Below are 72,089 nucleotides of genomic sequence, written 5' to 3'. Positions count from 1 at the left end.
CACCATTAGTCCTATATCTTGATCAGGTAAATGGAGTTATCTGTAGTCAAATCAGTGTGCCAAGAACGCCATAACAATCGGTATGAAATACGTTAGACAGCATTTTGCACTATGTAATTGAAACAGCACAAGATGTCAATGCTTATTACACAAGGATTTCCAGGTTAAGCAACCAAATCGTCAAAATGAATTAACGCAATGCAAGTTGTGACTGATTAATTTCAGCTATCCAATTATGCACCGATTAATACTTCTTGGTATAACTAATATAATCCCCAAGATCTGATAAAAAATTCAGGAGAATAAACAATGGAATATTGCTTGAGAGCACACATGTACCTACGATGAGAGTTTCATATAAACCGCCATAGCCTCGGACGCAATCATCGTATACTCGGACATGGAAACGATATTGCTGAACATAACCGGGTGTCTGAGATCGAGGTCATATAAAGTTAGATACTGACGTGAGTAACTGCACGTTTCGTTTCTTTTAAGACTTACATCGTGTTATGAATGACTGTAAGTATTAAGAAAGTAATTATGCAAAGGCGATATTTATTCCTCCTCTGAACCTGATCCGACCTCTGGTATAAATATATCCAGGAGTCCGTAATTTACCAACTCTATATTTTGTTTTGCTTATAGGAGTCGTAGGATTGGTCGCTGTTCGTTATCTTCATCCTTCAAATGAAATTGATACAATGAAATGATTGCTATGAAAGTGACATATCATGTTGTTTACAAATCTGACACATGCAGAGTGCCTTTCTGCCATTGTTTTCCGAAATGGTGACCTTCGAAGTCAATGCACATGGGAGATTACGAACAGGGATTACTCTCAAGAACACAATTATCCATGAATCAACATTTTCTGCTGATCTGATAGGTTTATTGCTTCAGATCCAATCTGATTGAATGAGGCCGTTAATATCTAATCACAAATATGTTATTCTATTTGTTTTTTTATTTTTCAATTCATTTACCGTCAGTTACAGCTTGTAATGCTTTACACTTCAACACACAAGTAAAACACACTGTATATGCATACTGCATTGAAATATCTTCATTGTTCAGAACAATGTAGAGAAAACTGTTAAATATGTTAATGTTTATAACACAATAATTTCAAGGTTTGACAATCAAAATCATCAAAATTAAGGAAAGTTTAGCACAAAACTAAAGCACACTGTATATACATCAAACAGCATTTAGATATCTTCATTTTTCATAACTCTATGGTACAAAGAAAACTGCTAAATGTGCCAATGTTTATTACACAATGGTGTCAAGATCAAAATCATTAAGATAATTGGAAAATAAGATTACAAAGATGCGTTTCCATGTGATGTTTTTTTGACAACTGCATAATGTATGAACAAACAATGTCACAGTTCGTCAATGCAAAAGGAAATTTCCAAGGATTGGAAATGCAATAAATTGTGATAATGCAAAGAATAGCAAAGTTACTGGTGTCGAAGTAGTGATTATGCTAACAATATCTAACAATTTTCGTGTCAAATAACTACGTAACGTAAATGAAAGATCAAATTATGTCAATGTGAGACAAGTTTGAGTATCAATGTCATTAATACTAAGTTATAAAATTGTTTAAATTGCAAAATGTTCGTTTTCAATTAATTCTAGAAATAATGTTCTTAAGATATATGGGATTCACAAGAATTCAGATCCCGACATTTTCCTAGTAATACAGATTTTGTTTGATAAAGTAGTTCTTTAAAAAAGAGGTACAGCTAATCACTATGTAGATTCCAACTTCCAACAATACAGTATTAGTTGACGCTTTGCAACAAAGCAAGAGCATGTTAATTACTGTGTAATCATTTACTTCGTGGGGGCCATTTTTTGTGGGTAGACAGAATTTTGCTGGTTCGTGGGGAGGTAATTTCGTGGATAAGCGATATGTCACTAGGAGATATAACTCTGGTTGGTTTTCAAAAATGCTCGAGGACATGTAAATCAGTGCTCGAGCTGGGCTTCGCCATTTTCGCCAATGGCGAATTTTTTTCAAAAATGGCGAAAAAAAATTGAAAGTGGCGAAAATCCCTTTTTGCAATAAATTGTATTTCAAATCCTTTGTCAGTGACACATTATCGCCTGTTTGTTTATGCAGTCAAAATCTGTTTATTCAGTCAACGCGTGCGACCGGAAATCTCGCGTCGCTCCAGTGCACACAGAGCTGGTCACAGCCTCAGGTAATTTATGGCTGCAAAAAAGTCGGTGATTATGTAATAAAGTACATCGGACAGCTGTTGACTCTGCTTTGGTCAATTGTTTAACATTTAAAGTCTTATTCATTATCGTTATCATCTCCACATTAATGTGAATTCTTAACCAGAGAACCGACCGGTAATTAAATTGGCCATATTATTGTGTATAATGTATATATGAATACATCAATTGTTTGTTTTTGCGGCCAAACTCGTTGATTACAAGATTTTGATGTGCTTGATTTTAGTTCGAATATTTCATAAACAATGCGGTCGGTCACCATTGATATGGCCATAGCAATTTTAATAAATAATATTCTTTGAAGTTTGGTGCGCAACAGTATAAAAATGCTAATCTCATAAGACTATGCACCACATTCTATTTTGACACTAAACTTGTAGCTTCTGGGCCTAGTCAGTCTAAAATTAAAAAAAATATCTATGTTTGGCTTTACAGTCAACCCCACCTGCTCAAACATCTGATTCTGTCCAACTTGCAAAATCTTCCATACAAAAACGGAAATTTAATAGGGAATGGTTGAGATACGACTCTAAATTGGGCTTGATGTTTTGTGATATCTGCATTTCGGCCAATGTACACAATGTTTTCACTGAGAGGTGTAGCATCATAAAGTTTATATTTATATGATTTATTATCTGAATTTTGATTTCCATAATAGAATTTATCAAACAAATCAACTTTTTATTATTACAGAAAGAAATGTTTAGGTATGGTAGCTGGATATGAATAAGTAATGTAACTGATTCAAAATGCTAAAACAAGTGTAATGAATAAAATAATATATAATATGATGGAAATAATTGTAAAGCATGTGATTATTTGTGTCGCGCAGCTCCCCGAAAAAGTGGCGAAAGGGAATTCTGGTCCAGTGGGAGCACTGATGTAAATTCGTGGGTCAGACCGGTCTAGGGCTTCAAATTTTGCCTACCCACGAACATTGGCCCCCACGAATTAAAATTATTCCACAGTAATTAACATGTCCTTGCATTGTTGCAAAGCGTCAATTAATACTGCGTTGTAAGTTAGAATCTATATAGTAATTGGCTGTACCACTTTTTTTAAAGAACTACTTTAGAAAACAAAATCAGTATTACTAGGTAAATATTGGGATCTGAATTATTGTGAATCCCATACATCTTGAGAACATTATTTATAGAATGAATTGAAAAAGAACATTTTGCATTTGAAGTGTGTTCTTCGATGATTTAATAAATTGCTATTAATGACATTAATACTCAAACGTTGAATACCGTGTCTCGCATTGACATAATTTGATCTTGCATTTACATTACGTAGTTGTTTGAAATGAAAATTGTTAGATATTGTTAGCATAATCACTACTTCGGCACCAGTAATTTTGCTATCTTTTGTATTATCACAATCAATTTTATTTCTAATCCTTGGAAATCTTGCTTTCCTTTGACGCACTGTGACATTGTTTGTTTATACATTATGCAGTTGTCAAAAAAAACATCACATGGACGCGCATCTTTGTAATCTTATTTTTTCAATTATCTTAATGATTTTGATCTTGACACCCGTGTGTAATAAACATTGGCACATTTAGCAGTTTTCTTTACATGATATATTTGTGTGAAATGAAGATATCTAAATGCCGTTTGATGTATATACAGTGCGCATTAGTCTTGTGCTAAACTTTCCTTAATTTTGATGATTTTGATTGCCAAACCTTGAAATCCTTGTGTAATAAACATTAACATATTTAACAGTTTTCTCTACATCGTTGTGAACAATGAAGATATTTCAATGCAGTATGCATATACAGTGTGTTTTACTTGTGTGTTGAAGTGTAAAGCATTGCAAGCTGTAACTGACGGTAAATGAATTGAAAAATAAAAGAACAAATAGAATACCATACTTGTGATTAAATATACACGACCACATTCAATCAGAGTGGATCTGAAACAATAAACCTATCAAATCAGCAGCAAATGTTGATTCATGGATAATTGTGTTCTTGAGAGTAATCCCTGTTCGTAATCTCCCATGTGCATTGACTTCGGAGGTCACCAGTTCGGAAAACAACGGCAGAAAGGCTCTGTGCAAGTATCAGATTTGTAAACAATTTGATATGTCAATTTCATAGCAACCAATTCATTGTATTAATTTCATTTGAAACGTGAATATAACGAACAGCGACCAATCCTACAACTCCTATAAGCAAAACAAAATAGAGAGTTGGGCAATTACCAACCCCTGGATACATTTATACCAGAAGTGGGATCAGGTGCAGAGGAGGAATACGCATCCCATTTAAATGTCGCCTTTGCATAATTACTTTCTTAATACTTACAGTCATTCATAACACGATGTAAGTCTTAAAAGAAACGAAACGTGCAGTTACTCACGTCAGTATCTAACTTTATATGACCTCGATCTCAGACACCCGGTTATGTTCAGCAATATCGTTTCCATGTCCGAGTATACGATGATTGCGTCCGAGGATATGGCGGTTTATACGAAACTCTCATCGTAGGTACATGTATGCTCTCAAGCAAAATTCCATTGTTTATTCTCCTGAATTTTTCATTAGATCTTGGTGATTATATTAGTTATACCGATAGGTGTTAATTGGATAGCTGAAATTACTCAGTCACAGCTTGCATTGCGTTAATTCATTTTGATGATTTGGTTGCCTAACCTCGAAATCCTTGTGTGATAAACATTGAGATATGGTGCTGTTTTAATTATATAGCGTAAAATGTTGTCTAATGTGTTTCATACCGATTGTTAAGGCGATCTTGGCACAATGATTTTGACTACGGATAACTCCATATACCCGATTAAGATATAGGACTCACGGCGGGTGTGACCAATCGACAGGGGATGCCTACTCTTTTGAGGCACCTGCCCCCCCCCCCCCCCCCTCTGGTATGTCAAGGTGTCCGTGTTTGCCCAACTCTCTATTTTGCATTGATTATAGGAGTTATGAGATATATCACTGTTCATTATCTTCACATTTCATTAAGTATTTGTAAACGATGAAGACATCTAAATGTTGTTTGATGTATATACAGTGTATTAGTTTCGTGATGAACTTTTCTTAATCTTGATAACAATGTCAACACAAAGTAATTATGTGGTTTTTGTATTCGCGTTAATTACAAACAGAATTCTATTTTGCATTGCAGTGATATTGCATATGTTATTTTGTTGTGATATAAGTTGCTATATTTTATTACATATGTTATATGTGATGTATATACCCCTGGGGTGTCCAGGGGTCCGTCTTTGCCCTAATATCTGTTTTGCATTGCTTATAGGAGTTTTGAGATTGATCACTGTTCGTTATATTCACCTTTCATCAAGCGTATTTAATTATACATGTAGTAAGCATATGGAAGAAAATCGAGATGGATTTGTATTCAAGGAATGAAGCGTAATCAACCGTGGGTTTCCGACGATGAAGTTCTACTAACTGTTCAAATATATGTTTTCTCTGAATTTCATCGGCATTACGTTTGCTAATTTGTATACTTTTTATTTTCATGCTATATAGAGATGAAATATTTCTCATAGATGTAGCAGTTTAGTGTTACAACCCCATACTAATGACAGTGGATGTACTATGTAATCCTTAACACCAACATTGACATATTGGAATGAATGTTTGAGCATATCTGTTGTTTGAATATTACTCTTTTAAAAGTATTTCAAATAGTCCAAATATTAATGAAAAACAGATTTACATAGGTATACATATATATTTATATCGCATACGTAGATTTTCATATAAAAGATAATTTGAATAGACATGTATTGTTAAGATGAATTTACAGAACAAAAATAGTAATTACAATGGAATTTACTTATTTGATCAAAAATCACGAACCCGAATTTACAAAATTGCAATTTCATTTCTTTTTTCCATTCCACCATTTACTAATTTCTTATCAAAATCGTTTTTATAACTTTAATGTTTGTTAAACATAACCATCAAATTGTATATCTGAATCTAAATACAGAAAATAGTATTGTGCTTGATATATAATGCGTGATTTACTGAATCAAGAATTTCGTGCAATGAAGAGATGGTAGAGAAGGTGTTGCACGTCTCATGTTAATTTCCCTAAAGGTGTTGCATGAAAGATTGATAAAATCAAGTTCATCAAATATATGATAAAAACCAATTGAAAAGTATGTCTTAATTCAAACATTTCTGAAAATAAGTTTAAAAGATGTGTATTGCCAAAAAAATAGCCACATTGTTCCGATTTTAAATCAAGCAATAAGCGATTTACATTGTATATGATTTTAGCATTAAAATGGAGGGGTATCCCAGAACTTCAGAATAATGACCTCCGTGAAACAAAACAAATTTAGCAGGAACATGTTCGTCGAGTTTTCCATTAAATAAACGGTCGCTTTGAAATTTTGTTTCACACAGGCATTTTTTAAAATAAATTTCAAATAATCGAAACGACTTCACTGATGTTATTTTCAACTTCACCTCTATGTTAATTTTCCTTAGTAATGTATGGTCTACTGCGTGGTTCAGTGGGTAAGGTTATCGACTTTATGTGTAAAAATGTTGTTTATTTTTTAAACGACCGGGTTCGAATCCCTCATGAACACAATTTTTTTGTTATAATACGTTTTCGATCTAGATATTTTCTTCTTAATTGAAACACGATTTTATTTTTGATAAATGTTTCATGTCAAATCCCTGTGTATTACTATGTGCCGAGTTTGAAATAAACTTCCAACCTGGACAATGTTTAGTTTGTAAATAGGACTCGTAACAAACACGCCGAATACAGCATGCAATATCTGTGTATTAATAGTCAAGGTTACTAACGAGAACGTGTATGTTTTTCTGAGTGAAAGTTTTGACAAAGGCATGGTGCGTTTTACGAAAACCCGTTGTGAACTTTGCAAAGCTTTGGAAGAAACATTTTAAGGCCAAACTGGGTAAATAACGGTTAAACATTTTGAGTGGAGAACATTATATGAATTCCAGTAGCAACTTGCTATGGTGAATCAATTTTTACAGGTTCATGTACTTCGAATTATGTTGAACTTTATTAATGTGTATTAAACTTCCCATATTCTTTTTTTTTTTTTGGGCCAGAGTCATGTAAAGTGGCCAACGGTTGGTTGTAGAAAATAATACATACGAGTAAACTATTTTAGATTGTGGTAGTATAGAATATTAAATAGTTGATACATTCGTAACATGTAACCGTATACATACTCAGAAGAAAAACAACCACAATTTAATTTTCACGATTTCAAAAATGTGTTTAGACTACATGTATAATGTATCCACACATAAAATGTATTAGGCTTGTCCTTAGTACTCGGGAATCCTACACGTATTAAAATGGCCAATACGCAATAAGAGTATAAATATGGATGAAGGTCAGTTCTACGTCACGAGTGCTGGCACAGAGTTCCGATTAGGGGAAGTCTCCACTTCGGTGCAATACCCTTTTTCGCTATTATTCACCTCGACTATGCAGTGGAGTATTGTCATCATTAAAGCCAACACTTTGATTTAACATTTTCAAACAGAATAACTAGTTTCATTTGTCATTTATGGTCCAACCTTGAACTTCTGCTATAATTTATGAAATAAAATAAAGGTGAAGATAAAGAAGAGTAATCAATCTCATAACTCCTATAATGCATACAAAATAACAAATGGGCAAACACGGACACATGGACGCACCAGAGATGGAATCAGGTGACTAGGAGAAGTAAACATTCCCTATAGACCGGTCACACCCTCCATGGGCCCTTTCTTTATCACGTAAACGGAGTAGTCCGTAGTTAAAATCAGTATGCAAAGAACGGTCTAATAATAGTCATCCCTTGATCAGGTAATCGGAATTAAAAACAGTTAGCCAACAACGGCCTTACAACTGGTATGAAATACGTCAGACAGCATTGACTCAATGATAGGTTGTATTTCGAAATGCTGACTTTAAACGAGACTGTTCAAACCCCTGTAACATCAACGTGTTTGTCAGTAGCCTGCCTCGATCTAAAAACTGATCATATTAGGACTAGGACGACCCAGGGTTAGCTCGATTCGGTTCGGTTTCGATTCAGAACAGCACGGTTCGGTTATTGTCGATTCGGTTCATATTAGGTCCAATTTATCTAATAACACCACAAAAATTAACAATTTTAATGAATAGCATATTTGATTTTATTTTTTTCAAATTATATAACTATATGTCGTCATTTGTAAACATCATATACATGTATATTCATAATGGCATTTTATAACTTTGATAGAAAAAAGAAAATACTGACAGTCTATTGATATTTGTTATATTAATGTGCTCCATACGTTTTGGATTATTAAACAAATCTATAGTGAACCTAAAATGTATATGATATTGTTTTCATTGATATGCAAAAAGTTAAAAATTCTATGAATTAAGAGTCTTTGAAAATCTCTCCTTTATTGATTTACTTCTCTCATTTTAACTGTCAAATCTGTGTCATTACCTACGATGTTGATTTCACTCCACCACTAACAGAAATGCTATATGCCATGTAAATATAAACTGCAATGATCTTACAGACCATATTCTGTTGGTATCTGAGTGGTGAAAATGCTAACTCGCAACACAGCGTTGATTTAAATCTCTGTTGCCTAAAAAACACATGTTCTGCATATCACTAGGACGCCATATTTGTGGTTTTGATGTAAGTAAAATCTAAACCAAAACGAACCGAAATCAGGAATTTGTTCTCGGTGCATCCAATCGAATGGTATGAATCGCGGTGCACCGCAATTTTCGGTGTACCGCACAGCCCTAGATCATATGCAGAGCAAGCTCATGCATATCGAATCAGTTGAGAGATACAAACATCAACTGCAGGAGATATTTGAATATTGCTACATCAATATGTGAAGTTGACAATAGATAAACTGAAATCAACCAGTTTGTCATAAAGTTGATTTATTAGTTAGCCGTTAATATCTATTTTCTATAAAATATCTAAGTATGAAGCAGATGTTAAAGACTCTATGTTATCTTTTATTTCGAGTTAACAGTGATGTATCGAATCGACATATGAATGAAAGTGATTAATGTTAATAGATAAAACGTCGTAGATATATGTAAATGCCGAGTTGAGGGCCGAAGCAAGATACTTCTTCTTCTCATGTAGAAGCTTTTGAATAAATTCTGCTTCATATGAATATAAAAACAGATCAGCTAACAAATGAACACAACTGGTACCCATGGGAATTCCAACAAACTGTTGGAAGACTTGGTCTCCAAAGACAACGGGGATATTGTCAATGAGGAACTCCAGCATATGTTTTATTTCAACTTGTGGGTACTTCAACATGGAATCAGAGTGGTGTTTAAACAAAATAATGTTTTGGATGACTGATTGCTAGATACGAATATGTCCTTGTTTCTTTGTCTATGATGTCAAAAAGTCTAGAATTTAATCCATCGTGAGGAATGATTGTGTAAAGTGTTGAAAAGTATACGTTTTCCTGTTGCTGATTTGAGTTAAAGGTTTACGATTTCAAATTTACTAAACATTCTTAAGAATATTTTAGAATGCTCATTTGATTCACAACACTTCTGGCATATGTTAAGGCACAGTACGTTTGACGTTTCTCCTTCTATTCGTGCTATTTATCAAATTCAAACGAGTGACAATTTGTACCATGTATTTGATGAACTTATGCTGCACGTGCTGTGGAACAACGTACCGACAATTGGGATATATAGCATATGTGTTTGTTCACAGGATGTCGAGAATGTGGGTGTTTCATAAAAAGGTGTGAACGTCTATGGATAATTTGTATACGGATATATGTAAATATCTATATCTATCCAGAAATAACCCCGATTCATAAACATTTTGAGTGTTCAACTTGAAGATAAATATTTCCATCTAACGACGCTGTCCACTCAATCTCTATTTTTTAAACAATTTAATTATCTAACGTTATCTGCTTCAAACATATAAATGTGAAAATTTGATCATAACGAAATAAGTTAAGGATAATCAAGATGAATTATTGCGAATAGCAAATACCAATATGTAAACACCTTATGATTGGTTGAATATTGTTTAACGTCTCTCTCGAGAATTTTTCATTCATATGGAGACGTCATCACTACCGGTGAAGGGCTTCAAAATTTCGGCATGTGCTCGGCCTCTATGGCCTTTGCGCAGGGAGGGATCTTTGTCGTGCCACACCTGCTGTGACACGATACCTCAGTTTTTGCGGTCTCATTCGAAGGACCACCCCATTTAGCTGTCTCTTACGCCACCAAGGGGTACTAATGACCTATTCTAACCCGGATTCCCACGGGATGCAAACAATTTTAACAATGTATGTAAGTTATCAAATCAGTATGATACTTTTTTAATTAAAGTAGTATTATAAATTTAGTATAAAATATTAAATGATATAAATGTATACAAGTCACCGTTTGATAGGTATCCATCCACTAATAACATTTTGATTACCGTATAATTTTTATACCTACTCTGTACATGGTGGACGAAAATTTTTATAGACAGGTAAAATGTTTGTAAAGACTAACAAATTTTGGAAAACATTATAATTTCTAGATAATGGATGGGGGACATGTTGTCCGAGCGAAGCTTCTTGGGGATTATTTTGGAAAATGTATTCTTGATATTATCATTTCTTTTATTACTTTGTTTTATCACACCGAGGTGCAGAAGGATTATTCGTAACCTCAAGTATGACCCGGGGTCACCCGAAAGTAGTTCTTGTATCTCGTAATAAATGCGCGAAATAATAAATTCAAGTAAAAGTCTTATCTATTCGATAAGGGCGAATGTGCCTACTTTCTGCAAGGCTTTGTCATTGTCGAAGCACACCTATTTCGGCAGGTAGACATGCTCCAATCTACATCTTTTATTATGCCTTTCCACTTTTCTGTGTTTTTAGTATGCTTATTAATTAATATTATTATCATCGATCTACATTTTATTTCCTGACGGACTGATAATTTTGTTTTAATGTTCACAAGTGAATGAATCTCACCATTATATAAAACCTAACAAACTATGCTTTAGTGGGGTCATATTGATATAGGGGAATTGTTCCCAACCTGTTGACCAATGCTTCTATAAATGTCACCCGTGGTCACCATTCTGATATGCATATCATATATAATGGTAACCACTGGTCACCATTGATGTAATGGTCCTATAAGGGTTACTTCTTCTGGTCACCCATTGATGTAATGGTAATACATGTAAAAGGGCTACCTCCGGTCACCCATTGATGTAACGGTCAAATAAAGGTTTCCTCTGGTCGCCTATTCATGTAATGGTCATTTAAGGTTACTTCTTGTCTCCCATTGATGTAATTGTCTTATAAGGGTTTACTCTGGTCACCCTTTAATGTAAATGTCATATAGGGATACAAAGGTTACCTTTGGTCACCACTGGGAATAAAACTATAGAAAGGTGTCCTTTGTTAACCGACATCAGTGTAAGGATGACCATAGGTCACCCTAGATTACATTTCTGTTTTAAAAACATAGCAATAGTAGCAGATAGAGTCACCACATGACCATCCTAATGGTATGTCTCAAATTCAACTTTCCATCATTGTTATATTTTTATTTACAACAATTGTAATGAATAATTACAAAGTCAAACCCAACATACAATGTAATTTAGACAAAGTACCCATGGACCAGCTGAGCGTTACTTAAAGTTTGGTGAAAATATGCCCAGTAGATAAAACAAATTCCAAACAGATAGACAAATGATCAAAACAATTCATTCCATTCTTTGGCTTAGGTAATCTAAACATTCACCTTGACACTGTTGTAGCGTCATATAGTATAATATATAGCAACATAATGTTCATGTCTGAAATCAATAGGTGACCAGAAATCACATTCCAGGTACAACATCATCATATGATTATCTGTAAGTGAATTGCAAATAAATAAAAGGATGACATTCTAAGTTCAATTTCACTTTCACTGCATTGTATTCATGATAAGCTAGGTTCATATCACATTTTCGTATTTGGAATGTTTACATAACAAGGACTTGTGACCTCTGTATCTCCCATGTACCTTGACTACTGACATTCAAATTTTTGCTGATCATTAGTAATACCTTAGTTAAGCATTCTAAACATTAAAAATTAAAATCAAATTTGAAAATTTTCAGCTGAAATCGTGCCCACAGTATTTTCTATTTTAAAATTTTGTAAATATGATATACTACGAAAAGTGTTGTTTGACGAATGTCGATCAATCCGGCCCTAAGGTCAAGCCGGCCCTAGTCGACCCGGCCCCTGTTGATCCGGCCCCAAGTCATTCCGATTCTGTTTTCCGTTCCGTTTTCAATTCCCCGTCCTAGCAACAAAACAAATGTATAGAGTTATATTTAGACTCACTACATATCAATAATAATTTTTAATAACATGTATATATATTTTACCGAATTGCATTCATATAATATGGTATACTATCTAACTTTTTCCATTATTGAAAGTACTCGCACCTCAGCAGTTAGAGATAAAATAAAAGGTTAAGAGCTCTTCCTGCTTTCATATTTCTCAGACACCAGTTTCTTAAAACAATGTATCTATACCCAAAGGCGGATCCAACGCCAGCGACCCCACCCCTTGTTTAGTGTGTTTCGCCAGACCTCTGAGACTGTAACTCTCCGTTCTGAAATTTATTGATCTGAAACTAATTGCACATGTTATTTAATCAACTTCGGATATGTACATTTTGCTTACTCACCACCACCCCCCCCCCCTTTCCAGCTTTTAAAACTGTGTATCAGTCAAGCTGAAAGCCTACATCAAAGGGGAAGCGAATTTTATTTATATGTGGTAATTTTCACAGGGGCCTAAGATACCATTTCTAATCAAAGAGTTCGGTTATACAATCTGTTTCGTTTCATTTCGTTGGGTTTTCGTTTCGGTAGATTTCCTTTCGTTTCGCACCTTACAGGTACCCACCTGCATCTACATGTATATATTTCGGCATCGTCGGAAGCCCAAGGTTGATTACGCTTCGTTCCTTTCTCCATCACCCGTGGGTTCATTCATTCCTACTCGCTGTGTGTGTGTCTGCATGTATGTCTGTGTCTGTATGTATGCTGAATTTAAGGAACATTTTCATCGTGTCTTTATAGACAGCTATGTAGATACATGTAGGTATACATATATATATATACAGATATATATAGGCTTGTAGGGAGGTCTGACAGCGGATACTCGTCAGGGACGTAGCAACAAAGGGGGGGGGGGCTGATCCCTTCCCCACTTTTTAAAAAGTTTCCCTTTCTTCTTTTTTACATGTTAAAACTCTTTTTGGTTCGGCTGCCCCCGAAGTATGTATGTGCCCCCTCCTTACACTTCTGGGACTCCAAACGAGATCCTCATCTTTATATCAAATGCCGTTTGATAACATCCTCCCTTTAATTCTAGTGCAAGACATTTCTGTTCAAAAATTGTTATTTACTATAAAGAAAGGTATACCATAAAATTGGTATAAAATTCGAATATACATATTTGCATTGAAAAACTTAGATAGGCTCTGATTGGCGCATAATTGCATTATTGTCGTCCCATACAAAAATTGATTTCCTTATTGATTGTGTTATGCCCCGTTATACTGAACATTTTCATTTAGTAAACTTTTGCCCGTGGATGTGGAGGGGGGGGGGGGGGGGGGGGCTTGAGGTCTACTTCAAACTTTTAAGACTTAGCAGGGTGTAGGGATTCCTACCATTTTTAGCTTGTTATTTCAGGGGTTGGGGGTGATTATGTAGGTTACCGTCGCCATCTTCATGACGTTTATGTGGAAAATTTTGGAATTGAATCCCATTTTAGCATGTGTCCCAATCTAAGTTTTGTGCTCTCCTACCAACACTTTACGGTATTTGACTACGGCATTGGCGTTGCCTTATAGCTAATAACAAATTCGTCCGAACAAATAGCTAATTCGTCCGAACGAATTACTAATTTGTCCGAACAAATAGCTAATTCGTCCGAACAAATTGCTAATTTGTCCGAACGAATGTCTATTTCGTCCGAACAAATCCATAATTCGTCCGAACGAATTACTAATTTGTCCGAACGAATTACTAATATGTCCGAACAAATAGCTAATTCGTCCGAACGATTTTCTATTTCGTCCGAACAAATCGATAATTCGTCCGAACGAATTACTAATATGTCCGAACAAATAGCTAATTCGTCTGAACAAATTGCTAATTTGTCCGAACAAATAGCTAATTCGTCCGAACAAATTGCTAATTTGTCCGAACAAATAACTAATTCGTCCGAACAAATTGCTATTTTGTCCAAATGATTTTCTATTTCGTCCGAACAGATAGCTAATTCGTCCGAACGAATAATGTATTTATATATGGCCTTTCTACGCCGCCGTGAGTTCACACTTGAATGATTTTGGTCAGAAATTGATTGTGTGATTTATAAACAGGCTGTGTCGAAATTGGCAGTTTCTGGTAATTTCCTTAAAATAATGCCTGACATGACTACATTTTAACTCTATTAATTAACATTTTTGGTGATGGTCAACATGTCGGACTATCGGACCGTCGGAATATTGAACCGTCGGACTATCGGCCCGTCGGACTATCGGACCGTCGGAATACTGGGCTTGAACCATTAAATATACTATACGCTTTACCAAATACTGCACTTGATTATGAGGTGTAAACCGATAACACCGTGTACACAGCGGTGTCAACAAATCAAAAGCGCCCTTTATTCCTTGTATAGAGTAGACATTTTCGGCTTTTTGATGTACTAAGACATGTGTATGCACTGGGAAGAAGTAATCAAAGCTATCTTAATGTACAAACTACTATCTGTTGTGAATGATTTTCTTGACGGTGTGCGATTTAAACCTTGAAATTTACACCGAGTCGTTAGTGCGTGTAGAGTGTGATGCCATAAAATTCAAAACATTCCAACTAGTTTTAATGACCTACTTTAAACTCTCGTAAACGTTCTAACATCGATTTGGTCTACGGGAGGTAACCGTGTAAGTTTTCTACAGCGGAGGAGAGCGGCCTTAAAGCCCTTGCTTCATCCCATTTTCCGTTTGAATTCTGGATATTTCCTTTGAAGGCGATGTACTCTAGGAAAAAGAATAAAATTAGATATATCTGAGTCAATAATAATTCGTAAGTGTAGAATTGTACCATGAACTTGTTTACATGGTGATCATATTAGTTTAGATGTAATGCTAAACACATTTTTAATTTATCATCTTTTAAATTCTATCAGTTATTCAACTACTAGTAACCAATGCTGGCAGATAGCTTCCTCTGGAGGTATTTATAAAATAGGAATTTCGATAGAATTCGTAGTTTTCATGGGTTTTAAACATTATAATAAATGAAATGTAAAATGCATGCATTCAAAAAAGGTTTTATGTCACTAAGATAGGAAAAAAATGTTCCTAGTTTAACTTTAGAAACGAAATACATCTTGAAATAGTAAAAGAGTCTTTTGCCCTGTACCGGATCACATTTTCATTAAAGGTCATAGAAGACGATTTTCTAAAAAAAAAAAAAAATGTTTTGAAACCGGGTTTCTTGTAAATTTCCAAACCTAAAAGAATTCATGAAATTGTTTTCTAAAGTGTCTTGTATGCGAACTCACCGTGTATACTGACTTTACAGTCGTTTTACGAATTATTTTCTTCGTTGTTTTTGACTGGTACATATATGGTAAATGTTACTGATTACAAAAATTGTCACAATCTGTCTACTCTATGTACTAGCATACATATATGATGTACATTAAAGTGATATTCGATTTTAAATTTGACTGAATGGACATTATGATGCTGATTGAATTAAAAACCAGTATTGTATAATGCAGTTATTTTTAGGCACAAAGAAAATTACTGTACCATCAAGTTAGGGTTTGATCCCGATGGAGAAAGGGGCGTATATTCATCCCTGTCCACCCATCTCACGTGTTAGTGGCTTGTTGCAAAAGGTTGCAATATGGGTTAGACCATGTAACAGAAATCAGTGTTTACCAGACTTAGACATAACACCATACCTCACACAAGTTAAACATACAGATTTTGCGCATGCGTTGAAATGGCAAGTTGGAATTTTTTTCAGCTCATGATGAACTGAAGAGAAAATGGTTTCACGATAGAGGTGTGTGCATAAAAGGTCACGTCAGCTGCACCATTTGTGATCACAATGAAAATAATGGTATTTTTTTTATTGGGTGACATGAATTGTAGAATGGGCAACCTACAAGAGGTAATACAAGATGTTGATGAAATTACCACTCGTAAACCTATAGACAACACTATAAACCAGCATGGTCATGAATTTATTGAGTTTCTCAATGAAACAAACTTTTGTGTTCTGAATGGTAGATTTCCAGATGACAATTTTACGTGTATTTCACGAAAAGGTAAATCTGTAGTTGACTATATATGTATACCTGTAGATATATTTAGATATGTTACAAATTTTAATGTGTTTACAGTACAGTCTATTGTAGATGATTTCAAGTTTCATGATTTCTTAGGTATGAAATTAAAACTCCCGGATCACTCGGCTATTACTTGTGATTTCAGTGTTACTGAATATGGCTTAATACATGAATTTGAAAAGGTCGAAAGCACTAAACCACGATTTAATCTGAATAGGATCCCACTTGATTTTATGTCCAATGAATTGACTAGAACTGGTTTATTAATAGCAATAGATCAAATTGAAAAAAGCAGAAAATCGCAGGAAAATGTAGATGGCATTTATGACAATTTATGTAAAATAATTTTAAAAGAAATGGAAACTATCCCAAAGATTGCACACAAAAACTCAAGTAAACGTCTGAAAAATAAAAAGCCTTCTTGGAATGATGAATTACGTGATTTATGGAACAATACACGATAAAAAGAAAATATTTTTGTGAAATATAAAGGTAAACAAGATGTTAAATCGACCCTAAGACGAGAATACATTGAAGCACGGGATATTTTTGACAAGGCCCTTAGGCGCACCGAACGCTCTTACAAGAAAACTGTAGCTAGAGACATTGAGAATATGAGTTCATCAAACCCAAATGAATTTTGGAATAAAATCAAAAAGCTTGGACCAAGAAATACAATATATATTCCAATGGAGGTCACAGATACAAATGGAAATATCATTACTAATGAACGAGAAGTTTTAAATAGATGGCAAATTGATTTCCAAAATTTGTATAACGGTAGCGTGAATACTGATTTTTTTTCAAGATCATTACGATAGTTCAAGGCTAGAAAAAACAAGGTTGGAAAATAATATGAAACTTCAATCATTCATCTGCAATGAAGAATTAAATTATGATATATCGCTGGAAGAAATTTCTGATATTGTACTGCACTCTAAATCTAAATCTGCTAGTGGGTATGATGAAATTCCATATAGTGTTCTAAAAGTCCCAATGATAATTAAAACATTACGTAATATCTTTCAACTTATATTTGATTCAAGTATCATCCCTTCCATCTGGAGGAAAGCTATCATATATCCTATTCTTAAGGATTCCTCCTCGGACAAACGCCTGCCAATGAATTACCGAGGTATCAGTCTCCTATCCTGTATCAGTAAGCTTTATAGTGCATTTATTAATAAAAGGCTTGTTACTTACTTGGAGAATAATGATATTTTGGCAGATGAACAAAATGGTTTTAGAAGAGGGAGATCCTGTGAAGATCACGTATTTACTTTGAACAGTCTAATTCAGAATAATAAAAATCTGTATGTTGCATTTATTGATCTAAAGAAGTGTTTTGATTTTGTAGATAGAGACATGATGCTGTATAAACTTCTGTTGAATGATGTAAATGGTAAAATGTATAACTCGATCAAGAATATTTACCAAATTTCAGAGTCATGCGTTCGAGTAAATGGAAAACTTACAAACTGGTTTAGCTGTAAAACTGGTGTTAAACAGGGGGATAACTTATCTCCAACTCTATTTTCGATTTTTGTAAATGACCTTGTTCATGAAATAAACTCTTTGGATGTGGGTGTAAATATCGCAGATGAAAAGCTGTCCGTTTTATTATATGCAGACGATATAGCCTTAATAGCTAAGACACCGGAAGAATTACAATGTATGTTACAAAAACTGCACAACTGGTGCAGGCGTTGGAGAGTCCTTATAAATACTGAAAAATCCAAATGTATGCACTTTCGTAAAACTAGAACAAAAGGAACAGAGTTTGAATTCACTATTGGAACAAATACATTAGAAATAGTAGATAGCTATAAATATCTTGGAATCATATTTACTTACACTGGAAATTTTACAAAAAATGCAGAAAATCTTGCTAAAGCTGGAGGACGGGCACTTGGAAAAATTATTTCTACAATACACAATAATAAAGAATTTGGATTCACTGCTTACGAAAAATTATTTTACTCTTGCGTTTTACCTATATTAGACTATTCGTCCAGTGTTTGGGGGTTCAAAAAATCCCAGTCAATAGATAATGTTCAAAATCGAGCCATTAGATATTTTTTGGGAGTACATCGTTTTGCGCCTTTATTGGCAATCTATGGAGATACGGGGTGGATACCCAGTCAATATCGTCGAAGGGTTAATATGATAAGATTTTGGAATAGAGTGTTGTTATTTGACAGTGAACGCATTACTAGAAAAGTGTTTGAAATGGATTATGATATATGTAGAAACAACTGGTGTAGTGCTCTGAAAGAAATTTTGCAAAATTTGGAACTGGAAAGTTATTTTGACTCAAAATTGTTAATAGACGTGAATGTTCTTCAAACAAATATGCATTACTATTACTCAAATATCTGGAAAAATGAAGTATTTAAAGTACCTAAATTACGAACTTATGTGTCTATAAAATCAACCTTTGGTCGAGAAAATTATGTAACATTGGATATGCCAAAATACTTTAGGTCAATTATGTCGCAGTTTAGATGTGGTATTTTACCTTTAAGAATAGAGACGGGAAGATATTATGGGGAACCTGCTGTTGAAAGAATATGCTTATTGTGTTCATTAAATTGTGCGGAAGACGAAATTCATTTTTTACTCTATTGTCCATTGTATTCTAAACTCAGAACAACTTTGTTTGAAAACACGGGATTTGATCAAATGTCAATGTCAGATGTAGAGGTTCTTCGAATGTTAATAACAAACTACCCAAGACAATTAGCAAAATACTTGTACTCCTCCTTTTCTCTTAGACAATCTATTATATTTGGAAAAATCAACAACTGAGCTATTTATACATTATATACTTATTATACATGTATACACATGTATGTATATATAATTATAGAAAATGTTATTATGCGCAATTATTTGCATTATATATTATTATATCAACGTTTAAAGTGGCATATAGGCCCGACGGGCCGGGTGTTTATTGATTTGTATATTGTGATAAAATTGGATATATGAATATATGTACACATGCCACTATAATAAATAAAATTACTTACTTACATTGTGATTTTTTTTTCGAAGCGAAGATGTTGAGGAATAGTTTTGTTTTCTTGGAAATAAATGTGATACAATGATCTATTCATACTTTGATTAGCATTTTAAACATCGTACCTTCTGAACACCGACAAAATAACAAACTTTAGATCCGAGAAAGACGCTATTCCCCGTTGTCATACCACACCGGAACTGCTTTTGTTTCCTGAGAATGAGAGGGATATTCCAACCCACGGTTGTTGGTTTTTTTTTTATTATTATTTTATCCTTAACGTATCACGAGCTTTTCGTCACATGCAGGGAAAACTGATTCCCTATTTGGCTATGTCAGGTGTGTTTACATGGACATATAAATGGTGATTTTTAATATCTTCCGTGACCACTTGCCTTAAAATTAACTTCCGAGTTCAGAAAAAAACACATTTGAGTCCACACAATTTCATTGCGATCTCGCACGAGACCTCCCCCATCCCCGAAGTTTCAATGAGACTAAACACATCGAATTTACTCGTGATTAGTAAACATGTTACTTGGCAGGTTACCTAAGTTACATGTACGTAAACGAAACAAAGCGAATGTCAGCTATTCATGGCAATAATATGACTAGATTTCCACCCGTACACAGGTGACGTCACGTGCGATTCTTATATATTCGACGTCATAGTTCCTTATCAAGTTTCAATATTGCATTTCAAAAAATATTTCTATAAATTGATTATTCCATTTAATATCCAATCATCTCCTATTATACATATGGTGTTTACGTCACATGGGTTTCAGGATTGTTATACCGATCTAATTTACTGTACAACCTGTCATTAGGTGGAATGTTGTCTGACGTGTTTCATAATAATTGTTAGTTAAGTGATTGATTGCGGACACTCACAAGAAACTCAGTATTGAAACCATTTCTAAAAAGAAATATCGAGAACTGAGAGAGAGAGAGAGAGAGAGAGAGAGAGAGAGAGAGAGAGAGAGAGAGAGATTAAAACTATCAGTTTTGTTTTGAAATTTTAAACAACATTTCGAGACTAAGGAGGTAATCCTGCATCTACATCGAAAACAAGTACTTCACTGCAATTGGAATTGGCTGATGATACCTTACCTCTCCTTGATGACAGTGAAGAATCTCTCACAGAAACTTTTAGAACTTTAGAAATATCTGGACTACATGTATATATCAATTATCAAAATCATTCATGTAATATGGTTAAATTCCCAAAAATATAGCAATGAAACTTTGCTGCCAAATTACAGGTTTAGGTGGGTACACCAGATTTACTTTGTTGGGAATACATTTTGACATGGAATTAGATAAGATACCACAAATAAACTATGAACCAAACTTAATACAGATTAAATCAATAATCAAACAATGGGAGAAAAGGTTTTAAACTCCATAGGGAAAATTACAGTTATTAAGACATTGGCTTTTACCATTACTAACCATGTTTTAATGTCAATCGAAAAACCTTCTGTTCTTAAGGAATTAGAAAAGATATTCTTGTTTATATGGAATAATTAAACGCATAGGGTAAAAAGGGGGTCATGGGGATTAAAAATGGTAAACCTAATAGCATTTATAGCATCTATATAAAATTATTCTGGATAAGTTATCTCATGTTTTCAAATGGATGGATGGAACATTTTATTCCAAAGTTTGACTTCAGAAAATTGATAAACTGTGGAATTGAATACACCGTACATTACAAAATGAAAACGTTGAAAAATAAATTTTGGATAGATGTATTTAAATCATGGCTTACATTACACAACCGTAGTAAAACGTCTGATGTTGCTACTGATGCATCTCTATTTTATAACCCAAATATCCATGATGGTGGAAAACAATTTTATAATAAACAAATGTTTGACAGCGGCATCAGACAACTTAATAATATTATCAATGAAGATGGTTCATGTCCTGTCTTGAATCGTTTTGCAATACTTATCGAAATACAAAGATTATTTTTTTTAGAATATAATAGCATTATTCATGCTGTTAAGGCTTGGGTGAAAGTTGTGGATGCGACTAAACTAAGAAAAAGCTCACAAATCCATTGATTATGTCAAACATATATACAGTGTTGAAATGCAACAAATCAAAATAATTTTTATGAAATTATAAATCAAACCAGGCAAAACAAAATGCAATGAATGCTACATTGTAACACTAAAGAATAGAAAATAATTCATAAAATGAGTGACAAAAAATAGCAAAATCAAATTGTTTCAATACAGAATTATAAACCGAATCTTAGCTACAAATTCTTTTTTATTCAAAATCAAACAAAAAATTGAGTCAAAGTACTGCAATCATGGTCATTCTGAAGAGGAAACAATGGAAGATATTCTATGGGAATGTGATTTGTTTTACAATTTTTCCTAGTAGAATTTGAGCATTTTCTGGAAGATAAGACTGATTTACAGATAGGTATTACAAAAAAATCTTTTATTCTTGGTTTTACTGAAAATAATAGTATGATACAAAACACTATTGTCTTATGACTTAAGTATTACGTGTACATAGCAAGATGCACTGCGAAGTTCTTGAGTGTGCGTGCTGCAATATCACAAATACGTTTTTTTTATGAAACACCAACATTTATTTCGTATAAAAATGGTACAAGGAAAACGTTTGGTGTCCAATGGAATCGATGGAACCTGCTGCCCCCATCTCTCTCTCTCTCTCTCTCTCTCTCTCTCTCTCTCTCAAATGATATGTACGCAGTCGCGTACCTGCGTATAGGCAGCTACGCGCCTGCATGGTCGACAAACGTGTCAAAATCTGATAGAAAATGACTGTACCATCAAGTTAGGGTTTGATCCCGATGGAGAAAGGGGCGTATATTCATCCCTGTCCACCCATCTCGATTGAGTTTAATGTTAGCGCGTTTTACTGCATCTATCAGCCACTAGGCAGGGGCGGATCCAGGAATTGTGGTTACGGGTGGCGCCACTTTATGAGGCAGGTAATCTGGGGGGGGGGGGGGGCTTGAGGGGACCCAGGGTGCGAAGCCCCCTGAAGCTTCGGGATTTTACAGATTTTATAGGGCTTGAAATATGTCTCTTATTTAAGTCATTTGTAGTATTTTCTATCATTTTTGATAAGGTGAAATTTGTAAAATGACGCAAAAGATTTTGTTATTAATTTCTCCGGGAGTGGTAGAAATTGCTTCTTTTATCGTTTAGTATGGTGGCATATTTATGCCATCCAGATAATTTTTGTCAACATAAGATATCACGTCAAGTCAAGATAACTATCTCGCCAAGTCAAGATAATATTCTCATTTTCTCGACATAAACCGAAGTATATCTCGTGTAGTCAAGATAAGTTATCTCATTTTGTTGCGATAGCTATCTCGACAAGAACAGATAATTTATCTTGCATCGTGACTAAAATTTGTTACATTGTCAAATACTGCCATCCACACAACGAGATAAGTTATAATTAGATATTAGATAAAATGTATTTCGGAACTCATTACCCAGTACCCTGACGAAGCACGTGCGCATAGACAGAGGTGCGCGGTTCCTAGATGCACCGCGATGGATTACAAGAATGATGGTAAGTTAAATGTTTATGTACTCTCTATACTCATACTCAATCTCGGGCACACATTAACTCACACACCTGCACCCCATCATATATTTGTTTATTTAGTGTTGTAAGTTTATATGCCCCCCCCCCCCCCCCCGTTACGACTGTGACTAAAAATATGACTAGTTCTCTGTTTCAAGTAACTGGTTGGTTTTTTTCCTTTTCTGTCTTTTTTAAATTAAGATTTCATTGTTTTCTAAAAGCTTATCTTATTTACAATATATACTCTTTTGTAAAGATTTTGTACGACTTCCTGTACAGATTTTAAATTATATACAACCTATCATTGGGTCAAATGCTGTCTGACGTGTTTCATACCGATTGTTAAGCCGTTCTTGGCACACTGATTTTGACTGCGGATAACTCCGTCTACCTGATCAGGATATAGGGCTCATGGTGGGTGTGACCGGTCGACGGTCAACAGGGGATGCTTACTCTTCCTAGGCACCTGACCCCACGTCTGATGTGTTCAGGGCTCCGTGTTTATTCAACTATCTATTTTGTATTGCTTATAGGAGTTATGAGATTGATCACTGTTCGTTATCTTCACCTTGCATACATGTTGGAATCGTCGCATACCAAGGGTTTTGTATCGATTCTATTTCCACGAACCAGGATTGTTGAAATAGAATGAAATTTGTTGTCATAATCCATGTAATCGTACTGTAGGATAATATTTTGTGGAATAGTCCACTGTTGTTGTTTCTTTTTAAATTAAGATTCGACTGAATCTATGAACCCATATTTAAATATGTTGTATTTTATGCTACAACATTTACACAAATCATTGTCCATATTACTGAAAGAAATATTCAATAATCAATTCACATGCTTTTTAGATCTGGGTGAAGATTGTATGAATCAGTATTTCATCAATATTAAGTAAATGCCAATATATGTTACATAATGTTAAAAAAAAGAAGTTAATATAGAGCCCTGCAGAATGAAAAATAGATATTTTACACATCTGTGTAATTCTGTGGGGACAGGTTGCTCTCATTACTTTATAAGTTAGTGAACTGGAAATTTTTGCACACATTAGTGTTATGATATGCACATATACTGCACATTTTATAAACTGAGAAACAGTAACAATGTTTTTTAAAAAAAATGATTTTGTAGATAACACAATGAAGATCTTTAAAGTATGGAATTTTAACAAAACTTCAGGGAATCTCCTTGGAGCACAAAAATTGGAAGAGCTGAAAATGAAAGGTATACAATGTATATGCATTTTGTAATTAAGAAAAAAATGTGTACAGATCACTTGACTGGAATCTAATTCTTAATTAGTGAAAATAACATTGCATGAAAAGTGGTGCATGCATGGTATATAGTGATGGGGTGTCTGTTCATCAGTATACCACCATCCCTTATCCACAACTCCTCTTTAACTTACTGAATGCAGTTTGATGAAAAATTCACAAAATCTTTATTACAAATGGCATTGTGCATCTCCTATTTCATGTATTGATTGGACCCATGTTTGAGGTTTCCCTATAACTAGCAAAACATGGACACTGCCGATTTCTTACTATTATAATGAAGGTACCCAATATCTCTTACCCACAAGTCCTCCTATACTACTGAATGAAATTTAATGAGACTTTCACAGAATCTTTAGTTCATAGTTCCATTGAGTACCTCCTAATTTACATTTTGAATGAGCAGATATTTGGGGTTTCCCATAACAAACTAAGGACTTTGATGTTGAAGATTTTGTTAACACAACTCCTCCTAAACCTCCAAATGAAATTCACTGAATCTTTCAGAATTTCATTTTCCTACTGCCAAAAAATGCACTTTGCCATTATGCTCAAATGGGAGGGAAGAGGGGGGAGGGTAGGACTTCATGGGCTTAGTGCTCAGATTATGACACGTGAGTATCTCTACCTTTAACTTTTCTCAGCTTCAACTGCTTGTAGAGTATGATGCAATGTTCCATATTTATATAAATGATATTGATCATAACATCTTCATAATTCAAAAATTTCTTTTACAGTAGAATCAAAGTTTGAAATTTCCAGCTCAGAGTTCAACATCTCCCTATCAGATGGTTGTAAGGTAGAAGATGAAGATGCATTCCAGCTTCTGAGTTCAGGCTCTGAACTCTTTGTTCTGACTTCTGGACAATCACTTCTGGCTGGTTCTCCTTCATTGTCCTTGAACAGTAAGATATAAAAATATTTGTGGTTTGCTATTCTGATGAGCCCCTTTATTGTATTCCTCTCTAGCACAATAGCATTAATGTGTATTTACTATGCATGATATGTACAGTAGTGCACTACAATTTAATATTCCAAATACAGTGAGGTAAAAAGACTATTAATTTGATTTCATTCAAAAACAATATTTTATTTTATGCATGTGTTCATTTTAGATATCCCATTTTACTTGCCAATGGTATAAATTGTACAAATACATGGCTGTTATGCATAAATATTATTGGAAAGAAGTGAAAAGTGTATGGAGTGCCAAATTAACATAAACTCAAATAATTGCGCGCATTAATTGAATTGATGATATCATTAATTCTTCAGCTGAATTAATGCGCGCTTTAATTGAATTAATGATCTCTTCAAATGAATTAATGATATCAACAATTAAATTGATGCACGCTACAATTCAATTGAAGAGAGCAATAATTGATATAATGTGCGCATTAAATCAATGGATGAGAGCAATAATTGAATTGATGCGCCCATTTATTCATTTGATGAGCCCATTTATTCATTTGAAGAGAGTAATAATTGATTTAATGCACGCATTAATTCAATTATTGCTCTCTTCAATTGAATTAATGATATCTTTAATTCATTTGAAGAGAGCATCAATTCTTTCAGAGAGAGCAACTATATAATTAAAGATATCTTCAATTCAACATATCCACAATTGAATTAATGATCTCTTTAATTGAATTGTTGCTCTCTTTAAAAGAATTGATGCACGCATTATTTCCTTATACAAAAGCATTGTAAATAATTAAAGATATCTTCAATTGAATTAAAGAGATCATCAAATTATTTATACCTAGCTCTAAATTAATTATTGGGAGCAATATTTGTACGAAATTGATGCTCTCATCAATTGAATTGAAGAGAGCAATAATTGAATTAATGTGTGCATCAAATCTATTATTGCTCTCATTATTTCAATTGATGCGCGCATCAATTGAACCAATGAATTGAAGAGAGCAATAATTGAATTAATGAGCGCATTAAATCAATTATTGCTCTCATTAATTCAATTGATGCGTGCTTTAATTCAATTGATGAGAGCAATAATTCAATTGAAGCGCGCATTAATTCCTTTGATGAGAGCAATAATTTATTTAATGTGTGCATTAATTCAATTAAAGAGAGCAATAATTGAATTGATGATATCTTCATATAATTGAAGATAAATTCAATTATTTAAGTTTATGTTAATTTGGCGCTCCATAAAGGTGGACTTAGGTACTGTGGAAATACTTTTTTCCTCGTGGTATTAATTTCCGCTATGTATGCGGTCACAAATTTCCCATGGAAATATGTGCCAGCGTACTTAAAGTATGTCAAGAAATATAGTGACAACCATGGAAAAGTTTAACATTTACAGTGATTGAAAAGACCCATCAGCTTTGATCTTCTTAAAACTTTTGATTCTTTGTTTTAATATGTTTATAGATTCAGATTTTTCTTCACCACGCACCAATCTTTTAAGTCTTGTGGAAAACATCCGAAACAGGAAGTCGAACTTGAATATAAAGGTACTTGTATTTTTCTTTTATGTGAGCTGAACATTCAAGATTATATTTTGTTGATTGTCATTGATGTCAATGTCAAGGATTTTTCATATATTTATCTTTTCTTTAAAAAAAAATTAGCAAAAAAGCATATGTATCATGTTTTTTTTCCTCATAGTTAGAATGCACTGTTTATTGTTAAAATGGAAAGGGTTAATTAATTACTAATATTAAAGTGGCACTGGCTGATTTAGAGGGGGTCCAAGGGAGCCCACTCCCATTTGATTTAGTAAAGACAACTAAGTCCTTTTATTTATGTTAGACAGTGCTTTTATATGCTTAAAAGATTAGCTTAAATAACTCAAAAAACTATATAAAAAGACCTATAACCTTGGAGCTTCCAATGACTTGGCCACTGGCCCCCATTAGGGTTTGTTCACACCCCAGCCCCCCCCCCCCCCCCCCCCCATTCTTTTTCAATCAGTCTAACACTATTTTAATCCAATGACTCCGAAGGATCAGAATATGGTGGACAATTTTGAAGCAATGGATAGTGCATGCAAAAATTCAAATTATTCTGTGGTAAAATAATGATGTAGACATATTCAAAAAGATTTACCATGAGCATTTATGCATTTTTACAGTACATAATATCTTTTATGCTCTCCATTGTTATAAGAATATAAAATACTATTCGAAGAAACCGGTTTTCTCATGTCCCGCAGCTTTGTTATTTTTCTTGGCAATTAACAAAGAATACATAGTTTTTTGAAAATTGCCATTTATTAATGACAATTGAAGAAGTTGACAACTTATTTACAACCCCTATAATGGGGAGATCCCCGAGTATCAAAACTACAACTCAGACAACCTAAACAAGAATGACATTGGGATCTCTATAATTTTTATAAATCTTGATAAATATAACATAATAAAATAGAAAAATAGAAAAATAAGGTTGCACCTTAAAATTTGCCATAAAATCCAATGATAGAATGAACACCCAGCAGATGAGCTTTCCAGCTGCCACATTGTAAATAAGATATGATACAGAATCCTATTGTGAAATTAGGCTAGCATAAGCAATTGTCACACTGACACAAAAATCCTATTTCTTATGTCCCTTAGCAAGGGGAGTTAATCTGCAGTTTGTGAAAATAAGATGACACTCAAAAAATGGGGGGGGGGGGACAAAGGGTGGGGCCACAATTGGCTATAAATTAGTTTAACATTGGAATATAGGAAAACTTTTCTACATATTGATATGTGTAACGTTTCGTCCGTAAATGACTTGGGTTACAATAATTTTATGCGTGGGTCTCCTGTTTCTGAGATCTACCTTGAATCATTTAAAACCAAACACGAGATGGGCTTAATTAATACATATATATTTAATGAAATAATAAATTATGATAATATATATAAAACAAATGTGGGAAACCCGAATAGTATATAAAGTTAACCGGGTTCAATGGGATACCCGGATAGATGCAACAGTACAGCCGGATCAAAAACTAATAATCACAAAAGGTTGGCACCAAATCCTAGCCGGGTAATACACTACAATAGTGATAATTGATTAATTACCATCCTCTTGGGCTCTTCAGGCTCCATTCTATAGTGAGAAGTGTATCTTAAGTCTCTCTCTTCTCTTCTGTTCTCTTGGTCTCAAATGCCTGGCTTTTATAGCAAACGGTTGAAGAGGGCCGAATTACAGCACGAGCGACTTTCGTGGTACCGCATGTTTTAGCGCCATATTTGGAGAGATGGGAGATTTATTCAGTTTGGGAATAAGTTGTGTTATGGATATATCATGGGGTATAGGATGGTACAAATGTAAGGGAAACACTTAGGAAATGATGCCAGTGTTATGTCAGGTAAGGATGCCGAGTAAAATCTCTTATTTATTAAGGACTGTTGTTGCCATGTACTTCGCATAGAGGAAATTCGGGTTTCCGTATATAAATCATTACGATATGAATGTACAAAGATTCTTTACATATTTAAGTTGATCAAATGATGATTAAGTTCATCAATACATATTTTATTATTGATAGTTGCACACAATCTAATTTTGGACTAGCCGTTACATATGGAAGTATCTTCGGATAGTGTAGATTCAATTAAGTTTGCTCAAATCATTAACCCCAAGGGTGGGACCACAATGGGGGATCAAAGTTTTACAAAGGAATATATGATCGAAAAAAATATGCTGATAAAGAATAGCAAGGACATATTGACTCAGGTGAGTGTTGTGGCCCATGGGACTCTCGTTTGGATTCAAATGATAGCCTCCAAGATGGGACCACAATGGGTTCAAAATTTAACACAGAATTACATATAGAATGATTTCTTTTAAAAAATTTCTGCTGAAAGAAATTGTGCACAAGTAGTCAAATTGATTCGTATTTGAGACCTCAGCACTTTTGGGTGTTGATTTATATTTAGTTTTTTAGAATAAGTGTGCTTTGGTCTGCCATGTATATAAGAGGTCTAAACCTAATTTATGGCTAGTAGCAATACATATATATAGCAGATTCAATGTCATTTTGTGAAAAGTTGGATTAAATAACTTTAACCATATAACATAAAATTACAGAAACCTGCCACAAGGAAAGTAAAAACATCAATGAAAATAAGCATTGGGTGGTTGCACTTTGACATTGAGAGGAACAAGTACATTCAAGTAAAACTGAAAACTGGTGGTGGAAGTAGAACAGTGGATATGCCTGTGGAATCATCATACAAGGAGATACTTGAAAAGGCCATCAACATATTTTTTTCCAGCAGGTATGCATCTTTGATATACATTAAAGGACAAATTGTCAGTAAACTAAAGAAAAAAATCTGACAAGTAGATTCCTGGGTAAAATCATTGAAATTCTCTTGGACACAAAGGGGTTATTTAATAATAATATGTCAATCATTATAACTTGAAAAGTATAGTTAATTTTGGCCATACTAGGACAATTAGAATGAAGGAAATAAGGCCAAAAAAAATGTTTGTTTCAGGTCGCCCGACCGACCCTAAATATATCCAACGACCCTATAAATTTTTTTCAATTTTCTGATTTCAATTTATCGACGTACGAACTATTACCCGAAATTCCAAGACATTTATTGTAAATGTATATATATATATATATATATATATATATATATATATATATATATATATGAAATCATGTTTAGATAGACCAATGGTATATAATTATCTGCATTAGGGAGACCGCAGGATTAGGGGGAAAAAATCTGGTCTCCCTAATATTTTAGCATCGTGCAGGTGCCAACTCACTGTACTTTCAAGGATAAATCTTATGTAGTAGTATCTTTAGATTGTACTTTCATAGAATGCGTTATCAGGAGTAGGCGCTTTCAGGTTTTAAGGACAGAAAATAAATTTTAATTATAGACTTTGTATATTGAAAAATAAAGTAAACCTGCCTTAGGGAGACCATCAAAAATCGTTGTGAAAAATCAAAAATCGACTATATATTTTATTTTCGGTTTTTAAACATTGTTTCTATGACTAATAGGCACATATCTGGACACTTGCTTTATTTAAAATTTTATTATTTAAAAACTTTAAATTTTGTTGTTCGATGAGATTTTCATTTTCACGATTCCGAAATTAACGCTCGGGCTCGGAGTTTTGTGTTCCGTATCCAGTCACATTGAGCGGAAAATGGCGAATTTATCTTACGGGAAGCGCATGGTAAGTTTACAAGGATAAACAAATCAACTATTATTTTTTTTATAGTGCATATTAAAACACAGCTATATTTCTGTCGGCTTTAATAAGTATCAATGCGTTCAATGATTAGCTTTTCAAAAAAGCTTGCTGTCTTTTAGCCAAATTTTAAATATGCAATCCAAAGCAACTCTTCAAGAGCAGTAATAATTATAAAAAATTTTCATTATGCATAACTCCACGGTTTTTTTTGTTGTTGTTGTTGTTGTTTTTTTGTACGTTTCACCAAATCCAGAAATCTCAAGTTTATAGCTAGCACAGCAAGCGTTTATGGTAACGCGAGAAAATTCGGGATGAGGTCAGTACTATGACACAAAAGTTGAACATAGTCTTATATAGGAAAAGATCTCAGATGTATCTGACTGTAGATAAACACTATTGTTTACTTTTTTATTATAATATTTTCCAAATCATTAGTTGATTAAATGAAAATTGATATTGATTAAATTCGTTATTCATTATTGAGGTTCTAACTCTGCACCCAAAATAATCATACATATGTATAATACTTGAGTTACATGTATACTTAGTTATACTTATTGCATATTTAGTGTATTATTTTACATACATACATGTTAATCCTACACAATATGTATAGAAATGTTCGCCGAAGTGTACTGCGACGTTACGATTCAGGCATGTGTGTAAACTGGTTGGCAGAACCAAAAATTGATAATGGCACTTAGTATGAAGAAGTCTACCGATAACGATATTTTATCAACATATGCGAACTCTTTGTCAGAAGAAGCGAAAAGGAGATATACGGTAAAGTTGCTGTACAACCGTGGTACCTGTTCTCTGCATGATCCTTACCATTTAACGTGAATTGGAGCCAAAGCCCAGGTACCTGACCAGATCTGACGTTCGGTGATATTTACCTGTACCTGATCGACACACCATCTTTGTTTACAAAGGAGTCTATGAAGGCCTACAAATCATTAGATGCTTACAAGTATGGGACAATATAAATGCATAATTACGATAGTTGTTCTTGTAAATAATTCCTAATGGAATTCATGACTAATGTACTAGTACAGAAGATGTCCGCTGGTTCCCATGATTTACCACTGATGTGTTGACGCTTAATTGCAGATATCCAGAGCTCTCTTCTTGATTCTTGCTTCTTGGGTATGCGGTAAAAGCTTTTCGGACTACTCTTATCAAATTTATTAGCACAGCCTATTACACAACATGACACAACCATCGTTTTGCTCGTGTTTACTCAGCATTCGGCCATTAAACTTTCAAATGTTTTGCCAACCAGTAAGTCACGTGACTGATTTCTTACATCACGGCGAAAATCCCTATTTATAGAATATTATAATTATGTATGTCAGTTGTATATCGTATGTAGTTATGGTTATAACCTTAAGCAACTGATATCAGATTAAGGGCATACACAACAGTTTTTTCCTACAATGAGATTTTCTTTAAAATTACACCACGTATCATTGAAGATATGAACATTAGATATATGCAAAGAAAATTACCTCATAATGCGCGATTTACAGAGCTATGGGGCCGCCATAAGGGGGTGTTTTTGAAAATACATGAAAAACAGTTTAATCATGTTAATGTTAAATAAAAACTTAAATTTCTTGCAAAGTAAAAGTCAGAACTGCCTTGTTTGAGGTTCATTGTTGAGAGCATTCATTAAATTTATTTTCTTGTAAAAAAAATCATTGTGAACTGAATTTCCAATTTTTATGGGGTAAAATTGCAGTTTTTATCATTATTTATACCCTTTTATACAATACATAATCATGATAATGGCAAATTAAAATTTTTCCTCATGATGACAATTTGTTCATAATTTCATATGCTGTAAATGATAATACACGTATATTTATGCTCTTTTCAAAACATGGGGTCAATGCGCTTGTTGTTTTTTTTTTTTTTTAGATATTTGGCATTATTTAACACTTTTTTCATCTTATTTTTGCCCATGCCAATGAATGGCGCGTTATTTGGCGGACGGCAGCATTGCCATTTACATGCAATTATGATGTACGTTTCCTGTTTTTATTAAATCACTGTGACATTAAAAATGAACTATGATGTTTACCTAGATTGTTACGCGCTGGCGTTTGTTTACATGCCTGTTATGGCTTTGATTGTCAATATATTGTGACGCCATGGCCTTAGTGATAGCAAAACAGAGTTATTTCCCCCTGTAACTATTGTGTATGCCTTTAAGTGGACTCATCTGTACTTTTTCAGTTAAAAGCTGGACTTGAAAGTCAAGGCATTTTGCAAAAGGTGGGTACAATCTTGCATTAAAAGATGATTCCAATGTTCAATCACTTTCATTCTTTGACACCAGAGATATTGTAACTTTTTCTGTCAACTCGTCATTATGTGGGGGTGGGGATATGGTACATGTAATGTAAACAAAGAAAGGAGGCTAACACAAATGCAGAGCCCCCCACCCACCCACCCCCCACCCCCCACACACACACACAATTCGCAACATGTTTTTCACAGTATGGATAATTAAATATGTATTACTATATATAGATCTCTTTAGCAAGGCCCTTCTTTGAAACTGTATACATGTACATCTCCTTTCAATATTCAACATTTATCTCGGGGGGGGGGGGGGGGTATTGTGATTGGTCAGCAGGTTGGGCAAGTGATTTTTGACATAGCTACTTGCCCTTGGGCAAGTGCAATAAAATTGTATTTGTCAGTCCTTGTGACACTTTTTTGTCAACTTTCCTATGCACTCTGACTCTGCACCCATATGAATGAAATGATACAATTCATGTCATGACCTACCCTCTAGGTCATATCTTTAAGGTCACTAGATCATTTTTTGTTAATTTCTTGTGTGTTCTATATCTCCAACTTATTTAGGATATTTAAAACTTATGTCAACACGATGTGTCATGACTTGCACTATAATCTACAGACCCTGAAACGTGCTACTACACCAGTTGCACGGTACGGTTCGGTACGCTTTATGAACGGTACGGTTCGTTTTCTGAACGGTACGGTTCGTTTCTTGAACGGTACGGTTCGCTTCTTGCATGGTACAGTTTGCTAAAAATAGCTGCACGCTTTGTGAACGGTTTGCACGTTTTATTAATTTGCACGTTTTATTAATGAGGTGGGCGTGGCCTGAACGCTTTGACTTCGTATAAATTGTACGTTTCGATAGTTTGTTTTCACTCGATCGGTCTTATTCGGCTCTTTGATTATCGGCTGCAGGATTTGTGGTTGTGTTAGAATGTGCACATGGGGAAATGAGATGTTATTTTTGATTGCTTCGATGGAATAATTCCATATTGATAACGTACATAAAAGTTATGAATACATGTTTTTAGAATTTGCTTAAGTCTAAGTCTTAATGGTTGTTATTACGTTTCAATTTGTTTTTCATTTCTCATCAGACATTTATTAATTTACGATTTCATAAAAAGTTGTTACATGAACTGCTCCCCGACATGAGCGTGCGTAAGTGTAAAAACAAAGCGTATTAAGTTTCCGGATATAAATTACAGTGCCTAAATTGGAAAAGTTTTTAAGAAGAAGTGAATTTTGTTTTGAATACACTAAAGTCGCAAATGACACCATGATTATTTTCTGCACTTCACATTTATTGTGATTTATCATCGGCATTATGAAAGATCCAGGATATCTGCACGTGAAGTTTGTACGTCCTTTTTTGTCAGCATTCAGTCATTCATAATTAATAATGTTAGATATCTGTTGCATTTGTCTTTGAATCAAATAAAATGATGATAATACATATATATTCCTATCCTTTATCACGCGAAGTCCGATTTTCATTTCCCTGACTTTATTTTTGATTACTGAAAATTGAATTTAAAAAAATTAACAGAAAAGTAAGGCAAGTGTATAGTTTGCAATAAAAATGTTTCATATACCTTTTCTATATATTGTTGAAATACTTAAAAATGCTGAAATGAATAATTTTTTGCGTCCGATTTGATGCTTTGCATCAATTTAACTTGTTTACATTCTTTTACACATGTATGTATCTATTTATTTCTCTGTCGATGTAATTAAAAATTGTTTATTAGTGTACATAATATATCCGCCAATCTACATCTATCTATATGGGTCGTTATCAATGTAGAAGAGAAAAAGATATGTCAAAATTATTGCTAATAAAGTAATGAAAATATTACAGTGTAGAATGTGACAATTTTTCTAATCGGTCTAGAAATTTCTCATATGATTCAGACACTGTACGTAGGAAAGTACATATTGAATACAACAGTAGACAACCATTCGTCTCATAGCGAATTAGATATCTTCTAACACTTTGCCGCGTAGTTTTGAAATCGTACTTTGTTTTAAGCATCTCGGTGATTTTCACAGTTGATAACCCAGCTTCGTGATGTTTGAGGATAATGCTTCGAATAGCCAGCGATAGTCTACGACCTCCTTTCCCATCGGGCGCCATTGTGAAAATAATATACTGTGGCTGAAAAAGTGGGTCACGTGACATAAATTGCACGCTTTCTGCATGGTACGGTACGCTTTCGGGCTTTTGGGGGCGGGGTTTGCATAATATTATCCTGCACGCTTTCTGCACGGTACGGTATGCTTTTTGAACGATACGGTTCGTTTCTTGAACGGGACGGTACGTTTCTTGAACGGTACGGTTCGTTTTTTGCACGGTACGGTACGTTTCTTGAATGGTACGGTTCGTTTCTTGCACGGAACGGTTCGGTTCGTTTTTAAGGTGTAGTAGCACGTTTCAGGGTCTGTATTTTGAGACAGTGCACACCTTTTTATATCCCAATTTATTGAGTGACTTTCTTGAGATATTAAAAGATGGTTAGATGACCAAGTGTTGACTGATATATGATATTTTCATTTTATGTTTTTATTTGTAACAGAAAGTAAAACGCCTGAAGCCTGAGGAAGATGCCAAATGGTGGTGTCAGGCTGGTCTTGACAAAGATGGGTTCAGAGTAAAATATATATCTGACTATAAAGGTGAGTTTAAACCATATTTATATCATCTTTGCTTGCTCATTTGTTCCTATATTCCTACAAGGCTGAATTCATGCAGGAACAACTCCGCATAAGAAACAAGATCTTAGCCTCAAAATCTAATCTAACGTTCAGATACATAGATGACGTCTTATCTACATGTATTAACCAGTTTTCACGAAAAACTTTGTAAAGCACAGGCCCTTCGGGCGTCCCAGTATAATAATTGTGCAAGCCCGAACAATATTTTGCAGGCCCAAAATGTTTTTTTTCTAATTTGACCTCTTGTTATCTGCTGATTCTACTCTATAGACACATGCACAGTTCTACTGTAGGAAAATACAGGTCAAGATGATCATAGTTAGAGAACAACTGACATTAAAAGGATTATATTATTTTTCAACATATTAATCCAGTATATGCGAAAGTTTTTGGACCACACAGGACATTCGGTCCTGTGTAATCAATGAACACACCGGACCGAACCAAATTTTGTCAGACCGAAAAACCTAATGTAAAAAAGTGAAACATGTGAAAATGCAAAACCAAGGGAATCTTATTTATTATACTAGTAATACTATACCAGGAATCCCTCCCGTATAATACTTTAGACAGTCCATGCGGTTTTAATCAATTCATTTACGTATTTGGATGTGTGCTATTTTTTTTTTACTTATAACAAACTCTGCATCAAGATAGTAAAGCTCAAAACCGGACATTGAGACATCGGACATTCTGGTCCGGTGTAAAAAATGATGCATCGGACCTGAGGCACTGCACATCGGTACGGTCCGATGTCTTTCGCATAGACTGATTAATCTCGCAGATACATCAGCAGCTTATGTTCAACTCTGTTTTGTATACACCACGTACAAAACATTTTGTTTTCTCCAGAATCACTTAAATGTTAGCCAAGGCCCACCCTCGCAGTGTTCGAAATTGGTTTAAAACTTGGTATAGACCACAGGTCTATGCCAAGATAAAATGACTTAGACTTCATCGAATTGGCATAGACCATAACATTGAAAAAATAATAACACAAATTTAAAACATTTTCATTTACTTCTAATATACTTAGAAAGTGTATTTTCTTTCCATTTCTGTAATATCCTTTCCTCATAATGTTTATCAGACATCGACTGACCATGCAAGGCCCTCTTGGATACTTTATTGCTTTAAATCTAGAAAATTGGCATAGACAATTTGGTCTATCTCAATTACAGTTGGCATAGACCAGTGCTATTTGACATAGACTCGGTCTATGGTTAATTTCGAACACTGCCCTCGGTCCAATGGGGCATGAATTTTCGTTTTTTTTCTCCTCGTACGACAGGGTTTTTTTTGGGTTTTTTTATCGGATGGTTGTGATTGTGAAATACGCTTGGGTGGTTTTGAATTTCCCGGACGAGCCCCCTCCCTATACTTCAGAAAAGGCAGTATGGTTGATAATTTTTCTATGCGAAATTTGACTACTAAGTCATGACATTTAGTCTGAGTCAATCTCATGCTTTATTTGTAATATATACAGAACATATAAGAAAACATTTACAGGCCCACCGGACTCCAGGGTTTAATATTTTAAGAAGCCTGATCCCGATTTTACTGGCCTCGGGCATCGGGCCGCTGGTTAACGTCGAAGACTGATTAACAATGATACTGTTTCTAAGTATCTGCATATCATTTATCCTCCTGAACTTGAGATTAACTCAACTACATGTATGGAGTCGCATTGTTCTGCCTCATATTTAGACCTTTTTTTTTTAATTTGACAGGCAAGGAAAATTAAACACGAAGATATATGATAAACGTGATGATTACAATTTCCCTATTGTCAACTTTCCACACTTGTCAAGCAACATTCCATCTTTTCCCGCGTACGGTGTATTTGTTTCCCAGTTGATTCGCTACGCTAGACATGCTAGAGGAAGCTCTTTGTATAAAGACTTCTTGAACAGATCTGTGTTGCTTGCCAAAAAACTGTTGACACAGGGATACCAAATGCCCAAGCTTATATCATCAATGAAAAAGTTTTATGGGTGACACCACGAACTCGTTAACAGATACAGCATCAGTGTTTCAAAATTGTCTCGTGATATACTCTGCGCTACATAACTAATTTTTCTGGTCTCTTACCTGATTTGACTTTGAGAAATGCATGACAAGTGACACATGTGGAGCACTCACTCATGAAGTGCTCACTCTTCTGGAACACCTGGCCTCACCCAGGATGATTCTAGGGTTCATGCGTTTCCTTGTTTTTTGTGTGTTTTTATGTGTCGATCGTATTTATTTTCAATTTTGTCCCTGGTCTTTCCATTTTGATTGCCACATTGGTACCTTTTCTTGAATATACTTTAAATAGAGATATTTTTAGGAGGTTTTTAGAAGGTTTGAAATAAGAATTTATGCTTGCTTGTGCTATTATAAATGCTCACCTACATGTAGTAGATTTTGAAAAATCATATTGATATTTTTTGGCACTATTGTGTGTTTGACCCATCAACTCAGACACACATAAGCTTGTAATTGCATGGTATTGTACATGTATGTGATCCTAATAAGTACTTGTATCACCAAATATTGAATCACTGAAATTGAGTGCAAATGAGAAAGAAATGTTATTGCTATACATACAGTGTACTGTTTACTTTAGGTGAACTAATGATGAGTTGCTTGTGCTCTATTTGTATGAATGCACTTGTTCTTGCATTATGCAGGATTTGGTGTATTTGCCGAAAAAGACTTCAGAGCAGGGGATTTTCTTCTAGAATATGTTGGAGAAATAATTACTGAAGAAGAGGCATTTGAAAGGCAGAGAAAATGTGATGAAAATAATTTTTTTTTTACAAGAACAAAGGGAAAAGTATGTGGTAAGTTTTATACATGAATGATGGTAGACATCAGAAAGTGTTTTGTTTTCAGTTTGCAAAGCTCATTGTTGTTTTCTAAATTAAACGACATGTACATGTAAGAACATTACTGATCTTTATTTGGTTAATGCATAATTGAAATAGTTTTTTGTACCGGACTTGACAAAGTCGGGGTAATATGATACCTGTACATGTATTTGCTTTCTGCCTGACTGTCTGTCAGCGTGTGTGCCTACTTGCTTATTGCGTGTCTGCCTGATAGTTTTTTATACGCCCGTCGAAGACGGGACGTATTATGGTATGGCGTCGTCCGTCTGTCTGTCCGGACCTTGTGGGCAGGATACAGACTGAACCATAAGCCCTAGGACTTTACAACTTGGTACATTTGATCACCATGATGAGAGGAAGATGCCTATTGTTTTTCATGGTCAAAGGTCAAGGTCGTAGTATCACTTTTTAGGAAAACCTTGTGGGCAGGATACAAACCGAACCGTAAGCTCCAGGATATTATAACTTGGTATATTTGATCACCATGATGAGAGGAAGATGCCTATTGTTTTTCAAGGTCAAGGTCGTAGTATCACTTTTTAGGAAAACCTTGTGGGCAGGATACAAACCGAACCGTAAGCTCCAGGATATTATAACTTGGTATATTTGATCATCATGATGAGAGGAAGGTGCCTATTGTTTTTCAAAGTCAGAGGTCAAGGTTCTAAGGCTATCCTTCTTTATATCTTGATATCCATTTCTACAAGCATAATAATGAATTAACTCACAGAGGACAGTGCTAACTTCACTAAAATATGAATCCCACTAAAATATGTTTTCCTTGAGCAAAATCTACGGGCGTATTATGCCACATTGGCGTTGCTCTTGTTGGTTTATTTTTCCTCAACTATTTTGTGCAGGATGTTCATACTGTGTACATACTTTGTTACATGTAATACTCTGTCACATACCAAAATAGGTCACTGCCTTTTGTATTTTGACCTTAACCAATTAAAGAAATTGGGTTTTGGGGAAATATCTCCTCAACTAGTTCAATCAGGATATTCATATTTGGTACATGAGTAGGTATATTGTGTAATATACCATAGTGTTCAATCTAAAGCAATTTAGCATGGCACGGTGTCATGCCCTTTTCCTGATGCCATGCCCTTTTTTTCCGGCGCCATGCCCTTTTTCTCATTCAAACCTATCGACAACAGAGCGCCATTTATTTCTTTTTGGTAAAAGTAATCTTAAAACTACAATAGACCACTGGTCGTCTCTAACGAAAAAAGAAAGATACAACGAGTTAAGTTCATTCTATGAAATTTAAATTGAGGGAATTTTACATGACCTGAAGTTATGAAATAATGCCCCCCTGCCCCCTATATACTAGTTTTTTCTGAATCTGTGTAATTTTATTTTTGGAAGGCAAGTACATGAAGATGCATATAACACTTTCTCAAAAAGAGAAAGTATATACATGTAGAATGTATTGCAAAGTTATATATATTACTAAATATTGTTGCCTTTAAAATCAAATAATTATGATAACAAAGTGCCCTAAAAATCCGAAAATTGCATAACGTGTGCCCTTTTAAGGCAAAATTTTGTGTGCCTTTTTTCTTTCTATACCAAAAGTAGGTCACCGCCACCTATATTTCCATTGGTTTTTTTTTTACAGAGTTTACAGCCCTTGACACTTAGAATATCTCCAGAATAGTAGATTAATTTTTTCATCGCAACTCCTCTTCAATGGTTTGAGGGAAAATGTTTTGAAACTTTGTAAAAAGTAAAGGCATGATATGAAGATGTACATGGAGGAGGGGCATTATGGTCCATTGTTTTTAATTTTTTTAAAGAGTTACAACCCTTACCACTTTCAATTTTAGTCAAAATATAGGTTAATCTCATAACTTTGCCATTTCTGCTGACTTGCTACCACTTTGAGATACATCTATTTGTCATTTTCAGTATTGATGCTTCATCAACTCAAGATCATATATGCCAGTATGTCAATGATGGGAACAAGATGGCTAATGCTGTCATGAAACTTTTGACTTTTGAGAGGCCTTGTCTATGCTTGTTTGCTGTCAGAGATATTCAAGAGAAAGAAGAAATACTGTATAACTATGGAGATACTCAGAATCTCTGGTGGAGAAATAAGGTACAGATATTGAAGAAAGCATAATAATTTCTCAATCTACTGTGATTGACTTGATCCATGATATCAAATGTTCAATGAACTGGATTACATTTCTTTAGATATAAAGTTATATAATGATTTACCCTTGAATTGAGGCATTAATACAAATTTGAAATTTGATAACCATGAAGATGAATAGTTTCAGTTTACATTGTATTTTGAGTTTTTCACCTCTCAACCTATACTTGAAGTTTATGGCTTTTCTCATCCCATGGAAGGAAATGATATATATTATTACTCATTACTTGACTTCACCTAAGCCATGAATTGATTGCTTTGTTTTACATTCATGTCATTTCATAGAAAATTCAGTATTATGGACCATTTTATCTCACGTGGAACAGCAGTTTTATGTGAGCTTTTCTGATCACAATTTTTCCGTTGTCTGTCCTTCGTAAATTTTTAAGTGTTAGACTTCTTCTCTGAAATTGCTAGGCAAATTTCAACCAAACATGGCAGGAAGCATTATTGCGCGGTGGGGATTCAAATTTGTTCAAATGGTGCCCTTGGCACCTAGGGTTCTGTACTTAAGGGCCAAAAAGGGTGAAAATGTACCATTTCTGAAAAAATCTTCTTTTCAGAAGACACTGGAAAGAATGATAAGATTTTATGCATGGGGCATCTAAAGGACCATGAGATTCAAGTTCATTCAAGAGAAAACGATCTGCAAACTTTGGGGCTGATATAGGGGGTTCAAAGTTTGACGTAGGCTTATATAGGAAATAAGATTTAAAAAATTGTGAAAGTACATGGCAGAACCACTTGATATTTTGCATGAAGCTTCCTAGCAACAACAATTGTTAAAGTGATATTGGTTTGTCAACTTGTCGACTGCCCATAAGGGGATGGGGTGGTGGTTTCAAATTTTACCCATGGGGGTAGGTTCAAAGTTAAACATATGCTTATATAGGTAAAGATATAAAAAAAAAAATATTCTGCGAAAGTACTAATAAGACTGGACATGAGAGGCCTCATGATTAAAAATGTGATCCCATAACCACTTTGACATGGAGGCCCCTATACAGTAAAAGATATAAAAATGTTCTTCTGTGAAAGTACATGTACTAAGCAGAATGATTAGATATTTTGCATGAACTTCCCAGCAACAAGAGGAGTCAAATTATTCAAGGGAAATCAATCCATTGACTTAAGCATGTTAAGGGCCTGCAAGTGAATGAAAGTTTAACAAAGTCTTATACTGGAAAAGATATAAATTGTCTTTAGTGGAAGTACTGAGCAGAATGACTTGGTATATTGCATAAAGCTTTCTAGCAACTTTTATGTTTAGGTGAGCATTGTGGGCCATTGGCCTCTTGTTTATATATAACTGTATTATAGGTAGCTACAAATTGTAAATTTCCAATTTTTCTGCTGAAGTGGGGCAATGGTGTCACTTGGACATATCTAATACTATCTTTGCAGTTAGATTTCTTAATTTTTTACCCCTCTGCCAATTTTGGCCTAAGGGTATTGTCAACACAAAGTCAGATGGGAGTGTATTAGTGTTTGTGTGTGTGTGCATTAGACTATTGTTTCCAGGCCATACATCCTTTGATTTTGGAGTAAGACCACTGAATCTTACTAGGATGTTCACTTACATAGGGTAGATGTGCATTTCAGGGTCAAATGTCAGGTTGACATTTGGGGAGGTTACTATAACTTAAAATAGCAAAATTGTTTTAGGAAAATATTTCCTAAACTATAAAAGATGGATCATTGAACTTTGGTAGGATGTTTACTCAGATAGAGTAGATATGCCTTTTGGGGTCAAAGTATCAATTTGACCTTTGGGGAGGTCAATGTAAATTAAAATAGAAAAATCTTAAGTATAGGAGATGGATCATTGAAACTTGGTAGGATCTTTACTGATATAGTTTATATTTGTTTTTTGGGGTTAAAATGTAAATTTGACCTTTGGAGAGATCACTATTATTAAAAATAACAAATGTGTTTACTAAAAATAGCAAATTAGCTATCTCCTAAACTATAGAAGATGGATCATTGAACTTTCTCAGGATGTTTACTCAGATAAGGTAGATGTTGGGGTCAAAATGTGAATTTGACCTTTGGGGAGGTCACTGTTACATGTACTGAAAATATAAAAAAAAAAGTCTTAAATTTAGAAGATTATTGAAACTTGGTAGGATGTTAATCAGATATGGTAGATTAGCCTTTTGTGTCAATATGTCAAAATGCTGAGGGTTAATCTGCAAGTTTGGAGAACCTATTTTTATTTTACTCATGACCGTTCATTCCTTACCATGAGTTGGCATTGTATCATTTTATACTCTTTTTCAGTGGAACATACATGTAATGGAAACACAGAAAATGATGAAAATGGACAGGGTGACTATGAGGGAAGCAGTAGCTGCAGCAACCAAAGGAACAAGTCAGGTAAAGCTGTTAATCAATTATGTCTCCCCCAGCAAAAGGAGTACAACAATATACCATGGTGTTATAAATTGTGATACAGAAGTTTCGGTTTGATTCATGATACATGTATGTTAATCCACCCAAATGATATGGCTCCATTTCATTTTTAACTCACTATAGCTGAAAGCTCATGTGAGGTTTTTTGATTAGTTTGTCTGTCATCCGTCAGTCTGTAAACTTTCCACATTTTCAATTTCTTCTCCAGGCCAATTTCAACCAAACTTGGCAAAACGTATCATTGCGCGATGGAGATTCAAGTGTGTTCAAATGGTACCCCTAGTCACAGGGTTCTGTGCTTATGGGCCCAAATGGTTAAAAAGGTACCATTCTTAAAAAATCATCTTGTCATAAAGCACTGGAGAGAATGATTTGATATTATGCACGGGGCATATAAGCGACCATGAGATTCAAGTATATTGTTACTGGTTCTATCCTCCACCAATAAAAACTGGACACCATTGTATGATGGAAAATTGTTGAGTGTGGCAAAAAAAACAAACAAACAAAATCAGGGAATGAAAAAAGGTGTCATCAATGTAGTTAAGACAGTAAAAGATGTATCTTGCAGATGTGAATATGGCATTTTTCCATAAAATAAAGCATCCCACATGACTATGCTATCTTCACTTGAGGGCACAAAAAGCAACATGATCATACTTGCACTTCCAAACTTGGATTTTAACATTTTTTTGCATGAGAAGCAAAAAAAATTAACAGTAAAGAATTTAAGAATATGTGAGGTAACCATAAATGCATCAACAACTAGTGCAGATGTTGCAAATTGAATTAATTTTAGTAGATTTGGCCGTTGTGGTACTTAGGTTTAAGTCTATCGGGGCACCTATTAATACTAGCTAGTGAGTTCAAACTTTTTTTTTTGGTAGGGCACTGGCTTTTAAATCTGAAGGTTGTATTTGAGACTTAGTGATACTTCCTAACAATTCCACTTCATTTCTTTCACAGTAAAGTGGTAATTGGAGGACGCACAGCTTTTGCAGGAGCAATTTTAGGATTTAGCATAAATTCATTCATGCTTCGCTCAAATTTTTGCTAGGAAGAAGTTTTGCTTTTGTAGCATGATACAAAAAGGATGATCAAATAGATTTTGAGTGTATTTTACAACTAATTTAATCTCCTTATGATGTTGAATGTTTGGCCGGGTTGCAGAACCTGCATTCAGCTTTGAAGTATGGTGAATGCCAGGTGATCAGCTGGCTGAGCGGACCACTTGTGCATGCAATGTACTTTGTGTAATCAAATCACCTCACACCTCTAACTTGACATCCTTCAAACTTTGTACAATTGTATGGAGACATTAAAGATGTATTTTTGACTTTTTGGAAGCGCTCTGACATTTTTCCAAAATTTACATTTAGTTGAACTTTGTCACTTTCACAACTTGTTTTGAAATAGACAGTACCTACTTTGTAAAATTGACTCCTCTCATAGCGTTTACTTTACATTGTTCAGACCTTGCTTGTACAGTTGTAATGAACACATTGAAGATATGTATGTGATTTTTAGGAAGTGTTCAGACATTTTTTGGAAAAGTTTACATGTAGTTGAACTTTGTATTTTTCTCAGTATGTTATTAACTCCTCTCACAGCTTTTATTTGATATTCTTCAGACCATGTACAGTTGTAATGGACACGAAGAAAATCTGCATGTGGCACTTTAGAAGTGTGCTACATGTTCATATCTTTGTAATTTTCCCAGTATGATATCTAAAGGCATGGCCTAAAATATTTCATTTTATGTCAGTGAATAATGTATTAAATCAACCATGCCATTTTGGCCAATTTTAGTATTTCTTGAAACCAACCCTAACCTTAACGTCTATACCTGTAGTCTGTAATGCATATTTAAATATATTTCAGGTTCTGTTCAGGAGTCCCTAAATGGTATTCAATGTTCTGCAATGCTTCCAGGTATAGTTATGCTTTCATTGTTCTTTCGAATAATTTAATCAGTGCTTTAACATGAAGATGTTTAATAAGCTCTGTTTTAATGTGATGAAACTTTGAAACTTGAACACAAGGATTGTAAAAACTGTATTCTCAGATATTTGAGTCATCTGTTTTTCTCTCTTGATCATTTCTTTTTACCTCATTTTGGGTATTGATCTACATAACATTCTAAGTTACATTTCGGGAAATATTGCCTTTTACAATTTACTGACTTCTTAATTTCCTAATGAATAAGTAGACTACTGATGAATTTCATTCAATTTTAGAGGAAACTTGTTATGTTAATGAAGAAGATACTAACGGTGATGATGAACAGGTGGAATCAGTTCAAAAGAATGTTCCTAGGACATCTAGAAAATGCTCAGGCAAGAATTAAGTTTCATATTATATTTGCTCTACTGTTCTTAAACAATTGGATTATGCAATTTAATCAACTTTTGCTTATAAACCGAAGTCATTGAGGTGTCATTCCATGTTCTGTCATCTTTTAACTGTCCATTCATCCAGAACTGTATTACTTTTGTTACTGCTTCTCAAAGGGCAAGGTCTCTGGCTTGAGTACAACTGCAGTTAACATTTTTATACGCCCGTCTTAAGACGGGACGTATTTGGTATGGCGTTCATGTCCGTCCGTCTGTTAGCTTTTTCGTGTCCGACCCGTAACTTAAATACTACAAGGCCTACAATCATCAAACTTTGTCTGTAGATACATCTTGGGTAGAAGGTGTGTCGCACATTAAAACCAGGTCACTGTGACTTTTCATTAAGAAGATATGGCCATATATGGCAAAACTTGTCCGGCTCATAACTTGAAAACTATTAGACCTAGACCTAGAATCACCAAAATTGGTCAACTAATGCATCTTAGGTAGAAGGTGTGTCGCATCCTACTTTAAGGTCACTGTGACATTTAATTAAGGTGATATAAAAAAAAAGAATGTTTTAATGGGTACAATCTATACTGTTAACAATATGTGACGGGCGTATCATGTGCCGTGGCGGTGCACTTTATTAAATGTGTAAACAAGGCATCACACCTTCATTTAAATTAGAACATGGATATATTTAACATGGATGACATTATGTGAGAATACCAATAAAAACATGGATACCATTATATATATGTAGCTGAAAAATTGTTGAGTGTGGAGATAAACAATCAATAATCTCATAAAAACAAAGCAAATACAGAGGACAAGTTTGACTTTGATGACATATTATGCTAGAAATACTGCCCTTGAAAATTTTAATTCCACCACTTTTAACTTCAGATGAAATATCAGAATGTGATATGTTGGATTTACATTTAGTGCAAAAGTATATTGAGCAAAGATGAAGGTCAAAATTGTTTTAAAGTTGATGGTATTTGTCTTTTCAAAGTTACTGTCCTTGAATTGTTAGATTTTAATAATCATTGTTAAAGTGAATGATAATTGTATTATGGGTCAGTACAAGGAATTCTTGAGGAGATGAGCAGTAGGGAAACAAACAAATTGTCTTCTCAGAAAGACTTACTGTAGTTTCATCATTTTTTGTCGATCATCAATTTTCGTGGATTTTGTTGTTGACTTCATACATGAATTCAAATGTTCAACGAAATGTTATAATTACCTATATATGTTAAATATAAAACATTCATCCATGAATTCAAATATCCTAGAATCTAAGCATCTTTGCTTGAACCGAAGCACCTACTGAAAACCATGGAATTCCATGACCGGGAATATTAATGAAACCAAAGTAACTATTTTCAGTAAAGCTTCTCAAGAAAATACAGCTTTGCCCCATCCATCTCACTGTGTTGTACTGTTATTACTTCTTGCTGGTTTACACCAGTAAAATCAACACAACCACCAACAGCCATAAAACAGATATGTAATGTTAGACAAGCTAGATGGCAACATTTAAAAAGACATAACTTTCATATTTTGGAAGACACATTATTTCGTTTTGGTGTTCAAATTATAATGCATTTACAGTTAATATAAAATCATACTTTTTGTTGTAGTGAAATGGTCAAGAGAAGATAGCATTATTGTAAGAAATCATTTTAGGGACTTTGTATATCAGACTGCCATCTGCTCCACAAATGAGAGACCACTGCAAAGTAAGCATTTGTAATGAATACATGTAATGTAAATATATATAGAATGGAAATGATTACATGAAGGTTGTGAGATAAGATCGTAATGAATTTTATTATGATCTCCCTTAGTTTACCAAGGTTGTGATTAAGGGCTAATTATACCCCCACAAGGATAGGGGTATACTGTTTTACCCTTGTGTGTCATTCCATCCATCTGTCCATCATTCCATCTGTAACACCTTTCTGTTTGCCATATCTCAAAAATTATACAACTTAACATCTTAGAATTTTGTACATAGCTTTATATGGATGAGATGTATTGTGAGATGCAATTTCAGATCCATCGGACATCTACTTCCTATTTGCCGAAAACTTAGAATTTTTCGTATGCAGTGGTCAGATACAACATTTTTCGTAACATATTTCTCAGCAACTATACATCACAGGCTACTGATATTTTGCATGAAGATTTACATAGGTATGATGTATTTAGGGATGCATTTTCAGATCCATTGGACAACTTCCTGTTTGCTGAGAACTTGGACGTTTAGAGCGGGGGTATCACTAGTGAGCATTGGCTCACAGATTCCTTGTTTTCATTAAAAATAATTTGGAATGAAATGTTTATAGGACATCTTTGGTTTCTTTTGTAGGCAAAGAGGCCATTCTTCAATTTCTCGCAACAACTAACTTACAGAGCACCAGAGGTTTAACTGCACATGAACAATACACCAAAGTCAGAACAAAGCTATTTAATGACAGACTGTGAGAACAAAAACAGCAACATCCATGACAAAAATGTCAGGAACAAAGTAAAAGCAATAAACAGATTTTAGATCTACAGTTGAAGCTGATACATTACCCTATTGTCTGTCCATCTGTTGTCATTTCTTGTCATCACATTTCCTTCTAAGTTAACGAGAAGGTTTGCATGAGACTTTACCGGAATGATTTCCTAGTGATTTAGTTGGTTCTAATGAATTTTATGGAGTTCAACCCCTAAGGAGCCATGACTTAAAAAGTCATCACATTTCCTCCTAGGTCATTGATTGGAATTTGATGAAACTGAACAAGAATGATCCCCTAGTTTCCAAGATTTCTGAATGTCACTTTCCTCTTTATTCTTTGAGCATAAGGGTTAAAGCTTGAATTGAGACATGGTCTATGTCTTTGAGGTCAAAAGGTCAAGGTCACTGCCTGAATGAATACTTATATTTTACAGTTTATAGCTCTACTGAGCTTATGTGATACCCTGTCGTCTATCCATCTGTAAACTTAAGGTTCTTTGCATGGAACAGATTTTGATAAAACTCATAAAATGAGCTGGTAGTGGTCTAGATGGTACAAATCCAATTTTATTGGGTTCTGACCCCTAGGGGTCGAATAAGGGGCCACACCCTTAAAACTTGTAATAGCATCTCCTGAGGTAATGAATGGATTTTGATCAAACCTACCTAGAATGATCCCCTAGTAGTTTAGTTGGTCTTAAATTTTCATAGGGGTCTGACCCTCAGGGGCCCAGTTAACTGCCACATCCCAAAAAGTTTGTTATTTGCCTCTCCTCCTAGGTTATAAGTTGCATTTTGAGGAAACTTACTATGAATGATACCTGACTAGTGTGATTGGTTCAAATAAGCTCTCATGGTGGTCCTACCCCTAAGGGCTTAGTAAGGGTGAACCCTAAAAAATTGTTATTGCATCTCTTCCTACATTATTGGTTGGATATTGATAAAACTTACTCAGAATAATCCCCAAGTGGTCTAGTTGGTTTTATAAATTTTTATGGGGATCAGAACTCCAGTTCCCACTTAGGGGCCAAGCCCTAAAAAGTTTGGTATCACAACTTCTCCTAGGTTTTTGGTTGTGTTTTGATGAAACATACCCAGAATTTTCCCTTATTGGTCTAATTAGACCTTATAAATTTTCATGGGGGTCCGTTCCCTATGGGCCTATTTAAGGGCCACCCCAAAAGTTCTCCTAAGGCAATGGATGGATGTTGATAAAACATACAGCATAATCCTCTAATGGTGTAGTTGGTCCTAATGAATTTTTATCGGGGTCAGACCTCTAGGGATCCCATTAGGCACTTCAAGTTTGTTGTCCCATCTCCTACTCCTAGGTATTTGGTTCGATTTTGATGAAACTTATGCAAATTGATCCCCTAGAAGATTATTTGTTCTTATGAATTTCATAGGAATTGACCCAGTTAATGGCCATCCCCAAAAAAGATTATTATTGCATCTCCTTCTATGTCATTGGCTGGATTTTGATAAAACTTTCGCAGAATAATCCCCTAGTGGTGTAGTTTGTCCTTATGAATTTTCATGGGGCTCTTGACCCAGTCTGACAAAGTAAGAGGCAACCCCTTAATAAGTCTGTCATTGAATCTTTTCTCAGGTTTTTGGTTGGATTTTGGAGAAACTTTCCCAGATTGATCATCTGGTGGTCTAGTTGATCCTTATGAATTTTCATAGGTGTCTGACTGTAGGGGCCAAGTAAGGGTAATCACATCTCCCAGGTTATTAGTTGGAATTTGATGAAACTTACTCAGAATAATCGTCTAGTGCTTTAGTTGGTGCTAATGAATTATCATGGGTGTCCTACCCCTACAAGCCCAGTCAGGGACCACACCCAAAAAGTAATGATGGCATCCTCCTATGTTATTGGTTGGATTTTGTTGAAACTGACCAAGAATGATCCCCTAGTGTTGTAGTTGGTCCTAAAAAAAATCCATCCTTAGGGGCCCAGTAAGAGGTCACATTCAAAAGAGTATGTTATTGCATTTTCTCCTAAGATACCAGCTGGATTTTGATGAAACTTGCCCTCAATGATCCCCTGATGTAGTTTGTCCCAATTCTTATGTGGACAAGTCCCAAGGAACAAAGTTAATGCTATGCCTAAGTAAATTTTAAGAATTTAATTATTTCTGCATATGTCAGTAGAGCATCAGGTCCTCTTGGACCTTTCATGAACATGCTGTAACCTACCTACAGGTGGGGATACTCATTTAAATTTCACTTTAAATAATATAATCATGTTGTCATGAATTCTTAAAATGCTTTATGTACATCTCTGAGAAATCATAGTTACTTTTTAAATTGCAATAATGTCTTAAATACTGGGAGATTGTTTCAATAAATGTTAAAATGTTGCTGTATGATTTGTTTTCTGTCAACTTATGTAGATTAACCTGAGGAAACTAGGTTCTGTTAAAGGAAAAATCTAAATTTAAATTTAGTTTTGCTCAACAACTTCTCCTGTGGTTTGTCTTGTTTTTCAACAGAAGTCATCATTTTATGATTGGTTTTCAGAATTATTGTACATGAATTAGAAATACTAGGTAAGGTCAAATATTCAACAGAAATATTTTTGAAGTGAAATAGGACTGCAAATGAAGTCTGAAAGATTCATGAAAGAGAAAACTTGTGTGCACTAAGACCAAGAATCTTACTGAAGCTGCCTTGATGAGAGGCCAATATACATTGTATATATCACAAGGCCAGGCACTCCTATATTCAATTTTCAAGGGGAAGACATTGTTTTTGTACTTTCTGTCCACCTGTCTGTCATAAAATCTTGTAAACACTTCTCCTTCTATATGGCTTATTTATAGGATAGACTTGAAACTTTGCAAAATGCTTCATTGCCATTTAAAGATATGCATATTATCTAGACGTGAGGATCCAATTATTTTCCTAAAAGTTACAATGGATCTAAGCGGGGTGGAAGGTGTAAAATAGCTTGTGAACACTCCTCCTCCAATATTGCTTATCTGATAGATTTGAAACCTTGTACAATGCTTCATTACCATTTGAAGATGTGCATATCATCATGAAAAGAGGATCCAATTATTTTTGTGCAAGTTGTAGTAGATCGAAGAGGTGGAAGGTATGAAATAGATTGTGTAGGCTTATCATATAGCCTTGAAACTTTGTACAATGCTTCATTACCATTTGAAGATGTAACTACCATCAGGATTTGATGATTCAATTATTTTTGTCTAAGATATAGTGGATCTAAGAGGGGTGAAAGGTAAAAAAAATCTCTTGCGAACTCTTCTCCTCATACATCACTTATCACATAGCCTTGGAAACCTTGTAAGATGCTTCATTACCTTTTGAAGATTTGCATGGTGTCAGTATATGAGGATCCATATATTTTTGTACACTTATAGTGGATCCAAGAGGAGTAGAAGGTATAAAATAGCTTGTAAACACTTCTCGTACATCAATTATTGCATAGCCTTGAAATATTGTACAATGCTTCATTACCTTTGTAATGCCCATATCATCAGTATATGAGGATGGAATTATTTTTGTACAAATTATATTGGATTTAAAAGGGGTGGTAGCTTATGAATGCTTCTCCTCATAAATCACTTAACGCATAACCTTGAAACTTTGTACAATGTTTCATTGCTAATTGAAAATGTGCATATTATAAGGGAATGAAGATCCATTAATTTTTTAAAACGTTATAGTGGATCTAAGAGTGGTGGAGGATATAAAATAGCTTGTGAATGCCTTTCCTCCTATATTGCTAGTTGCATCACCCTGAAACTTTGTACAATGCTTCATTTCCACTTGAAAATGTGCATTTCATCAGGATCTGAAGTCCATTAAAAGTTTCACTGGATTTCGTGGGATCAAGGACGTAGAATTGCTTATCAATACTTCTCTTAGAAGGCTTATTACATAGCCTTGAAATTAAATTTTACAACGATTCATTACCATATGAAGATGTGCATATTGTCAGGATATGAGGATCCAGTTATTTTTGGACATTATATAATTGTTGTAAGAGGGGTGGAGATTGCAAAACTTCTCCTACATGGCTCATCACTTAACCTTGAATCTTTGTATGTTGTTTCATTACCACTTGGAGATGTGCCTATCATCAGGATATATGATAATCCAAACATTTTTGTAAATGTTACAGTAGAAATATTCTGAATCTGTATAATATTAATTTGGGGAACAAGGGAGACATTTGTTTCTACTAAAAACAAGATCTAGTTTACATTATATATGATGCAACTGTGAAAATTAAGCACATAACCATTCGTTCTGTCTCTGTGTTAAACTGAAATGGTAAAAACTGCAAGGAAACAATGGTCAACTTAAATCACAAAAATATATATTGGTCTCCCTAAACTATGCAGAAAGATTACAAATGAAGGTCCACTTAAGCCATATATTGCAAATTATATATAAGGTCCACTTAAGCCATATATTGCAAATTATATATACTGGTCTCCCTAAAGAATACGTAAGGATTACACATTTTTAGGGAGACCGATTTTTTTGTATATTTTTTATGCTCACCGTTATGTGGAATTCATTGGCACAAGGGCAAATTTGATACTCTTTTACTAAAAGAAATGCTATTTGTTTCTTGAAATGTGCAAGGATTAGAGAAATGTATATTGTCCCCTTAAGCCAGATTTTATAGGATGGTCTACCTAATGTAGAAATCAGATATATATATATATATATATATATATATATATATATATATATATATATATATAATATGTATATCAAAACTCAGTCACAAATCACATACTGTATATTTTGTCAATTAAACATAGTGCTCTGAACCAATTTTTTATCTATTAAACACATTGTATAACAACTTTAACTATCAAATTTTCATTGATTCGAAGGTACCTATTTATTTATTTTTTTTAAATATTAAAAAAAAAAAATAAAAAACCTACCCATCGACCCTTTTTAAAATCAGAGGCGACCTGAAACAAACATATTATTATTTTTGGCCTATAAATAAGCATTAAATCTTATATTTTAGATGAGCTTTGATATATTCATTATTTTTCAGTATGTAATCAAAATTCACAGATGTATTAACTTGGATAATTTTCAAGAATAAATTCTTCCCTTCAAAAGGGGAGAGATACTGTATTACCAATAGTAATGTGTAAATGTTCCTGTGTCCTAACTTGAAACATTGAAGGAAACCATATAGCACAAGTACACCTGATCAAATATCAAAGACCCTTGATCCTTTTGCAAGGTCAAAACATCAAATTTTAGAAAAACAAAAATATAACAATATTTTGAGAACTTGTAAAGCAAAGAGTGCTTGGTCATTTTTTTTAAACCTTTGAACTGTTGCAAGATAACATAATCAAATCTGTAAGTATCATGAAATTATGAATATAATTAATTCTAAGAATCTTTAGACATGGTGTCTTCGATTAAATTGGAATTAAGGAAGGAAGATCAGGTAAAGCCAAGGTGCATCTATAACCAAAGTTTTGATATTGACCTAAATTTAGTAATTCGATCAAAGATGAGAATAATACCTATACAAGACAAATATCATATCCTGAAAACCATTACATGTATGATTCATAAAGCTATACTTGGAAAAAAGAAGGAGCTGGGATATTGAGACAAGATACATGCTTTTAACCTTTGTCTTACCTATTTTAATTTCCAAAGTTCAAAACTTATAATTTCAAAGTCCAAGTTCAACAATGTCATACACATACTTTGTCTTTAAAAAACCCTTAGGCATTACAACTTCATTAAAAGGATGAAATAAAGACAATACATGTATATATGCTTTGAAAAAAAGGTGTTTTTTAGGGGGAGGCTTCTGTAGTTTTAAATTTGATTTTCATTTTGATTATAAAGGGGATAATTGTAAATTTTCATTTCCAATATCTAAACAGGGAAATCACCCAAAGGAAGGATTGACAAATTTTCTTGTGTCCTTGGAAATTTCATCCAAGATTTGATAAAGGAAGATGGCTTCAGTTTGCAACAATATACAGAAACATCCTGCCTTTCAAACAAACCAAGAATATATCTGATGACAAAGAAAAAAACTGAAGAGGAGGTTTGTCATTTTTAAAAGAATTTAGAAGATGTGTGAGCTGAAAGCTCCAGATATTTTTTATTGCATGTTTTTTATCATCTGTCTGTAAACCTTTCTCCAGAACCACTGGGTCAAAATCAAGTGAACTGCAGACAAGTCTTATTGCTATCATTATGAAGTCTGCAAATGATTTCAGATGTTGGTTCCTGGGTTCAGAATGGAGCCACATTAAGAACTAGTCCAAGGATTTCACATAGGTTTATATATACATGTATGTATTATAATATGTATAACAGGCTGATATAGTATTGAATCAAATTTGTTAATATTTGGCCCCAAGGTCATAGTATAAATCCCTTATTTATAAAGAGAATTACACTGTATAAGGGAATCTGAGCTGAAGGCTCAAGTGCAGGCTATTTTCTGATCTCCTGTTATCCAATGACTGCTAGCTGTCTGTTTGTAATTTTTTTTTTTTACAAATTCATCTTTTTTGGAACCACTGGACCTTCTCCAATAAACTGGGCTCAAAGCAGCCTTGGATGAAGTGCTTTTAAGGTCCATGCCCCTTGCAAAAACACAATGAGAAATCACATGCTTATGTGAAAGCATTTTATATAGTGTAGATTCCAGTTTGCTTAAATTGTTATACCCCCCGCAACAAGTTGTGGGGGGGGGTATACTGGAATTGGGTTGTCCGTCTGTCCGTCCGTCTGTCTGTAGACGCAATGGTTTCCGGGCTCTAAAGCATTATCCTTTCCACCTACCGTCACCATATCATATATATGGACTACCCATGGGATGAAGATGTTCCCTATCGATTTTGGGGTCAAAAGGTCAAAGGTCAAGCGCACTGGACATTGAAGTAGCAAATGGTTTTCGGGCTCTAAAGCGTAATCCTTTCCACCTAGTCACCATATCATACATATGGACTACCCATGGGATGAAGATGTTCCCTATCGATTTTGGGGTCAAAAGGTCAAAGGTCACGTGCACTGGACATCGAAGTAGCAATATGGTTTCCATTAAAATTCTTTAACGGCTTTTTTCATCGCATGGAGATGCTGTGTTCCTAGATAATCCATTTCTCCCTACAAACGAGAATACCCAAGGTTTGTCATGCCATTTGTTTTTTACACTCAGAAAAGAGGTAGTTTATACCTATTACCAACACCCTTTGGGAGATTGGGTTAAGCGGGGGGTATTCTTAGTGAGCATTGCTCACAGTACCTCTTGTTGTCCCTAGGTCTGGATGGGGCCACAATATGACTCCAGTTAGATAATTATTCTGCTTCAGAAGAATTTATAGAATCTTTATTGGCTAAAAACAGATCATATGACTCCCTGAAATTTTATTATACACTGTTTCTGAGTGTGTGATGTATTAAAAATCAGACAAAATATTCTTTTCTATATTTATCTGATGTAAACAAAGGGTATCTCTAGCATGCTAAAGGTCCATGGTGAGATACTTGACTGCGGGGGGGGGATGTCAATGTCTTGCCTGCCTGAAACTTATCTTTCATTTCAAATAAGTCATTATACATGTACAGACATATGAAAGAACACTTGTAATGCAGAAAATATTAGCTTAATATGTGGATTTTTTTTTTAATATTAAAATACTATTTTATATATATCTATCTACATATACACTCATCATTGTAATTTACTTACAGCTACCTTCCCTTTTTGAACTATTATCTGGGGACTCTTCTGATGATTTTGACCTCCCATACCTGGTGTACATCACCCAAAGTTCTCCACAGTCATTAGAGACAGACCATATGGACCAGACCAGTACCACAGATAGCAGTGCTATTTCCACAGGGACAGATAACGGTGCTATTTCCACAGGGACAGATAACGGTGCTATTTCCACAGGGACAGATAGCAGTGCTATTTCCACAGGGACAGATAATGGTGCCATTTCCATAGGGACAGAAAGCAATGCTATTCCCATAGGAACAGGTAGTAGTACTATTTCCACAGGGACAGATAGCAGTACTATTTCCACAGGGACAGATAACAGTGCCATTTCCATAGGGACAGAAAGCAATGCTATTCCCATAGGAACAGGTAGCAGTGCTCATGCTGCAGGGACAGATAGCAGCACCAATGCCACAAACCAGATCTTGGAGACAAACCCTAACTTGAATATTTCACCTGTAGTAAGTGTTCAATCACGAAAAAATATTTACCTTGTATCTTTATTATGAGTTACTCATACACTTTTAATCACATTTAAACTCACTGAAATCTTAGGAAACCTTTTCTGATAGCCTGTTTTTCACCTGTGACCCTGCATATGAAGCATAACTGGTAATATACTGTATAGGGGGAAAATACCTTGCGGTGTAATTATTCACTATATTCATGGTGTTGATAAATCTGAATTCAAGAAACAGTGAATAAGTTTTGAATTAAATCAGGCTTTTTTTCTTTCCTTATTTTGGGGGGTTGGGTTAATGTGTTCAGGCTACCACGTAGATATATTTTATGTTGTCACTCAGTAATTATGAGTTGAACTTATTTATGTTTTTGTTTATATATTTTATTTACCACGTTTTCCTAACATTCTAATTACCAGAGATAATGATCCTGTATTGATAGTTAAACAGCTGTGTAAATAGGCAATGATAGTTGTTTGATCAAAACACAAAGGTTGTGGGTGTTGATTACCCGTGCGTAACTAGCATTACCTCAGGCACTTGTCACCTGATCATATGTACATGTAATATTTATGCCCCCTTCAAAGAAGAGGGGCATATTGCTTTGCACCTGTCAGTCAGTAGACCACATGTTGTCCACTCAATATCTTAAGAACCATTCACTTGATGGTAATGATATTTCATATGTGGGTTGGTTATGAGTAGAAGAGGATCCCTATTGTTTTTCAGGTCAAAGGTCAAGGGTCAATCGACTCTGGACATAGGAATATACTGTCCGCTCAATATCTTGAGAACCCTCTGTTTGACAGACATCAAACTTCGTACATCCTAAGGAGAAGATGACTCCTATTGATTTTGAGGTCACATGGTCAAAGGTCAAGGGTTAAACTGGACATAGTAATATATTGTTTCCTATAATTCAAGAATTAATTGCTTGATTAACACCAAACTTGGTACACTGGTACAGCACATATACATGTAATGAGTATATGACCCCTATTGATTTTAGGTCACATGGTCAATCCACTCTTGACATAGGAAGATATTGTCTGCTCAATATTTTGATTTGGTGATGCATGTACTACTATCAATTAAATGATGCATATGTATAACCCTTTTCAATTTTGCACCATCGGGGGCATTTATGTTTTACAAACATTTTTTGTTTTTTATCATTTTGTGTAACCCAGTTTTTCCCCCAAAGTTTTATTTTTTTCAAATAACTTACGGACTTCCTTTAGATATAGAGCGAAAACTTCATTGACGTAACACATTGTTAAGTGTTCCCATGATGTAACAACATTTACATATTGTGAAGATTTAAGTTTGTTCAAAAGGTGGTCCCTCTCTTTCACTCTTGTTGTTAGGTTACCTGAGTGACTCAGGTGACCTATCACTATCTGTTTTTGTCTGTTGTCTTTTTCATATGTCATCCATTAACATAAATTGAACATTTTCAGCTTCTTCTCTGAAACTGCTGAATCAATTTCAATTCATTTGACATATACCATCTTTGAGTGAAAGGGAACAAAATTTATGAATTTCATGGTCCCTGCCCCTTGGGGCCTGACTATGGGGCTTAAACCAGTCTTCGACGTTAACCGGTGGCCCGATGCCCGTGGCCAGTAAAATCGGGATCGGGCTTCTAAAAATATTTAACCCAGGAGTCCGGAGGGCCTGTAAATGTTTTATTGTATGTTTTGTATATATTACAAATATAGCGTGAGATTGACTCAGACTTTGTCATGACTTACATGTAGCAATGAAATTTCGCATCGAAAAATTATCAACCATCCTGCCTTTTATGAAGTATAGGGAGGCACAGGCACTGGAAATTAATGTAAATATATAGTATGTGCATATATAAAAAATACATGCACATACTATATATTTACATTAACTTTCAATGTCCGTGTTGGGATTACTGTGGGGTTTCGGGTTAGAATAGGTCCTCAGTACCCCCTTGCTTGTCGTAAGAGGCGACTAATAGGGGCGGTCCTTCGGATGAGACGGCAAAAACTGAGGTCCCGTGTTACAGCAGGTGTGGCACGATAAAGATCCCTTCCTGCTCGATGGCCATAAGCGCCGAGCATAGGTCTACATTATGTAGCCCTTCACCGGCAGTGGTGACGTCTCCATATGAGTGAAATATTTTCAAGAGGGACGTAAAATAATATTCAACCCGTGTAGGGAGGGGGCTCGTCAGTGAAATTCCAAACCTCACAAGCGTATTTCGCAATCACAACCATCAGATCCAAATAAATAAATAAAAAAACCAGTAGTACAAGGAGAAAAAGAAATCGAAAAGTTAAGCCCCATTGGACTGAGGGTGGGCCTTTGCTGAGATTTAATTTGGGAGAAAACAATGTTTTGTACGTGGTGTATACAAAACACAGTAGAACATGAGCTTCTGATGTCATCTGTTGAAAAATAAAATAAGATAAAATAATCTCAGTTGTTCTTTAACTATGATATGTATTTTCCTACTGTAGAACATGCTTGTACCTTGCAAATAACAAGTGGTCAAATTAGAAAAAAACATTTTGGGCCATTAAAATATTGTTCGGGCTTGCAATATTATTATACTGGGAGGCCCGAAGGGCCTGTGCTTCACAAAGTTTTTTGTGAAGACTGTTAAACCATCAAATGAATGCAAGTTTTGAAAAATCTTCCTAGTATTCACTCCTTAACATCAAGCAGTTGAACTATTATCATGATTGTAATAAATTTGCATTGAGCTCTCTACAAAAAAATGTGAAATTCAAGGCCAGGGGTTCTAGAGTTAAGGCAGGACTCTAATGATCATAAAGTTAAAATGCATAAATTCTATAAAAATTTCCTCTATCCCTGTATATTTAGCAGATAAACTAGGTGCATGGTAAGAATGGGCAAGGATGCCTCTTAAAACCCTTAGGATCTCTTGTGTATTGAACTATTTAAAGAACTCATGGTAATTTATAATTATTCGTGTGATCTACATGTACCTGGTTCTATCCAATCAGAAAGCTTGGAATGATTGAAAAAGATATTAATCATATTATGACCGAATAGCCGGAACACTATCATCTATGGCTGGAACCTACAACCCTCGGATTTAAAAGCCAACGCTCTACCGACTGAGCGAAAGGGTTAACCCACTAGCTAGTGCTCTTGGGAGTGTGGCCTCACTATATATACAATACATAGCCACTTAATTTAACTCTGTTACAATATTTATTGATAATGTTTCCTTTGTATTTCAGACTGTAAGGATGCCAAGGATTCCTACCTGTACAATATGTTCAGACAGATTTTCAGATTCATTTTTGAATTGTGGCCACATTCTCTGTTTTGTATGTGCCACAGAGCTAACAGAGCGTGGATCCCTCTGTCACATCTGCAGACAGGAATTTACTACAGTGTCTCGGCTGTATTATTAAAATAACATACACTTCAGTTGCTTCCCTCCTATATTGCATCAAACAATGCATATTTTTGGAAAGTGAAGAATTAACAAGGATATAAACTGTTAACGTTTCTACTCTACTGGTTAGACAGTTCTTCTTGTGCCAAATAGCGAGCTGTTATTTGTACTGTGTTTCAGTCACCTGAGTGTAAAGCTCTTTCTGATATCAACTGTCTACTAATATTTTCGACAGGCTGTCTGTCTGTCGATCTGTATACCAATTTTTCACATTTAAACTTCTGTATAGTCCTTGGGCCAAAACCAACAAAATATGCCTCAAATCATCTTCTAGTAGAGGGTTATAAGAGTCTTCAATTCAAAGTCCAATTCCCTTGCATAAGGAGATATTCATTTTGTTATCTGTTTTTCTCTTGGAGCCACTGAGCCAAAAATCATAAATTTATTTGAAGCATATAATATGTTATATATTAATTGCACCAGTAGTTATCACAGAGACACATTAAATTTTTTTTAAATGCTGCATAATATAAAATAATTTTGAAACACTTTTTTTGGAACAGTAAATTAACAAAATATCTAAGATCAAAGGATACCCTAAATTGGGGGAAAGAAGTATTTCGTGATACTTTCTTATATCTTATTGTTTTCGGATTCAAAATATTTTTCTCAATGGTAAAATTGAAGTAATTTATATTCATTTTGGAGGGGATTTGAATTTTTTCATGGTTTTGTATTAAATTAATTTCAATCCAGCTAGCATATATTTGAGGAAAATGCAAAAATTAAGGCTGGTTTGATATGAAAACTTTGTTATGAAAATGTGTTTTAGCAATCATAGAACCTGTACACATTGTTTCACAATTTTTGAGTATCATCCTTAATACTAAAGCATCCTTGCAATATTGAGAAGTTTATTCAGATGGTGGCCCTAATAGGGGATTTAGTTTTTGGTCACAGTAGGGAGCAATTTGTTTTATGTAGGGTTAATACAGGATTTTTTTAAAAAGTTAAACACTTTAGAAACTGCATGTACAACACAAACTGTGAAGTATATGTAAAAGGGTAAAAATTTGGGCTAGTGGATAATTTCTTTATTTTTTTTTTTACTCATAGTTGGTGCTCAAAAAGCATTGTGTATAGTGTGAAAGAACAATTTTTGTTCAATTTTTTAGAGGCACAAAAAGATTTCAGATTTCAATTTTTAAGAGATTTATGTAACAGTATTACGTATATGTATTAAATCTATTTTGCAGCAAACAATGCATGATATAACTTTTAATGTTTACGACAACCAGACGTCAAAATGTGGAATATTTGGCAGTGTTTACTGAACTGGTTTTTTTTTATCTCAAGATTTTTTTTTTATTTCAGGGATATGATAAACAAGAAATTTGTTTGTACATATTAGAATTTTGCAAGTCTGTTTTTTATTTAAATGTATGAAGGTACAGCATATTAAAAGTGATTTTTTAATTAAGATATACATTTGTGTTGAAGTTTGCTATTTTTCTAAATAATTTAAGAATGAGCATTTTACCAAATTCTCTTACATGCATTTTTCATTGTAATTTTTTGTTTAATATATATACATATATAGGTCTTGTGTTACAGGTAGTCTAAAATTTGTTCAACAATTAATATTAGCAACCATTTCTATCATATTGCTAAGTTTTATGTCATGTTTTATTCTTCAGAAGTGATAGTGAAAAAATGCAGAATTTTGGACCAAACTAGAAAGAAGACAATGTCATAATTTCACAGAAGTTAGATATTCATTTTCATTATATAAGGGAAAATCCTTATTGTGCAGGGATTTTTTTTTTTATTTTAGAACCTTTTTTTCATTTACAAAGGCATGAATAATTTGTTCATGCATGTTACTTTTAAATGCTTGAAATAAAAATAGAAGCAAATATCTTTTTAATTTTTTGTCTCTCATAATCTTTTAAAGCTTTGCAAAGAAAACTATACATGTAATTGTGCACTTTTTCAGTTTTTCATGAAGATGATAATTTGAACTTTGGATCTGTCTGGCCGTTTGTAATGATTTATATATTTATAGATATAACTTTAAAAGTCAGTAAGTTTACATGATGATGTCAAAAGGACACTATCATATATTTCATGAAATGGTTTCCTTGGTCGAGGCCGCTTAATGGAAAAAGGTATCATTTTTAGCTGAGTTTTCCGTAAGAAAAGGTGAAAATGGCGGATGGGCAGCTGCCAAAAGGGTAAATATTTTGTCCAGACAACTCTTACAGTTTTCAAGATGGGAACTTTAATTTTGCAGATCCATTGTACACATATTGGAGATGTGCATATTACTTGGATTTTAATTTTTGATTATTTATAAGAAAAATACCAGCTTTTGAACTTGGCCATTTTTTTGGCTAAATATTGCATGTAGGGTACCTGATTTTTCTGGACAACTCCTACAGTTTTCAAGATTGGAACTTTTTTTCTTTTGCATATCAATTGTACACTTAACAGAGATGTGCGCATTACTTGGATTTTGATTTCTGATCATTTATAGGGGAAATACCAGTTGTTGAACTTAGTCATTTTTATGCAAAATGTACTAATTGATTTTGATGGGGGGTGTTACCTCCTACAGTTTTCAGATAAGAACGTTTTTATACTTCATGTGAGAAATCTCAGTACTGTTCACACAAAAGAAACCTGGTTTGCTGTCACATTGACAGCTTTCCCCATGTGGATGTTTCATTTGAATACATGTATTGGTCATTTGGTCACATGATCAAATCCAGGAAAGGTCATTACAGTTTGTAAATTTTGAATACATACCAACTGATATTAAGGACAATATATATGATTCAATAAACATGTATGAAACTCCCTTATTTTCAATACCTTCAATTATACATGTACATGTATATCTAAAATGCAACCAAGGATCTCCTTTATTGAATTCTTGGAATATAATACTACAATTATATATCTGGTCTAGGTAATTTTTAATAAGTGAATGATTGTGCTCATTAAATATCTTTACTAGTTGATAATAAAAAAGAGCAATAAAGAAGTTTGTAAATTTGGTAAATAAGTTGTTTTATTCCGTTATTTACAGAGTGTATTCAACGATTTATATGAAATTTTCCATCTCTATTTTTATATGTCCCTTCCTTCGACAAATACAACAAAAAGTTAAATTGAGTCAATAGCAGTGATAATATTGCAAAATAATTCCAAGGCTTGATCCTTTGTTCTAGGTGGGAACTGAAGTCTGTGTTTTTGAATGAGGACATCAGCTAGTTCTTGAAATTCATTTGAAACTCCGTTCATGGGTGGAACAAGGCTATATTCCCTTTCAATTTGATCTATATTTCCAGGCAAATCAAATCGGAAATCCTTTGTAGCATAGACCTCTGGTTGGAAATATAAGACATCTGGTTTGCCAAAAGGTCCATCTGAGTTTTTGCTTCGTCTAATTCTATGTTCATTCCATTGCTGGATAGTACTATCCAGTTCTTTATTGATCAAAGACATAAAACAAAATCTCATGCATTCAAGGTGAATGTTATCTGAAGTATCCAAAATTCCATGGTCTGCCATTTCTTTAAAAACGTCCATCCAGAATTGTCCGCACATGCTTCTGAGGTTTCTCCAGAATCTTTCTATGCGAGTGTTCCTTGTTGATGATCCATATATAAAACTTGATAATCCTTGGAATGGATCCATATGGTGCCAGCGAAGTGCATACTGTATGTCCCTAACAATTGAGTTTTCTGTCCCCCTGTCTCCATAAATGACACATGGCATCCCATTGATTTCTCGAACATATTTCAGATAGAAATGTGCTATATATTCCGGTTTTTTGTTTGAACTACATGCGTTTAGCCAAAGTATGCGACGAGAATATCCATCAATGCCAGCGTGTATTGATATTCCAAAGGGTTTAAGTTTGTCCCATCCATCTATATGAATTGAAAAATTAGGACCTTTGCTAATGTAACGTCTACGACGAAAAACATGTCTGCTACGAGCAAGCACACCCTCTGCATCAAACACTGTAAGAGCCAGTCTGACAGTTTCTCCTGTGGCAAGGAGACCATGATTTGTCAATAATCGTCTTTTCATAGTTCTATATCCAATGTTACCTCCACTGCCATCTAGTTCAAAAATAATTGCTCTGACTATGTCTTGTAATGATGACTCGTTGTTGCGTCTCTGTATGTTCAGTCTTCTTAGTATACAGTGTACTTGCCTTTCACTTATTGCACAATCATGATGACATGCAAGGAATCCAATGATTTCATTAACAGAATAGCCAGCGTGATAGTAAAGGGCAATGAGATCATCCCTTGTTACCATCTGACGCAGTTGCACGTTGTGGATCAAGGTCCCAATGTAATTATCTCCCATTGCTTTGATTTCCTTTTTAACTGCATGAAAAAAAAAATTAGCTTAATTTAGCATTACTGATAATGAGGAATGATACCGGTGTATTATATTTTGCAAGTACCAATAATTACATTGACAAAAGAGGACAGTAAACAAAAACTTTTAAAGAGAATAGATCGATTTCTCAAAAAGTTTTTGCGTGATGGGGAAAGGGGGTGGGTGGCTACTAAGAATGCATGTGTCTGGTACTGGAAACACTAGGATATGGCAGGGTATCGCATATATCTGCATGTGTTTTATTTACACAAGGGTGTGTTGAGTGTTCTAACCATGTGAACATCAAGGAGAACGTTTTGAAACTCAAATGATGCTTTTAGCCTTATTTATATCAATTCTTATTATTATCTTTGTAAGATAAAAATTGTTCCCCTGAAAATGACGATTTTCTTGATAAAATATTTTTTCTTGCATTGTTTTTTTTAAATAAAGCAAGCATGCACATCTTTAAAACATTTTTTTATGCATGTAACTTCTCCACTTTTAAGTGAAAATAATCATAAAATTGTTAATATTACAATTTCAATTATAATAACATTATGTTACCAAATTCCTTTTTATACATTCAATCTGATAAGGATTTTTTTCTGCCACCCCCACCCCCTTAAATCTGTACACTTGTAAATTGTACAAGCATTGCATTACAATAAGTCTAAATATAATAATCTATAATGCAACTGCCAAATCCCGTGGGTCTTGTTAAAAGGTTAATTTGGTAAAATATATAGATTAAATAAGAATATGAATAAATAATTACCGTGTGATGGAAAACTGTCCGTTCCTCATCGCTTCAATATGAAAATGACAGAGACACCCGAAAACATGTATCTATATTTATACAGTTATCGTGACTGCAATTATGAAAAGGCAGTAATTGTCAATTCAACAATTTTAATCACGATACAAGATAAGTTATCTCGTCATGTCGAGATAGTTATCGCAACAAAATGAGATAACTTATCTTGACTACACGAGATAAAATTTGGCTTATGTTGAGAAAACCAGAATATTATCTTGACTTGGCGAGATAATTATCTTGACTGACGTGATATCTTATGTTGACAAAAATTATCTGGATGGCAGAAATATGCCACCATAGTTTAGTACATTTTTCTAAACAAGATACCACGATTTATCTTAAATATGAAAAAAATTAGGGGGCGCGCGTCGGTTGCGCCCCATTCTTAAATCCGCCCCTGCTAGGTACTTTTTCTAATATAAAATACCCATACCATACATGTACAATCTTACTAATTTGTCTGACCGCTATTCGGGTTCGAGTAGGTCCTTAGTACCCTCTGCTTGTCGGAAGAGGCGACTAAATGGGGCGGTTCTTTGGACGAGATCACTTAAACCGAGGCCCCGCGTCGTGTCACAAAGTGTGGCATGATAAAGACCCCCCCCCCTGCTCAAAGGTCATAAACGCCGAGCATAGGCCTAAAGTTTGCAGCCCTTCACTGGCAATGGTAACGTCTTCATATATGTAAAATACTCTCGAGAGGGACGTTAAACAATATACAATTAATCAATCAAATTGTCACCAGAAAAACGTATTCATTTCCATTAGATCCATCAACTCAATACCCAGCCGACGAGGATGGCGCAACGCAAATACTACAGCTGCATGATTCTAAATCTCTATTACTTCGTTCCGGACACTTAACAGCACGACTGAGTTTCACGAATTTTCTATCACTAAAACACCAATTTAGTGTCTAGTTAATGCTGTATAAGGTATTTTGAAACACGATGGAAACCTTATTTCCGATAACATGTTGCCCCCCCCCCCTCCCCCATGTCTTTAATAAACTCTACTGTTCTCTTACATGTACATGTAAAACTTATAGGGTATCAATTTTGATGCAACAGATGCGCATTTCGACAAATAATGTCTCTTCAGTGATGCTCAACCGAAATGTTTGAAATCCGAAATAAAAATAAACTTTTCAGAGCTATTTTAGGGGAAAACAGAGTGCCAAAAAGTGGAGTCAAATTCGTCATTCATTATGATATATAGAAAAAGTAGGAAAACACAAGTAAAATCAGTTTATTTTTTATATCCTTGAGAATTGTTCAAAAGCCTCCCTTTGAAGTGATCCCCTCTACGGAAACATCTAGACTGACGATCACTTTTTTCTCATAACTTGTAATATTAATATCTTCTTACTGTTATACTTCGATTTGGATTAAAAGTATATGTATATTGTGGATTTTTTTTTTATCTTAAAACTTATATTTTAATGGGAAATGTTCTCATTTTTGCCTTTTGATATTTCGAATTTTTCAAAGCCTATTTTTAAAACACCCCTGCTGAGAATCAAAGCTGCTTACCATAATCATGCTTTCTTCTTGATTTTGATTTATTACATTATATTACTTAAGAAATGAAACTTATAATTCTTTTTTTGATGCATGTATCAAACGAAACATTGGGCGGAAAACTTCATCAATGCGGGTAGCATCAAACAAAGAATTATAAGTTTTATTTCTTATCATTTAATTATGTTTTTAAGATAGAAAAACAAATAGTTTCTCCCATCAAAAAGCTTGAATTAACGTTTTTGAAATGGCGCGTAGGAATACATATATGTAAGAATGAAACAACAACAAAACGGCATGGCTGTGCGTTTAGGTCAGGGACCGTTACTGTGCAGATTTAAATGGATTATACGCCAAATTAAAGGTGCAATGGTTAAATGGTTAAAAGCTGAATTGAATATAAAGGAAGAGAACAAGTGGTGACTGAATTTATGGTGCATTGTGTTGAAAGAGACGTTGAACACTGGTTGTGTCGTTGGAACGGTGGAATGCAACTCGGCTCCATTTCAATATCGAGTAAAAAGTTCAACACCTCTTTATCTAAAACGCACTCGTTGACTGAGCCCCATATAATGCAGTTCAATTTCATTAATATTTACCAGATCAGAAGTCGCCACTTGCGCCGTCATGTTATCGATCTCGTAAAGCAGACGATTCATACCGGGAACTCGTGTAATCTGTCTACTTCTACCAGTAAATGGTCTACGTCATCAAGTTGACTATTATGTCACGTCATCGCTTATATATGTTTTTTATTTAAATGAATTTGTATTTTATTCATATCTTTAGTTGTGCTTATTTTTGATAGCAATGAAAAAGAAAAATCAAACGAATGAATGTCGTTCTATAAATGCTTGTGTGGAAATCCCGTTCTCAACGGGGAAGACGCATTCCAGAGAAAAGTAGTCCCGCGTGCTTAGTGCAGATGAACTCCGAACGAAATTTTGACAGAGAAATCAAACCAATCAGCATTGTTGTTAAATGATTTTATATTCTACCATATATCAAAATTTGATAAAATGTGATACGGTAGAACCGAATTAGGCCTGTCGTACTTCATTGGAAGATAGATACATGTAGTAATAAAAGCAAGTTTTAAAAATGCAGTTTTTTCAGGGTTAGTAGGTCTTTGGCTGGGCTGACAACTTTTACAAGGAGTCAGCCCTGCATGTCTATCTAATTTTAGAGTTAGTTTCAAAGACTGCTCATATACATATGATAATATGCGAGAACGGAAAAATACAACAACTCGTATCACATCTACTTGTCACTATAAATATCTATTTGGAATTAGTCGCACAAGGAAGAAATTTTACACAACTACGAACTCATTTACACCCATGCTTATTGACTTAAATACTCAAGCGAATTAATAATGAATACTTTTACATCATTCCTTTGTGTCACACTGTTTGGCATGTGTCTTTCCATGGATTGTACTGGATATAAAAAAGGAGAGTGAGTAGATTTCTTTTTCGTTTTACATTTGTCATCAGTTATGAAGCATACTCACATGTCTAACCCAAACAACATTGCAGGGTGCTGTTTTAGAATTATGCTTTTGAATTATATGCTTCACAATGGATTCATTTCTAAACTGTAATTATTTGCAGTTTATCATGTTGTACGTTGGCACATTTTTTACGCTTAATTGTATCAACTGATAAGGGTTCGCCAACCGAAATATGTTCCTGTTTCAATATCAAATGAGTATCGGGCATGAATCCTAATTATATTCGGTTACAATTCTTAGTTGGATGAAAATAACGCGGATTTGAAATTATAACACATTACCATAATGCATCTCCAAAATGTCCGGTATATTGCCATAAAAATGTGTGGGGTTTTAAATTCCAGCAATAGTTTTTACTTTCAGACATTGTCCAACGCCTGCTTGGACACACTTTATGTTCACCATTCAAGTTTCTTGCAAGTGATTGTTAAATTTTGTTTGTCAAAAATGCGCATTATGTATTGTAAAATTTAAATATACATTAAATCTAATGAATGGAAATAAATACACATTTTAAATTTGTATCAGATAAAACTGCGAGTATGGAATTACCTTAAATTCCATGGTACTGTAATGAATCGACCTTTCTTATGAAAGAGAATAAAATGTAAGCTGTCTTTAGTGCTTTGTCAATTTTAGTTTTACATACTAGGTCAAGATAGACCGTTACCCTATGGTTTTCATTTACAAAGTTTTTCTTGGTGAGTTAACCAATTCTTCTTTCCAAAAAAAAAAAAAAAAAAAGAAAAGGAAAAAAAAAAAAGAAAAAAAGAATCGCACTATTTGAAAAGAAGAAACATCATTTTGACTGTTGCCAGTTCTTTGATTAAGGGCATGTCAAGTGCTCCTCATGCTGATTTGTTTCATTTTGTGGATGTTTCTGAAGAAAAAACACCCACATAAATAATTTGACACAATACAAACATCAATGCACTGGTATCTGGTTACAGCTATCAGTTTTACAACAAAAATAAGAGAAACTATGGAAAGCCGTAGGGTACCCCCACATTATTATTATTTTTCCCTATATAAAATACCAAAATTATAATCTCTTCCAAAAATAGAAATTTCCCCCTATTTGCCCGATATTATTATTATATCGCAGCGATAATAATAATCTGTCCCGATTCTCAGATACCAAATTATAATTTCATCCCCAAAATAAAAATATTCTTCATTTATGACATTATTATAATTATAAATACTGCCGTAATAATTATAAAAACTGACCCGATTTAAAGTCACACATTATCTTTATAAACATAATCTTTCCACCACAATAATAATTACTGAACATCGCCAACAATAATTATCTTTTTTTATTTGAACGCTACAAAATATAATCTGTACTGACAATAATAATTCTGGACCAGCCAAAAAGACAAGATTATTATTTGGACGCTTGAAACAGAAAACGTTTGTCTGAATCGGATTCACAATAACAATCTCCGACTTCAGATTGGCAGATATTATATGAAGCGTGAAGGCAGATATTATTTCATGCGTGACTGTGCAAGCGGTTGGTCGAGAGGGAAATCACGTGACATAGTTTCACTTTGACTTTATTATGGAAATGATTGTTTGTCGAAAAGGTATCATGGTATGTGTTTCTTTTGGAGGATGATAAATGTGAATGATTCAATGAATAAATATTTGTTGGAACCGGAGTATAACATTTTATGTCTTTGTGACATGATAGATAGAAAGGGAATTTTATCAAACACACTGGCCAGCTGCACAGGCAGTTTTTTTTTTTCGTAACACAGGCCACCCTAGGGCTTAATTACGCAAAATGATATAGGGCTCACGGCGGGTGTGACCGGTCGACAGGGGATGCTTACTCCTTCTAGGCGCCTGGTCCCACCTCTGGTATATCCAGGGGTCCGTGTTTGCGCAACTTTCTATTTTGTATTGCTTATAGGAGTTACGAGATTGATCACTGTTCGTTATCTTCACCTTTCATGGATCTCTTTAATCTGTGTTTTATGTTGATTTCTTAATGTACTGAATAGGGTGTCATCACATGAGGTGTCCATTTCTGGTACAGGAACAACCCTATCCGGGGAGTGGGCGTGTCAGTGCTAAGTAGCACCTCCACCGCTAAATCCCACATCATTTTGTATACATGACCACCCTTCTGCTTAGATAATTCACAAAGGTGGTACTAAGTACACATACGTCATGCAGTTAATTGTTTCCCAGCTATTCACACAACCATCTAAGGGTGCATACAATGTATAATTAAGGAGGTACCTTACATCGTCATAATGACTGATTTCCTTTTAAAACATGGATGAAAAAATCAGTATCAGCAACATTTATCTATTCCTTTTTTATTTAACTACCTAGCCAAGTAGCTCAGTAGGTTAGCAAACTGACTGGTTGTGCGTTCGAGTCTCCAGATTTCTACTAAAACTGCATTTTTGACATTGAAATGAAGTAAATTTGAAAATTTTCAATTTCAAAATATTGCTGTACATATCCTTAGGATTACAAGCAGAAAGCTTTAAGAACCCTGGCTTATATTTGCCATGATTGTCATGCAATAAATTTGTGCACGATTCAGTTATTGCTTTTCATTAATCTAATTGAGGTGTATATCAATGTGGTGGAGATACTGTTCACATTCAAATTTGGAGCTCAGTATAAATATATCTAATTATTTTAATCTGTTTTTGTATAAGAGTTAATGCACAGAAGAGAGCTACAATTCAATAAGATCATTAATTCAATTATAGAAATGTTGAATTGATGATTAGTTGCTCTCTCTAAAAGAATTATTGCATACATCTGCAGTCAATTAATGTTATATTTAATCCAATTGTAGAGAGCAATACATCAATTACAGTGCACATTAAATGAATTATTGCTCTCTACAATTGAATTGTAGCTTGCACCAATTCAGTTGTTGATATCATCAATTCATTTGAAGAGAGCAACAATTCAATCATAGCGCACATCAATTCAGCAGAATAATTACTGCTATCATCAATTCAATTAATGTATGCAAAAATTCTGAAATGAAAATATGTTCAAATTATTTGAAGAGATCATTGACTTGTTGCATGCTTCAAATGAATTGATAGTATCTTCAAAATAATTAAAGATGCCTTAAATTATTTGAGTTTATATTGATTTGGCACTCCATACAGCTGAGCCAAAGACCTCAATAAGCTTGTCTGATCAGAATGTCATTGTTGCAAGTCCTCTTTCAATTTTTCATTTGGTATTTCAATGAAACTTAGTAGAAAGTATCTTTGAGTAAAGAACTTTTAAGTTTGTTCATTTCAGGTTACATGCCACCCCCAAAAGGGAAATGGACCTTATATCAATTCATGAAATATAATAAAAACCAAAACATGTTAAAGCATCTGCCATATTCAAGTGGTCCAGTGTTTCTTAACAAAGAATGACTACCAGAAAACCATCCATATAAGGTTAAACATTTTTTTTCCATTGAGACGTACTGGTAGTACATACACAAGAAAGATATTTCATTGAACTGAGAATCAATTCCAAAATACTTTTAAATAATTGTTATAATGAGGGTTTTAGGAGAAATCAATACCAATCATGGTTCAAAGAGTTATATCGTCTTAATCACATTAATCCTAAAATATTTAAACAATGTCACATGGCATAGTGTCTAAAACATATATATACAAGTATGTGGATGCATACTGTAATTTACATTATAGCAACCAACATGACTATTTAAGATCAGAACCTTGTTTTGGCAACCATAGTCTATTAAAGCACAAACACTTTATTAGTATCAAAGACAATTCAATAAATACATGTATATAATTTATTACACAATCATACATATCTGACATTAATAATACATATCAGAAGGTGCTAAACATTTTGAATATATAAATGCATAGTAAATAAAAAAAAAATTCTGTAAACTTCTCCTGTGGTTAGCAAGTTTAACAGTACAAAGGTATGGCTTGGACAAAATTCATGGATGTTTTTGTAGGGGATGGTGGAGTGGGATGGGAGAGTTCAAAGAACAAATTCTGTTCATGAATAGCCTTTAGCATTCATACCAAATGAAATTCTGTAAAGCTCCACATTTAAAATATTTC

The 72,089-nt window shown here is 34.3% G+C and overlaps 4 protein-coding genes and 1 long non-coding RNA gene across 8 annotated transcripts in view; 3 read left to right on the top strand and 2 right to left on the bottom strand.

Annotated features, from left to right (window-relative positions):
- The first annotated feature begins 30,583 nt into the window (after positions 1–30,583).
- LOC130052811 (uncharacterized) lies at positions 30,584–38,736 on the top strand. 2 transcript variants are annotated; one of them, XM_056158855.1, is made up of 4 exons: positions 30,584–30,772; positions 33,029–33,067; positions 35,680–35,779; positions 38,494–38,736. In XM_056158855.1, the coding sequence occupies exons 1-4, from the start codon at positions 30,743–30,745 to the stop codon at positions 38,661–38,663; spliced, it is 339 nt and encodes a 112-aa protein (XP_056014830.1). In that variant the 5' UTR covers positions 30,584–30,742; the 3' UTR covers positions 38,664–38,736. The 2 variants fall into 2 exon arrangements, 1 of the variants encoding a protein (XP_056014830.1); XR_008801198.1 differs by lacking the exons at positions 33,029–33,067; positions 35,680–35,779; positions 38,494–38,736 and adding an exon at positions 31,044–31,426.
- A 1,726-nt stretch (positions 38,737–40,462) lies between these two features.
- Positions 40,463–50,478, top strand: LOC125678783 (uncharacterized). Of its 3 annotated transcripts, none has more exons than XR_008801199.1 (4): positions 40,466–40,801; positions 43,139–43,234; positions 45,152–45,202; positions 45,508–45,609. XR_008801199.1 is itself a non-coding variant. In XM_056158856.1 (4 exons), exons 1-4 carry the CDS (start codon positions 45,193–45,195, stop codon positions 48,094–48,096), a joined length of 324 nt encoding a protein of 107 aa, XP_056014831.1. In that variant the 5' UTR covers positions 44,999–45,192; the 3' UTR covers positions 48,097–50,478. The 3 variants fall into 3 exon arrangements, 2 of the variants coding, with proteins under 2 accessions (XP_056014832.1, XP_056014831.1); XM_056158856.1 differs by lacking the exons at positions 40,466–40,801; positions 43,139–43,234 and adding exons at positions 47,250–47,348; positions 47,981–50,478 and having other exon boundaries at positions 44,999–45,202; positions 45,508–45,606; XM_056158857.1 differs by lacking the exons at positions 45,152–45,202; positions 45,508–45,609 and adding an exon at positions 44,237–44,525 and having other exon boundaries at positions 40,463–40,801.
- Positions 50,479–53,531: 3,053 nt separating this feature from the next.
- On the top strand, positions 53,532–59,760 carry LOC130053641 (dentin sialophosphoprotein-like). Its single transcript, XM_056161011.1, has 3 exons — positions 53,532–53,573; positions 55,850–56,341; positions 59,584–59,760. Exons 1-3 carry the CDS (start codon positions 53,532–53,534, stop codon positions 59,758–59,760), a joined length of 711 nt encoding a protein of 236 aa, XP_056016986.1.
- Positions 59,761–62,849: 3,089 nt separating this feature from the next.
- LOC130052806 (uncharacterized) lies at positions 62,850–64,983 on the bottom strand. The gene is made up of 2 exons (XM_056158847.1): positions 64,924–64,983; positions 62,850–64,150 (listed from the first exon to the last, which is right to left on the bottom strand). The coding sequence occupies exon 2, from the start codon at positions 64,128–64,130 to the stop codon at positions 62,913–62,915; it is 1,218 nt and encodes a 405-aa protein (XP_056014822.1). The 5' UTR covers positions 64,131–64,150; positions 64,924–64,983; the 3' UTR covers positions 62,850–62,912.
- A 6,809-nt stretch (positions 64,984–71,792) lies between these two features.
- The window catches only part of LOC125672745 (uncharacterized), a 2,973-nt gene continuing 2,676 nt past the window's right edge, over positions 71,793–72,089 (bottom strand). The window contains exon 2 of the long non-coding RNA XR_008801201.1: positions 71,793–72,089. This exon is cut by the window's right edge and continues 377 nt beyond it. This is a non-coding gene — a long non-coding RNA (uncharacterized LOC125672745).

This window comes from Ostrea edulis, chromosome 3 (genome assembly GCF_947568905.1).
Source record: "Ostrea edulis chromosome 3, xbOstEdul1.1, whole genome shotgun sequence".
Lineage (NCBI taxonomy): Eukaryota > Metazoa > Mollusca > Bivalvia > Ostreida > Ostreidae > Ostrea > Ostrea edulis.
This window is presented reverse-complemented; position numbering and strand designations above follow the sequence as displayed.

Bases quoted from the DNA above. Each gene is read 5' to 3' on its own strand.
- LOC130052806 (XM_056158847.1), bottom strand. From the start codon at position 64,130: ATGGGAGATAATTACATTGGGACCTTGATCCACAACGTGCAACTGCGT.
- LOC125678783 (XM_056158856.1), top strand. The intron at 45,607-47,249 runs GCAAGAATTAAG...TTTTTGTTGTAG, and splicing joins GACATCTAGAAAATGCTCAG to TGAAATGGTCAAGAGAAGAT. The intron at 47,349-47,980 runs GTAAGCATTTGT...TTTCTTTTGTAG, and splicing joins AAATGAGAGACCACTGCAAA to GCAAAGAGGCCATTCTTCAA.
- LOC130052811 (XM_056158855.1), top strand. From the start codon at position 30,743: ATGGCGAATTTATCTTACGGGAAGCGCATG. The intron at 30,773-33,028 runs GTAAGTTTACAA...GTACTTTTTCAG, and splicing joins TATCTTACGGGAAGCGCATG to TTAAAAGCTGGACTTGAAAG. The intron at 33,068-35,679 runs GTGGGTACAATC...TATTTGTAACAG, and splicing joins GTCAAGGCATTTTGCAAAAG to AAAGTAAAACGCCTGAAGCC.
- LOC130053641 (XM_056161011.1), top strand. From the start codon at position 53,532: ATGGTGTCTTCGATTAAATTGGAATTAAGGAAGGAAGATCAG. The intron at 53,574-55,849 runs GTAAAGCCAAGG...ATTTACTTACAG, and splicing joins AATTAAGGAAGGAAGATCAG to CTACCTTCCCTTTTTGAACT. The intron at 56,342-59,583 runs GTAAGTGTTCAA...TTTGTATTTCAG, and splicing joins ACTTGAATATTTCACCTGTA to ACTGTAAGGATGCCAAGGAT.